We start from the raw sequence: 72,089 nt of genomic DNA on the forward strand, positions 1-72,089 counted from the left end.
CAAGCCGTCTCCAGACCGTACCAACAAAGAATAGGATTAACTCCACCACCGGTTTAACGAGTGTGTGTGAGAGGGGCGCTGACAATGTACTCACCCAGAGGAAGAGGGCACCGGCCCTCAAGAAAAAGATTAACCACCTTAGTAATAGAAGTGATCAAATCATCGGAGATAGCCACAGCAGCGCCACTCAAACAGTCCATAAGGTGTTGGGCACGAAAACCATCCCTCCCACAGGAAGTATCACGAGGGAAGCTCCGAATCATATCCAAGACCACTGCCGAAGAGGCACCCAGAGGATGATGATCCCCAGACAGAGGAGGCAATGAAGGAGGCGGGGCGACAGGATGCTTCTCACGCAGGGCCACAAGCGTGGCATCGGAGTAGGGGGCGACCCCCTGCAGGAAGAAAGCACTGCATACAGTAGTATAATGGCCATCAGAAATCTTCCGCCGATATTGGCGGAGGTTGAGGTCACTCAAATCCAGATCCTCATCCACTGAAAAAGAAGAAGGACCCTCATCAAAGCACTCCTGTAACAACTGCAAACCCCCCCAGGTGTCCCCCAAGCAAGTATGGCCCTGACAATACTCTCCTCCTTATGCTGACGCCGAATAGCAGTCCGACACTCATGATTACTCCGAGGAGCGAAAGTCCTGAGCAAACAAAGAGGTAAAGCAAGCAAACGAACCCAGCGGGAGAGATCAGTAGGGGCATCAAACACCGCGTCCAAGGCCCCTTTCAAAGCCCGAGCAAAACCCAAGACGGCACTTGGGAGGAATAGATTTCACGGTGCGTAGGCCTAAAGACAGCAAACGATCCAGCGAAGATATAGACCACTGAACGAGCTCCACACTATCATCAGAAGAAACCGAAATAGAAGGAGCCAAAGGTCTCGGAATACCATAAATATGGAAGGTGTAAATGCCATCAACAAACCCCGGATGCTCCATAAAATAACCCCGATTATGCCGACATCTTGCTCTAACAGTACGGGTCATAAAGCACACCCCACACAACCAGAGCCCCATCCGTCTCAAAGAACTCTCGGCATTGGAGAAAACAGTCAAACAATCAGAAAGAGTCTGACGCGTAAGGTCCAATGCACCGTCATGACAATGTCGGACCTGTAAATGTTTCTGCCACGCTGCCTTTGTAAGGCCCTTGCCGAAACCATCCCGACACCCGTGAAGACTCGAAAAATGACAATGGTACCGTACTAGCTCAGGCATGTAAGGACAACAAAACCCCAACACCCCTCCTGTGGACAGCGGGGGCCCACGGGGGCGCTTGGGAGAGAAGGAGAAACAAGCGTTTGCATTTTTGTATGGAGTCGCCACCAATTTTTATGGGAAATTGGAACCGTTCGAATACCTCGTGTCATGTCAAGACACAAAGTAGAGACATGAACACTAAGCAATCGTTACCCTTAGCATTCTATGTCTAGAATGACTCTCGTGGATGCCAATGAACACGGGTGTTCACAGATATCTGGAGTAAGGGGTGAGGGTACGTATTAGGAAGCTCTTTTGAACAAACACCTAATCCCGCCCGCCTCGAGTTTTGAGCCTTTGAGTGAATTTGAGACGGTTTCACAGCTAAACCGTAAAACTGCTTCGAAAATAGCCTTAGGATTGCCCATTTGCGATGAAACTTGATATTTGGGATCCTCAGATGATGGGTAAACTTTCTATCATTCCGTAATTTTGGTTTGTGACGGCTTTTCAGGACACCTTTCTAGGGCATAATCGTCGTTATAGCGGAATTCTGCCGAAATTTCGACTCGAATCGGAACTAGGCTTCGAATTAGGCTTGACTTGACCCTATTTACCACATGAGTGATCGGGTTGGTGAGAATATGGCCAATGATGGCGAGAAAAGAGCGGTTTCAGGGCTTCTAAAGGCTTGAAAATCCTTTAATCAAGGCTCGTCGTCACGTGACGCGGCCTAAACTTACTTCAATGTTACAGGTGACGTGGCTTCTACTTCTGGGAGGGCTCCCATGGAGATAGACGTTGCTGCCGTTGAGGAGGCTCTAGAGCAGGCCTTCACTGCCACTGTGATGGCTGCTGGGGACGAGGTCCATGAGGAGGAGGCTGTTGCGGAGGAGGAGGCCCCGGGGCGGGCCAACGTCGGACGAGGAGGTCGTCAGCTGAGAGGAGCTCCTGCGTGGGCTGAGACCTAGGAGAGTAGGCACTTGCTCTGGGCTGCAGAGAGTCACCTGTCCTACAGGACGGTGAAGAACTTGGTAAATAGGAATTCACTACTTATCATTCATCTTCTTTTGTTTCATTTGTCCATGTCTTTTCCAATTTTCATTCAAAACTAAAGATAGCTTTTATTTCAAATCACAATAGGAAGCCGGGAACATCAGGTCGTTCTCGGGCTACACGACAGCGATGGAGCACTACGAGCGGCTGTCGGCGGAGGAGCGCGCCATGATCGAGCGCGGAGCGTTCTGAGCTTTTGTGCAGGTTTGGAGGGATATCGTGAAGAGGAAGCTACGGGCTAACCTTAGCCTGGTCCGCACTTTCTTGGACCGATTTTGGGATACGACTTCCACGTTTCACATGCCTTTTGGTGAGGTGGGAGTGACTACGACATGATTTCGGGTCTGCCGTGTGGGTCGGAGGTTGTGTAGTGGCCGGAGACTGCCATGAGGGTGGACTCGGCCAAGGCGAGGAGGTTGATCGGCTGGAATTTGTCGCCGAAGGCTGTCGCAGTGCCGGGCTTGGTGCCCAGTTCCTACGTTCGAGACTACTTTGCGGGAAAGATCCCGGCACTGGTGACGATCGACGGGAGAGAGACAGCTCCTCCTCCCTGCACAGCTGAGCAGAGGGCTCGCCTGTGGCTTTGGTGGTTCTTGTCTTCGATTTACCTCGGAGACAAGGGAGAGAGGCTGTCGACGAAGCTTCTTCCCTTCCTTTCTGACCTGAGTTCCCTAGGGCGTTGGGACTGGGTCACTGCTGGTTTTGCGGTCCTCATTCACTTTATGAGGGCCATGGTTCGTCCGGAGTTGATGGAGAAGGGGACTTCTCCTGGCGCTGTCGGACCTGGACTACTGCTGGAGGTATGAACCTTCATTGAGACTTGAAATCAATTCCTTTTCTTTATCAAACCACGAAAGATCGTTATTGACAATTTTGCTTCACAGGCGTGGGTGTACTCCTACTTTCCGGGCCTCGCGCCCAAGAGGACGGAGCCGTTGGAGAAGGCCTATCCCGTCGTGAGGGATTGGGTGATGTGCAGGACGAAGAGCAAGCGTTATTCTCACGGCGTTTACCGACGGGACGTGAACGCTCTTCAGCTAGACAGCGTGAGCATCTCACTTATATTCATTTGCTTCTTTATTGTTTTTAATCGATCGTAGGAATGATCCCTGGTTGTCTTTATCGCAGTGGGTGCCCAGACCCTGGGCGGAGTACGCGGACGCGCCTCCCTTCGTGGCTAAGGTCCTTCGGCCGAGGAGTTCGAGCCGACTGCTGCTGAGGACGTCGATGGGTCCTGTGTGGTACATGGGCGAACGTTGCCTCGTCAGTGCTCTCGGGACGTGTTGACGGTTCCCATCGATCCTCCGAGGACGATGTTCAGGGAGCCTTCTAAGGCGGAGAGGGAGGGCGACCTGGCTGGCGTTGGTGGTAATGCCCTCCTTCTTCCTGGCGAGGACTACTCGGCATTCCTCTACGGGAGGTTGGCGTACTGGCCGGTAGTGGTGAGTATTTTTACTCTTCTTCTTTGCTTGATTTTCAAAACTATGATGAAAGATCATCGATTATATTTGTAATATTTGATCTTGCAGGAGGTCGAGGCAGCGGGCATCGATCCCCCAGCGTACCCCGAGACCCTCGAGTACACTGACGCGACTGGGAGGACGACGATCTCCGAGCTGCGTGACTTCGACGTGGCTGTGACGGATGCTGGCTTGGACGACTGGCAGCATCTGATTCGGAGGGTGAGCCTCTGACTTGTATAACTTTCGTGTAAGAACACGTTTGATTGAACTTTATTCAATTTATTGAGAACTTCCTTTTGAAAATGCAGGTTGCGCCGTCTCGGTTCGTGGCGCTATGGAGGGTGGCCAACCGGCTGCGAGCCACTGCCGTCGAGGCACTTGTCAGCGGTCGAGGTCGTCAGGTAAGAACCTTGTGCCTATTTCATTTTTGAACTTTGACTTCTCGAATTTCTCTTGTAATTGCTTGAAACGATTGACATGAGCCAATTTCGTTGTTTACAGGGAGACCGTGAGCTGGAGCGAGAATTGGCTCAGTCTCGGAAGGAGACAGCTCGCTTGTTGAGGGAGCTCGAGTTTCGAGACGCCGAGATTGCTGCTCTTGCGGCGAGAGTTGCGGAGCTGGAGGGTGACCAGCAGTAGCTTTGTTTAGCTTTTGTTTCTTGCATATTTGTACATTTGTACATTTGATTTTGAACATTTTGGACTTTGTTTGGGAAAAAGAAATAAAAGAATAAAGAAAGAAATTAACGAAATAAACGAACAGGAATTAGCGATATATTACGGTTAATAGTTAGTTATACGTAAGCTAATTAAACAGGTCAAGGCAGAAACGGAGTTCAGAGACAGAACTCAGCCAGGAACAGGCGCAGCAGAGTTGCGTCCTTTGGAAGAGGCGCAGCAGACGCTGCGTCTGTCCTTTGGCTCAGTTCTGGCTGTGAAGCCGTAATTGCAAGCCGTTAATGTTAATTGGTGATTTTAATGATTGATTAAAATATTTACTCGGATGAAAGTGATTAATAGGTTATTTACATGTGATTGATGGTCATAAAGCAATAAAACATGGATGAGACGGAATTAAGATGAATTAATTACATGGACGAACGATTAATGAACGAATTACAAACTAACTAATTAGACTAAACATGATGAATTGATGATGAATTAATGATGAAGAACAGACACAAATATGTCAACGATGAATTTAAACCCAATATGAACGAATTGAACCTCTAAAACCCGGATTGAATTTAATGACGAAAACCCACAAATATTGGATTATAAGGGATTTAAGTCGGATTTAAAGACGGATTAAACATGTTAATGATGATAAATAATATACATGTGATTATTATGCTATCATGTGAACGAATTAAAGAACAAACAATCGAAATCAAATAAGAACAACGAAACGAATTACAGAGGACGAAAGAAGAAGAAAGGAAGCAAGAACTGCGGCAGCCTCACGAAGACGCGCAGCGGAAGCTGCGCTCCTTCAAGAGGCGCGGCGATTCTTTGCGTCCTTTCTCGACGTCATCTCACCGGAAACCGTAAAAAGGTTTCTTAAAGTACGGTTTTAGAAATCGGTTTTAATGATGCTTTCGACATAAACCTTACATTAATTGGTACAAAAAGTAAAATACAATAAAATAAAAGAGGAATTTACACCCTCAGACTTACATGTTGACGAAACGAGATGAACTAAGATATCGATTAGTGATGCTCGACGCGAATGTAAAGAAAGTGCCCTCGTAAGAGGAAAACGATTAATTAATTAAGTTGATTGATTGTGGAGTTGGTCAAATTGGTCGGTCATGCAAACGAGGTGGTACTCGAAAGATCCGAGCTTACGTGATCGAAAGATCAAGCACGTAGGCGCCAAAAAGTAAGAACAAAGGTCTAGAATGCAAAGGGAGAAGAGAAGGGCGGACACTCACGTGAGAAATATGAGGAGCGAAGGCTCCTATTTATACTAATCACGTGAAGGAATTAGGGTTTCGGAGAGTCTTTGGAATTGAATCTCGGAAAGATATGAAAAAGATACGAAAACTACGCAGAATAGGGCCTGGGAAGAGGCGCAGCAGCCACTGCGTCCCTTGGAAGAGGCGCAGCACCTGCTGCGTCTGTTCCCAAGTGGTTTCCTCCTGCGGAAGAAAGATTTCCGTGTTTTAGTTATGGAAGGACGGAACAAATTGGTTTTTCCTTAATATTTATGTGAATATTACGGGAAATTGTTTACCAAAGGATAAAGATTTGTGAAATATTTATTAAAATAAGGAATAGAAATATCCGGAACATTCCAGAATATTCCGACTCGGGATTTAATAATTATCAGAAAATGGAGACGGTTTTAGACTCGGACTCCAAATGTACACTAATTACTGCCAAAACGACCGTATCGGCACGTAGATGACAACTAAGAGGTAGACATTAATGTTTAAGCAATCACTTGACGATAATCTTACGAACTGTCACAAATCGTTCCGCGTACCAAACTTGCGGCCCAATCATCACCGGGTGGTTTGCGGAAGGTGCAGAAATGAGGTATCTACACCTCCTCGCACACGGTGGCGTTGAACAACCAAGGACCACCACCAAAAACTGATGACAACCGGCCCAAGACTCACACAACCCGAAACTCCACACCACACAAACCGCAACACCCACAACAATCCTAACCCCACACACCCAAGGCGGTGGCAGGTGTTGTGGCCGATCACTGGCAGGGAACCGGACCACCACAGCACGTCAAACAAGCAGCACAAAAGAAACAGCGAAAAGAATAAAAAACAAACGGTAAAGAACAAAAAAACTCACCGGTGGGAGGTAAAACAAAGCCGTGCCGTCAGCCACCACCAAAATGACCGGCTACTTGAGGTCTAAAAGCCAACTGGTGGCAGCGTAGGTCGACAAATGACGCAAAATAGGCTACAAATGCCCCTGAAAAACGAAACACAGCCGCTCCCCTCACCACACAACACCGTTCGAAATAACCACAACAACAGCCCCTGACCAGCGACGTGAGGTCTAATGGTCGACGTAGGGTGGTTGTTGGCAGCCAACGGCGGAAGAAAACCCTAGATTACCGATGCCCTAATCGAAAAACACCAAAGCCCTAAAGGAAATCACCAATGCCCTACACCTAAAAACGATCCTAAGATGGCCAACGGACACCAACAAAGCCGACAGACACCGGCAGGGATGGCGGCGTGAGACGGCGAAGGTGGTGACGCTGAGTGGCAGCCAAGAAACGCCTTTGAGGAAAAGCCGGATGATCGTGGAAACTCCAAATCGCCAAATCGCCCTCCCCTCCCTCCCGTGAATTATTATTATTATTATTATTATTATTATTATTATTATTATTATTATTATTTTTTTTTTTTTTTTTTTTTATTATAAAATGCAGACTTTCATTATAATAAAAATAAAAGGTTTACATGAAATTGGTGGGGAGCCGAGAGACAATCTGGGCTCCCACACCCTTAGCAATAGTAAAGCTAATACGAGTAAAAATGTAAGCGGCTACCCGAGCAAAGATCCGAGATACCGAGAATTTCTCGGATCCGCTGAGCAAGGCAACAAAGATCCGAACTCAACTCCCAAGTGAAGAGAAAGAGAAAGGTAGGAAACCATAAACCCGCCACCGCGCACAAATCCCCATACTTAGCACACTTTCATTTGAGCAAAGATCGGCGATAACCCTACCCAAGCACAAAATCCAACCCATTATTATTATTATTATTATTATTATTATTATTATTATTATTATTATTATTATTATTATTATTATTATTATTATTATTATTATTATTATTATTATTATTATTATTATTATTATTATTATTATTATTATTATTATTATTATTATTATTATTATTATTATTATTATTATTATTATTATTATTATTATTATTATTATTATTATTATTATTATTATTATTATTATTATTATTATTATTATTATTATTACTATTATTATTATTATTACTATTATTATTATTATTATTTTATTATTATTATTATTATTATTATTATTATTATTATTATTATTATTATTATTATTATTATTATTATTATTATTATTATTATTATTATTATTATTATTATTATTATTATTATTATTATTATGGAAGGATGCGCGCAGCTTTTATTAAAAGAAAAATAAAAGTTTACATGAAATTGGTGGGGAGCCAAGATACAATCTGGGCTCCCACACCCTTAGCAATAGCAAAGTTAAGTCTAGTAAAAATGTAAGCGGCCACCCGAGCCCCCGCATCCAGAGATATCGAGAATTTCTGGATCCGCTTGAGCAAGGCAACAACATCCGACCCAGCTCCCCAAGTGAAGAGAAAGAGAAAGGAAGGAAACCGTAACCCGCCACCGCGCACAAATCCCCATACTTAGCACACTTTCGCTGAGCAGCATCAGAGACAACCCGGCCAGGCACAAAATCCGCCATCCCCCCCGAGTCAAAGGAGAAGAACCTGTCAAGTCAACGCACACATCACGCCCCATGTCCCAAGAATAAAGCAATAAATCCGCAGGACGAAGAGAGCCACCATGTCCATCAACCAAACCGATATCAACCTCCTTTCCCGCAGTAATACCAGATCTATTGCAGATGTCGAAAAGAGTGTCCCGGACAAGATTATGTGGATGTTTAACGCCCACAGTACCAGTACAAGAAACAACGTGGTCCCCAAAAACATCCTCAGCAAAAACCCGAGAGCAAGCCGGACAGGGCCTAGATACCGTGAATAACGGAACACCCAGACGATACCCCAGCACACAACGATAAGTCCTCCCGTTCATAGTCTGACCCAACCCCGAGATAGGAACCTCATGCAACCAATCAGAGGAGTGAGAACCCGAGATCGCCATAAAGCAATGGCGTGGCGTCAAAGAGAAAACAGACTCTGAGGCAGCAGCAACCGTCGCGAAATAAATGTCTGCCAATTTCTTCATAAGTTTGGGGGCAGTAATTTCACTAGGGTTACCTAAAACACCAGATCCTGTAGTCACAGTAAACACCTGCGCGACATCATCAAAAGCAGGGCCAGCAGCTACAATACCAGAAGGACCCAGGAGCTTAGCCTGCAAACCAGCAGACTGCAAGCGGGACGCAATAAAAGCATAAAATAAAACATCTCCCGCCGCATAAACACCAAGACCACCAAGCTGAAAAGGGAGTGTAGCAAGGCGCCATTGCCAATCCCCAAAACCCGGCCCTGACGCGGTGACAATACGTTCCAAGCTAGAACGCAGAGCGGCATCAAAAGGAAGATGGAAAAACCCAAAAACACTAGGGGAGCAAGTACGAAGTGAGAAGTAAAGCTTGGAAATACCAGTACAAGCTCAAAGAAGAAGCAACTCACATTGCGGGTCCTCAATCCTCGCAACCAAATCCATTAGCTCAATGGTCTTGGTTACTCTCGTCGCCACAATCTCACTGCTAAAAACAGAACAAGCACTGACAGGTCCACCCAAAACAGTAACATCACGCGATGGCCGAGAAATAGAAGGGGGGAAAACCCCAGGATGTCGACTCCGAGGATCCTCAACAGGCCAAAAGACGTCCGTCTTGGAGACATTAAGATGCAAACCAAAAAGAGGGACATCCACCATAATCAAATCTAAGACCTTCCCCACCTCCAAAGTATCATCCACGATGGTGCCATCATCTAAGTACCACGCCTGCAAAGTGAGGTCAAAAGTGTCCCAGATCTTGCAAACTAACGGATGCAAAACCAAAGCGAAAAGCAAAGGGCCCAATGGATCACCCTTTGAACACCCTGACAAGACCACAAGCAGTGCTCCCCATAAAAAAGGCGGGCCGGGCTGGAATAACAAAACTCCACCCAACGGGAGAGAGCCGGGCAACGACGGCGGACCTCCTGAAGCATGGTCGAACGATCAACAAGGTTGAATGCATTCTGGAAATCAACCAGCAACATAGAAAGCCCCACCTGAGCCCCCGACCTCAATGAGCCGGTTCAAGGCATGTAAGATAGCATATCCTCCACCAGACACACCCACCCCAAACTGAAGCCCATCAAAATAAGAAGATAAAGACTGACCAACCATAGAAGCACCAACCTTAGAGACAAGCCGTCTCCAGACCGTACCAACAGCAATAGGACGAACCCCACCACCCGGTTTAACGAGTGGCGTGAGAGGGGCGCTGGCAATGTACTCACCCAGAGGAAGAGGACACCGGCCCTCAAGTAAAAGATTAACCACCCTAGTAATAGAAGTGATCAAATCATCGGAGATAGCCACAACAGCGCCACTCAAAAAATCCATAAGGTGCTGGGCACGAAAACCATCCCTCCCATAGGAAGTACCACGAGGGAAGCTCTGAATCATATCCAAGACCACTGCCGAAGAAGCGACCAGAGGATGATGATCCCCAGACAGAGGAGGCAATGAAGGAGGCGAGGCGACAGGATGCTTCTCACGCAGGGCCACGAGAGTGGCATCGGAGTAGGGGGCGACCCCAGAGGAAGAAAGCACCCGACAAGACGGCGAGTATAATGGCCATCAGAAATCTTCCGCCGACATTGGCAGAGGTTAAGCTCACTCAAATCCAGATCCTCATCCACAGAAAATGAAGAAGGACCCTCATCAAAACACTCATGTAACAACTGCAAACCCCCCCAGGTGCCCCCCAAGCAAGGATAGCCCTGACAATACTCTCCTCCTTATGCTGACGCCGAGTAGCAGTCCGACACTCATGATTACTCTGAGGAGCGAAAGTCTTGAGCAAACAAAGTGGTAGAACAAGCAAACAAACCCAGCGGGAGAGATCACTAGGGGCATCAAACACCGCATCCAAGGCCCCTTTCAAAGCCCGAGCAAACCCAAGACGACACTTAGGAGGAATAGATTTCACGGTGCGAAGGCCTAAAGACAATAAACGATCCAGCGAAGATATAGACCACTGAACAAGATCTACACTATCGTCAGAAGAAACCGAAGTAGAAGGAGCCAAAGGTCTCGGAATACCATGAATATGGAAGGTGTAAAGGCCATCAACACACTCCGGATGCATCACAAAATCACCCCGACTATGCCGACATCTTGCTCTAATAGTACGGGTCATAAAACACACCCACACAACCAGAGCCCCATCCGACTCAAAGAACTCTCGGCATTGGAATAAACCGTCAAACTATCAGTAAGAGTCTGACGCGTAAGGTCCAACGCACCGTCATGACAATGTCGGACCTGTAAATGTTTCTGCCAAGCTGCCTTTGTAAGGCCCTTACCGAAACCATCCCGACACCCATGAAGACCCGAAAAAGGGTATTGGTAACGCACAAGCTCGAGCATGAAGGAAGAAAAAGCCCCACACCCAACCTACACAAAAACAATATAGCCACCAAAACAAACACCCGCACGAAAACCACCACACAGGCAAACACTTGAGCAAAGAGAGGCAAGACCCACTCCTGGTCGAGTTAACCACCAACACACCACCCCCTTCGGTGATGGTCAACGATCAACACAAACGACCCTAGCATCCACACGGCCCTAGCACACCGCAACACCCACTATAAACCACAACCACAACCAGGCAGAGGCAGCATAAAGTGGCCGGAAACAGAACCAGCAAACACCACGGTCACAACCAGCAGCAATCACGTTGAAGAAACGCAGCAAAGAACCGAACCCGAAAAAAAAACGCACAAGAAACAAAGAAAGACGCAACAGATAGGGAACTCACCGGAGGGAATCAGTGGGTTGGGCCGTCAGCCACCACAACCTTGACGGACGACTTGAGGTCTAAAAGCCAAAGGGTGGTGGTGTTGGTGTTCATCGACCGCAAGGAGGCGGCAGTGACCCTCTATTACAGCCGCAACACAAAAACCCTGCAACAGCAGCACTACCGCATAAACAGCCACCAACAATCACCCCTACCAGCGACGTGAGATCTAAAAGTCGATGTGGGTGGTGGCTGGCCGTCAATGGTGGCTGCAAGACCGCAAAAACCGTTGCCCTAACAGAACCGATTTAAAAACCGCACGCAACTCCCCAGCGAAGAAACCCGACCCAACACTGAAAACAGCCGTCAACAATAAGGGCATGATCGGCGGTGAAGGGGCGGCAGGGATGGCAGACGGGTAACGGAAGGGAAGGCAGGCAGCGATCGCAGTGCAAATCGCACGTTCACCCTCTCCTCTTCTCTCTTATTATTATTATTATTATTATTATTATTATTATTATTATTATTATTATTATTTTTTTTTTTTTTTTTTTTTTTTTTTTGGATGCGCGCAGCTTTCATTAAAAGAAAAACAAAAGTTTACATGAAATTGGCGAGGAGCCGAGAAACAAGCTGGGCTCCCACACCCTTAGCAACAGCAAAGCTAAATATAGTAAAAATGTAAGCGGCCACCCGAGCCCCCGCATCCTGAGATACCGAGAATTTCTGGATCCGCTTGAGCAAGGCAAAAACATCCGAACCCAGCTCCCCAACTGATGAGAAAGAGAATGGAAGGAAACCATAACCCGCTCCCGCGCACAAATCCCCATACTTAGCACACTTACGCTAAGCAACATCAGCAACAACCCGGCCAGGCACAAAATTCGTCATCCCAGTCTGAGTCAAAGGAGAAGACCCGATTAAGTCAACGCACACATCACGCCCCCTATCCCAAGAATAAAGCAAAGAACGGCAGGACGAAGAGAACCCCATGCCCGTCAACCAAACCAACATCAACCTCCTTTCCCACGAAATACCGGATCTATAGCGAGATGTCGAAAAAGAGTGTCACGGACAAGGTTATGCCGATGTTTAACGCCCACAGTACCAGTACAAGAAACAGCGTGGTCCCCAAAAACATCATCAGCAAAATCCCGAGAGCAAGCTGGCCAGGGCCTAGAGACCGTGAATAACTGAACACCCAGACGATACCCAAGCACACTACGGTACCTCCTCCCGTTCATAGTCTGACCCAACCCCAAGATAGGAACCGCACGCAACCAATCAGAGGAGTGGGACCCCTTGCTGAGACAGCCACAAAGCAAGATGGCGAGGTGTCAAAGAGAAAACAGACCCTGAGGCAGCAGAAACCGTCGCGAAATAAATGTCTGCCAATTTCTTCATAAGTTTGGGGGCAGCAATTTCACTAGGGTTACCTAAGATACCAGAGCCTATAGTCGCAGTAAAACCTCGCTCGACATCATCAAAAGCAGGGCCAGCAGCTACAATACCAGAGGGTCCGAGGAGCTTAGCCTGCAAATCAGCAGACTACAAACGGGACGCAACAAAAGCATAATGCAAAACATCCCCCGCCGCAAAGACACCAAGACCACCAAGATGAAAAGGGAAAGTAGCAAGGCGTCACTGCCAATCCCCAAAACCCGGGCCAGACGCGGTGACGATACATTCTAAGCTGGAATGAAGAGCAGTATCAAAAGGAAGATGGACAGACCCAAAAACACTAGGGGAGCAAGTACGAAGAGAGAAATAGAGCTTAGAAATACCAGTACAAGCTCGAAGTAGAAGCAACTCAAATTGCGGGTCCTCAATCCTCGCAACCAAGTCCATTAGCTCAATGGTCTTAGTTACTCTCCTCGCCACAATCTCACTACCAAAACCAGGGCAAGTACTGACAGGTCCACCGAAAACTGTAACACTCCTCGTGGGCCGAGCAATAGAGGGGGGGAAACCAGGGAGCCGACTCTGAGGATCCTCAACAGGCCAAAAGTCCTCCGTCTTGGAGACATTAAGGTGTAGTCCAAAACGGGGGCCATCCGCCATAATCAAATCCAAGACCTCCCCACCTCCAAAGTATCCCCCACAATGGTGCCATCATCCAAGTACCATGCCTGCATAGTAAGGTCAAAAGTGTCCCGGATTTTGCATACTAAGGGATGCAAAACCAAAGCAAAAAGCAACGGACCCAAAGGATCACCCTGCTGGACTCCCTGGCAAGACCACAAGCAATGCTCCCCATAAAAAAGACGGGCATGGCTGGAATAACAAAACTCCACCCAACGGGAGAGAATCGGGCAACGTCGGCAGACTTCCTGAAGCATGGTCGTACGATAAACAAGGTTGAAAGCATTCTGGAAATCAACCACTAACATGGAAAGTCCCACCTCAGCACCCCGAGCCTCAATGAGCCGGTTCAAGGCATGTAAGATAGCCTCTCCTCCACCGGACACACCCACCCCAAACTGTAAACCAGCAAAATAAGACGACAAAGAAGGACCCACCATAAAAGCACCAACCTTAGAGACAAGCCATCTTTAGACAGTACCAACATCAATAGGACGGACCCCACCACCTGGTTTAACAAGCGGCGTGAGAGGGGCGCTGACAATGTACTCTCCCAAAGCAAGAGGGCACCGACCCTCAAGAAAAAGATTAACCACCCTAGTAATAGAAGTGATTAACTCATCAAAAATAGCCACAGCAGCGCCACTCAAACAATCCATAAGGTGTTGGGCACGAAAACCATCCCTCCCACAAGATGTACCACGAGGGAAGCTAAGAATCATATCCAAAACCACTGTCTCAGAGGCAACTAGAGGATGATGATCCCCCGACAAAGGAGGCAAAGAAGAAGGTGGGGCGACAGGATGCTTCTCACGCAAGGCCACAAGAGTGGCATCGGAGTAGGGGGCGACCCCTGAGGAAGAAAGCACCCGAACAGCTGCAGAATAGTGACCATCCGAAATCTTTCGCCGACATTGATGGAGGTTATGCTCACCCAAATCCAGGTCCTCCTCCACAGTAAACAAAGAAGGACCCTTATCAAAACACTCCTGCAACAGCTGCAAACCCCCCCCCCCCAGGTACCCCCCAAGCAAGGATAGCCCTAGCAATACTCTCCTCCTGACGCTGGCGTCGAATAGCCGTCCTACCCTCAACATTACTCCGAGGAGCGAAAGTCTTAAGCGCAGACACGCGGTAAAACAAGTAACCGAACCGGCGGGAGATATCACTAGGGGAATCAGCCACATCATCCAGAGCTCCTTTTAAAGCCCGAGCAAAACCAAGACGACACTTAGGAGGAATATATTTTACGGTGCGGAGGCCCAAAGACAATAAACGATCAAGGGAAGATATAGACCACTGAACAAGCTCAACACCATCATCAGAAGAAACCGAAGTAGAGGGAGCCAAAGGTCTTGGAATATCATAAATATGAAAACTGTAGAGGCCATCAACACGCTCCGGAGACAGCACAATATCACCCCGGCTATGTCGACATCTAGAACGAGTGGTACGGGTCATAAAACACACCCCACACAACCATAGCCCCATCCGTCTCAAAACACTCTCGGTATTGGAATAAACAGTCAAACTATCAGTAAGAGTCTGACGCGTAAGTTCCAGCGCACCATGAAGGCAATGTCGGTCTTGAAAATGTTTATGCCAAGCTGCCTTAGTAAGGCCCTTACCAAAACCATCCCGACAAGCATGAAGACTCGAAAAGGGACAATGGTACCGCACAAGCTCAGGCATGAAAGGACAAAAAACCCAACACCCTCCTCGCACACCGCGGTATTGAATGGCCAAGGACGACCAACACACCAACCAAAACGATAATGGTTGACAAACAGTCCTAAAAAACCGTACAACCCGAACTCCCAAAAGCAACCCGCACCACAACCGGACCCCATACACACAGAGGCAGAGGTGGCAGTGGCCGAGCACCAGACCGGAGCACCAGACCAACGTAACAAGGCTCAAACCGTGAAGAAAGTAACGGACTAAAAAAACAGGAAAAGAAAAGAAACTCACCGAAGGAAGGGCAATGGAAGCGCCGACAACCACCACAGCAATGGCCAGTGACTTGAGGTCGGAATGCCAATGGATGGTGGCGCAGGTCGACAACCGTCGCAGAACAGGCGACAATGTCACCTGAAAAGGCAAAACGCTGCACGAAATTCCCCTCACAACAGCGACAGCCACCGCAAGAACCACAGACAACAACTTCCCTTGACCGGCGACGCGAGGTCTAAAGGTCGACGTGGGGTGGTTGTTGGCAGCCAACGGCGGAAGAAAAACAAAACGGAAAACGGAACCCTAATCTGAACAGCGCAAAAATGCAACCCTAAACAGCGCAAAAACTAACCCCACAACCGCCTATAACCACAGCCCTTACCGACGACGAGATTGCCGGCCTGAGATGACGATGACAGTGGTGACGGTGGTGGTCTAGGGTCAGCACATGCGCGTCGCTGTAGAATCGCTGATGATCGCACGTCTCCCTCTCCCTCTCCCTCTCCTCTCAAATTATTATTATTATTATTATTATTATTATTATTATTATTATTATTATTATTATTATTATTATTATTATTATTATTATTACTATTACTATTACTATTACTATTACTATTATTATTATTATTATTATTATTATTATTATTATTATTATTATTATTATTATTATTATTATTATTATTATTATTATTATTATTATTATTATTATTATTATTACTATTACTATTATTATTATTATTATTATTATTATTATTATTATTATTATTATTATTATTATTATTATTATTATTATTATTATTATTATTATTATTATTATTATTATTATTATTATTATTATTATTACTATTATTATTATTATTATTATGGAAGGATGCGCGCAACTTTTATTAAAAGAAAAATAAAAGTTTACATGAAATTGGTGGGGAGCCAAGATACAATCCGGGCTCCCATACCCTTAGCAATAGCAAAGTTAAGTCTAGTAAAAATGTAAGCGGCCACCCGAGCCCCCGCATCCTGAGATATCGAGAATTTCTGGATCCGCTTGAGCAAGGCAACAACATCCGACCCAGCTCCCCAAGTGAAGAGAAAGAGAAAGGAAGGAAACCGTAACCCGCCACCGCGCACAAATCCCCCATACTTTGCACACTTTCGCTGAGCAGCATCAGAGACAACCCGGCCAGGCACAAAATCCGCCATCCCAGTCTGAGTCAAAGGAGAAGAACCTGTCAAGTCAACGCACACATCACGCCCCATGTCTCAAGAATAAAGCAATAAATCCGCAGGACGAAGAGAGCCACCATGTCCATCAACCAAACCGATATCAACCTCCTTTCCCGTAGTAATACCAGATCTATTGCAGATGTCGAAAAGAGTTATAGTGTCCCGGACAAGATTATGCGGATGTTTAACGCCCACAGTACCAGTACAAGAAACAACGTGGTCCCCAAAAACATCCTCAGCAAAAACCCGAGAGCAAGCCGGACAGGGCCTAGATACCGTGAATAACGGAACACCCAGACGATACCCCAGCACACAACGGTAAGTCCTCCCGTTCATAGTCTGACTCAACCCCGAGATAGGAACCTCATGCAACCAATCAGAGGAGTGAGAACCCTGATGAGACTGCCATAAAGCAATCTGGCGTGGCGTCAAAGAGAAAACAGACATATTCCCCTCCCCCAATCAACGACACAAAACAAATCTCCAAAAAAGGGGAAGGGGATTGAAACGGTTAAGGAGAAAAACGCAGTCTGGGAGCCTCTGTCGGTCCGCCGGCGGCCGGGCTTGACACCGGCAGCGAGGGCAATGAAGCAAGGGACAAAAGTTAGTGTGAAGTGTGTTATGCCGGTACGACGGCTGCCGGGGCACCGGTAGAATAGACAAAGATTGATGCGAGATTGTTGATTTGGTGCGTTGTGCCGGCTGGCCGACTACCGGTGCCTATGCCGGTAGCAAGACCATCACAAAAAGGAGGAAAAATTGGTGTGTTCTGCCGGTAGAGGATGTCGACTACCGGGGCACCGGCATGGAGTAGCATCCATTTCCAAATAACTCGGTTTTGACTCCGAGGTCGAAATGGATGAATTCGCTGGTGACTGATTGTTGTGGTGACGGAGTTTGATTGGTGAAATGGTGGTTTATGCAGATGGTGAAGGATGATGATGATGCATAATTGTAAATTAATGGTGGAGTGATGGTGAGCTGATATGGCGATGTTGATGACGGGTTTGAAGGTGAAGGACGAAAATGGTGATGATGAATGAATGAATGTCGAGATGGGACGGTAATGGTGGTGAGTACTAGCTGCTAATTGGTTAATGGTGGTGGATTAAAATGGTGGCGAGGTGGAGCTGGAGGTGAATGAATGTTGAATTGATGATGATGAATGAATGGAGATGGCAGGTGGATTGGTAAAACGGGTTTGGGATATGAAAAATTGAACACTGCTTGTTGAAGTCAAAAGCTGACTTTGACTTGGCCTATGTTGCTTTATTTGCTTCACTTGATTATTCAATCCATTTTGCCTTCCTCTCCGTCTCATTATTCCGCCTCACTACAAATTATAAAAATAAAGAAATATTAATTCTAATATTATACAAGAATCCCATTAATTATTAAATATAGCTAAGCTGACTAATTATTATAAATTAGTAAATAAATGAGCTAACTAAACAATTAAGCACACAAAATCGACTCGGAATAAAGTATAAATGCGGGGTAAAATACAACTAAAATACTACCCATCAGAGACCCAAAACATTAATGTGTATTTACTTAAAATGCATTTAAGGAGAGGGAAAAAAAATTTGAGGAAATATGAACTTCATTGGAATTGAACCAGGGACCATTCGTGAGAGGCACAAAGCCTTTACCACTGAACCACATAATCTATGTTATATATTTGATCGACTAATATGTATTTATCCACTATTCAGCAATATTTCACAAATATTATCCTACAACTAGTTGTATAATAGCTATGTACAACCGCGTCAAAGTTACTGAGCTCTGACACAAAGTTGTTGAGTTATTTTACAAGTTATTGAGCTATTTTACGAAGTTAGTGAGCTTAATAATTATTCTGTTAAGCTCAACAACTTTGTATCATAACTCGATAATGTTGTTAATAGAGCTCGACAACTTTGTAACAAAGCTCTACAACACTGAATAAGTTGTATATACAACCGGTTGTATAATACATTAACTGGCAATATTTGGGGTAGCAAAAATCGATCCACTTAACCGATTTTTTTACGTTTGGGGTAGCGGACGCCACCCCTTGCTACCAGGTGGGTCCGCCCCTTGTTGGCCTGGCCTCACTGGCCTGTCCAACCGGGTCAACAGTTTCTCAGCCCACTGATCCGCTCCCATGGCCCACCCAGCCCGCTCCTATACCCGGGCGGCCCCGAGCTTCCTCGCCCAAACTCGCTCCGTCACCGATTCGGGGACATTACCTCCCAGCCCGGCCCGCCCCCAGCTCGCAAACCACCCCTAACCCGTGACGTGGGCTCGGGATTCCTCCCCCACCAACCCGGCCTGGCCCGCACCATACCGGCACATTATCCACCTCTACTGATAACATAACAATTAAAAAGTTGATAAGGTAACTAATAATGTCAAAAATATTAGGCAAACTAACAAATAAGCTATTTTAGTCAAATAAGTTACCTAGCTAATACTGGTATTCTTCAACCTTTTCTAATATAGTGCATAAATGCCATGTTTTTAGGTTAACATTTTTACTAACAGTCATTAGGTCACAAAGACAATAATAATGGGAAACCTAATTTCAAACACAATTTTTTGTTTAAGACGATAAGATAATGTATATACTCATTTATTTACAAACCTCATAACAACAATAGATAAACCTCTTCAAGGTTCATAACATGGCCCACTATACTATTTCTTCTCTCACATTCTCTCTCCACAAACCCGTATACTATATTGTAACCCCTCTCATCCATGAACCTCAATACTCATGCCCAACACTAGAGGGTTTGTAGACAAACCTCTAAAATAATTGACACATCATCCTATAAATCTTTTGACAAACCTCTATTACTAATGCCCTATCTCATCCATCAATACATGATTATATTTGACCGTTTTATATTTAAGATAAATATGTCTGTTTTAAAAGCGATCACAAATTAGGGAGTTGAAGGTGGACAATTAGGAACATGTATGTATGTATGGGCCATTGTATTGGCACAAATTCTCTAGATGGACAGTCGACACTATCCGTCTATAGTTATAGACGAATAATGTCCCTCTCATAAATGAAAATGGATAGTGTAAGTGGGCGGGAAATGGATACCCTTATTTACCCTCTCACTTTAATTTTGTGAGAGTGTCACTATCCGTCTATAATAGTGGCCGTCTATAATGAGACGGATTGTTGTATTGGAGTAATATCATGGCCTTATCTCACGATTTTGAAAGTTGAAAAGATGGTTAACACTGAACATCAAATTTTTTTTTTTTGACAATAATAAACTGATTATATTAAAGAAAACAAACACGTGTACATGTAGTTAGCCTGTAGCCAGGCTTACAGACCAGTGAAGATAAAGTACAAACAAAGCACGGATTTCTCGGAAGGAATTCCGCACACTAATTGGTACTGGCAAAGATCTTGCCAGAACTGAAGATAGTTTACAACAAGTAACCTGAAAACAAACAGAACTAAGGCCCACAGACTGAGCATACCGCATAGCCAATAAAAGAGCTCTAGTAGAGGCGTCAAAAGATGATCTTGCCCGTACGACATTCGATTTGGAATGCCCCAAAACAGAATTAGAGATACAGCAGGTGAAACAAGTCGTTGTTGAGACTCGGCATATTGAGATAGAGATTGTGACCGCATCTTCTTGAAGTAATGGTTTGCCTGAAACAAGGTAAGGCGAAAAAGACACAGAAGAGGAGTTCAACAGTGAAGAGCGAACCTCAGATAATTGAATATGTGAATGAAGCAGATCATCAATAAGGCGACAAGTGAACGCGGGATCAACAATACGGTTCCGAAAGATCACTGAGTTTCGAGTAGTCCAGATGGCTTGAAGAACACAACAAAATTAAAGCCAAAGCCACTTTTGATTAGTTACCATTGATTGATGATGAAGATATGATATGAAGTCTGCAATCCAAGCAGTAAAGGAGATGGAGGGGTTAGCTAAAGCATTTACCCCAAGGGCGGATGATTTCCATACATGCTGTGTAATAGAACAAGATCGAAATAAATGGTCAGCTGATTCAGGCGAAGTCCAATATAGTTGACAGTCCGGGTCAACTTGCACATTTTTTGATATCAAATTATCACTTGTTGGCATAATATTATGAGCTATCCGCCATAACATAATTGAGAACTTCGGCGAAACTCCTTTCCGCCACACATGCTTCCAAGGAAATTTATGGACAAAAGGTCGGATACATCGGGCTGCAGAAGACTGTGACCAAAGGAAGAAATAGCCCGACCTTGACGAATAAGCACCATCTTCTGTATATTTCCAGTAAAGAAAGTTGTCAATGTTTGGAGCAGGAGGTTCCGAAGCAACAATTTCTTTTGCACAGTAAGGCGAAAAATATCGGAAGACCATGGTAGGATTCCAGTCACCCGATTCCAGTATGAAATCGAAAAAAGATGATGGAGGATCCGGAGTAGGGTAGATAACAGACGGGATATTTGGTCAAGTCGTTAGTGCAGCTAAGAACGGCATTTGTTGGAAGAGAGATACGTATAAACCATACTAGATGATCTTGTGTTCTTCTAATACAAATATAAACCATACTTTGTATTATTGATGATCTTGTGTTCTTCTAATACAAATATATATATGACCGTATTTATAGTATTAGTCATACCTTAAACCCTAGATCTAAAATATACTCCACTAACTTATTCCATAAGACAATAATAATATCTCTTATTTTATAATCACACTATATTTATTCGTAATTTATTTTCGCAGTATAATTTTTGCTCATTGTAGTACTTTTTACACCAACATTTCCATTTATTTACCCTTTACTAAAAAACATCAAATCTAATTCTCTCTACCTTCTCTCAACCTTTGAAACTTTAAACTTCGTCAACCTCCTTAAAATTCTTCAATTATAAACGATAATTCAAATGAATAGCATGTATTTAATTCGTTAATATCATATTATTAATTTAATTGACCTTTTCTTACAGTTTTATTCTTTTTAATTAAAAATCCCTTTTCAATTAGGGTTTATATCTATATTAATTAAGGGCTAATTAGTGGGTATGGTGGAGGTGAACTCGTCTGCTTTATGAACAGGCGTGGCCGGTGATGTCAGAGTCGCCGTTGGAGCATGGTAATGGTGTTTGTAGTGGAGTGGTACAGTGTTAATACATTGAAAAAAAGGCCCTGCATTAACGAAATTGATTTTCTTCAATGTAATGTGCAGTAATGCACTATTGCCTTGAAAATACATACAAACAATGTTAATGGTGTTTGAGGTGGAGTGATCTACTTTTTTTTACTCAATTCCTTTGTTTCAATGTTTTTTTCAATTGTAGTACATATAAATTTACGAATATATAGTATGTGTTTGTTATGTATATTTTACATGTGTTTGTAAAGATAATTCTTGAACTAAGTATATAATTTATTAATGTAGTACATGATTGATTAGGGTGGGTGAAATTAGAGGATTATGGGTAAGTGAAATTAGAGAGAATAGTTTAGAGAGAGGTTAGAGAGGGTAAATGGGAGGGGAAATGAGAGGGGTATAATTGTCAATATTGTACTACGATGAGTAAAATGCGTACTGCGAAAATCAGCACCCTTTATATTATATTGTGTTTCCTAATCTTACTCCGGATACCTTATTAGACTTATAAGTCGGATACTCTCTCCTCCATGCGGGTTCGGCCCAGGCCCGATAACGGAACTTATCATGGTATTAGAGCTCATGGTCGAAAAAAACTAAAAACAAAGACCTGGGCATGAAAAATAGAAAAAGAAAAACTGGGCTAGAAAAATTACAGTTGGACAAAAGACTTAAAAAAATCAAATCTGCCTGAACAGGGACCTCACATGTGAGAGGGGTGTCAAGATACAGCTCACTCATGAGGCCATGATAAAGGCACATGTGAGTATCCTATATCGGAAAAAGAGAAGAGAGTTGTCTTATCATTATCATATAAACCAAGAAGTTACTCCACCCATTGCCAATTGGTTTTGGGATGAAACCTCCTTGGACTTATAAGTCGGATACTCTCTCCTCCATACGGGTGCAGCTCAGGCCCGATAACGAAACTTATCAGGGTGTTATTGTAACAACAAATCGATCAAAAAACGAACAAATCTGGAGATGATATAAATACACATATTGTAATCGTTATAAAAGAAATCAATTGTATTAAGGATAATATCACCGACAAGAATGAACTTAACTCTAAGCTCTTATCCACACCCAATCAAATCCCACAATAATTTTACAATTTATGCATGATTATTTAGATCAACTCATAAGAGGTTATTTTAGCTTGATCAATAGTCTTAGATTCAAATATTCAATGGATTAGTCTCAAAATATGTGAGGAAGAGATTTAATGACCTAATAGTCCTACCTGACTCGAATGCAGACAGAACAGGATGGATGGTATACACCAAAAAAACAGTATATATATAATCCTCTATATAAAAGAACATTTTTAAAGAGTATTGTAATTGGTCCTCACAATTTGTTGGTGCCCCCGCGGCCCCGCTCGAATAAATAGGTGAAGGGAGCATAACTTTAGGCCCTTATCCACGCCAAATCAAATCCAACAACAACAATTTAATAATTTATCCATAATTACTTAGATCAATTGGTTTTTTTTTTTTGGGTACGAATGAGGGGCTTAGCCCCAAAAGAAGAAAAAGACTAATTTCTAGCTACGACACGGGGAATGGCTACCCCGAACACATCCTCTCGAAGAATATCTCGTAGGCCACCTGGTGGATAGTCTAAGAAAATAGGTATAGTGCTTGAATTAACGCCTTGGTTAGCCAGGTAGTCAGCTGCTCGGTTGGCTTCTCTGTACGTGTGCTCTAGCTTCACTGTCCAATTCTCGTCCCGGATTAGATCCTTGCATCGCTTGACAATGTGCTTCAAGCTGTTACTAACGAGTTGGTCCTCATTGATTATATTTACACAAGGGGAATTATCCATGTGTATTAATAGCTTTCGTATGTGGGATTATTTTGCTCGTTGCAGTCCAACTAGCAAAGCTAAGAACTCGACTTTCATTGAAGAGCAATTCCCACACGACAGGTAATAGGCGGTAACAAAGTTACCCGTCTCATCTCTTATAATCCCTCCACTTCCAGCAGGCCCCGGATTGCCCTTCGATGCACCGTCAGTGTTCAACAAAAACCAACTGTGAGGAGGGGGCAGCCAGCGAATGCAAATTTCAGTATGAGAAGGTATTGGTTTCGGGACTAAGAAATCAAACCGGTCATAGGCTTGCTTGGTAAGCTCGACTTGCTGATATATAAAAGAATGAGGGAGGGTCGGGTTCTCACTTTCGCGGCCAAATACTATATTATTTCTCCATCGCCATATACACCAACACGTTACCGCGAAATATATTGGCCAATCAGCATCCGTCGTTGACACATCGTTACTCGCACTCCTTGTCACCCATGTTTTAAAATCAGAATTTAGAAAGCCTGATTAGAGGCTTCGACTCCTACTAAGTTCCATATTTGGCGTGATATAGGACAAAAGCGAAGGAGGTGCTCCGTAGTTTCTTCGTGGGTTTCACATCTCGGACAAGTCGGGTTATCACCCATATTTCTTTTAACTCGATTAACATTAACCATGAGTCTCTCATGGGCTGCGAGCCATAAAAACATTCGGATTCTTTGTTGGACTTGTAAACGCCATATCGTGCGCCATAAGATTGATTCGGGTTCTGTCGAAATATCATCTCCCCGTAAGAAACCTACAGCAGATTTGATTGAGAATTTCCCGGACGATGTGCCTACCCAATACAAGGAGTCTTCAAGGTCGGGGTCGGTATCCAATGATATCGAGGCTATTTTTTGGAGCATCTCTTGCGGTAGTAAGTCAGAAAAAAAGATCCCATTTCCAGCCATGGTTCTCGCCCCAATACTCACTGACTGTTAAGCCGCTGATTGCGTCTGGTAAAGAAGCTAGAGCGTGATCAGCTAGGCAAAACCCGTCAACCAAGGCATGATCCCAAAACAAAGTTCGATGACCATTTCCCACGACAGTAACCGTACCTCTAACAATTTTTTTTGCCTGAGACGAGATTCCGGCCCAAACATTTGACATATTATTTTTTGCCTGGAAGATATCAATGTCGCAACGATTATTGCAATATTTCGCCCTTAGAACTCGGGACCACTGACTATTAGGCTCGGAAAGAACTCTCCAACCTAGCTTAGTTAGAAAGGCTGCATTTGTTTGACGGGCAGATTGAATGCCAAGCCCTCCCATCGACTACGGTTTTTGAATGTTTTCCCATGATACAAGATGTACATATTTTTTATCTTCACTCCCGCCCCACAAAAAACGCCTAGACTTTCGATCAATTGAATCGCAAACTGCTCTTGGAATTTTAGCCGTCTGCATATTGTAAGTAGCTAGAGTATTTAGGGTGGATTGAATAAGACTCGAACGACCAGCGAGCGAAAGCCTCTTCGTTGACCATCCAGCAAGCCTTTTATTAATCGTGTCCTCTAAATGACCAAAAGTACTACGAGTCACACGACCATTTATAGTAGGCACTCCGAGGTAGGTGCCTAAATCAAATGTTTCTTCAAAGCCTAAAGACCTGCGTACACCTTGCCTTGCCTCGGATTCCGTGTTTTTCGAAAAGAAAACACGTGATTTAGCAGCACTTTTTTTTGCACCTGAAGCTTTACAAAAATTAGTCAGGACTTGCATTATTACCAGAGCTTGTTCCTCGGTCGCTTCCCCGAAAATTACCATATCGTCTGCGAAGAATAGATTAGTAAGCTCAGGTCCATTTCGACATATGGTGATTGGTTTCCAATTCCGGTTCGGACTTCCAAATCAATTGCTTGCTGTAATTTTTCCAAGAACATTACAAACAAATAGGAGGATAAAGGGTCTCCCTGACGGACTCCACTAGTCAGGTTAAATTGCTCCGTGGGTTCACCATTCCAAAGGACTCGCATACGGGCCGAGGTAACACACTCCATAATGACCTCCACCAGTAGAATGGGAAAACCCATATCACTTAACGTAGCATGAATAAAGTCCCATCGAAGACGATCATATGCTTTTTCTAAGTCGATTTTTATCGCCATAACACCTGATTTCCCTTTCTTTTTGTTCATAGAATGAATCATTTCTTGGAAAATAACAATGTTGTCGGTAATCTGTCTACCAGGAACGAAGCCACTCTGTGTCTCGGAGATAACGCTTGGCAGAACCTTCTTTATTCTATTGGCCAAAATCTTGCTAATAATCTTATAGGCCACATTGCATAGGCTTATCGGTCGGAATTGAGAAACCAGCTCAAGGGAGTCGATTTTTGGGACGAGGACGATGTGGGTGTCATTTAATCCCTTTGGCATCCCCTTTCCCTCAAGAGCCGTGATCATCATCTCGCACAAGGAATGCTCTATGAGTGCCCAGTTTTTTTGATAAAACAGCGCTTGAAACCCATCCGGCCCCGGTGCTTTTAGCGAGCCCATGTGATTAATAACTTGTTCGATTTCGGCTATGGAATAAGGTCTGCTGAGCCACTCCCATTCTTTATTATTAAATTATTGAAACAAATCCCAAGGCAAACCTTCCATGACACTAGCAGTATTATCGTCCGTGTATAGCTGTTTAAAATAATCAACCACTAATTTCTTCACCTCATGCGGGTCATTTAGCCAGAGTCCTTCATCATTTTTTAAAGAAGTGATTCGGTTGCGCCATCGTCTAATAAGGGTGCTGACATGAAAGTAGGATGTGTTTCGGTCTCCATCTTTAATGAACTCCAATCTCGATTTTTGGTACCACAATAATTCTTCCTGGGCGAGAACATCATCTAATTCTTTTCGTAGCTTTGCTTCAAGTTTTATCAGATTGCCCTGCCTTGCTTTAGCCAATTCCCTTTGACATCCTCCAATTCTAGCTATAAGAGAGCGTTTTCGTCTAAAAATGTCGCCAAAAACCTCCGAGTTTGAATTCTTCAATTTCGTGGACAATAGCTCCAATCGAGATAAGAAGTTCCCTCCTGTAGGCCAGCTCTCTTCAATAAAGTCTTTAAAATTTTCATGTGTCATCCAACAAGCTTGGAACCGGAAAGGTTTATTAATAGAATTAAGAGGGACAAAGCCATTCGGAGATATGAAGAGGGGACAATGGTCTGACTGGAAGGCTGGTAGATGACGAACCATTGCGTTTTCGAACAAGACTCCCCAATCAGAGTTACACAGAGCCCTATCTAACCTCGCACTTTGACGTGTTTCAGGCGAATTGCCTCTGCCCCATGTATTTGACGCACCAGAAAAGGCTAGTTCAATGAACTCGCAATTTTCAATCCAATTGTTAAAAGTTTCACACCGTCTAGCCATGTTTGAATCTTCTCCATGCCTCTCACTTAAGCTCTGAGTCTCGTTAAAATCACCAGCAAGAAGCCAAGGGTGATTATTATTTCTAGCAAAGTTTTCCAGTTCAACCCATAATTCCCTTCGATTTGATGGGTCGGGACTAGCATACACAGCAGAGAAAAACCATGGGAATTCCCCATTACGAGCTATTTCAACACTGATGAGTTGCTGATGTTCAATTACTGGGTGAATAGTTACTATACTTGTATTCCAATATTGCCATATACCACCACTAAAACCATTAGCATTCACACGGCATTGCCTTATGTAACCCAGAATTGTTCCGAGCTTAATAGTATGGTCACTTCCCATATGCGTTTCCACGAGAGCTAAAACAGTAGGTTTATAAGTTTTTACAACTTCTTTAATAGCGCTTATTTTATTCTTACTACCCGTGCCTTGGACGTTCCATACCATGAAAGTGATATGGGGTAGGTTAGGTGACAAATTCGGGATTCGTGTACTCATAAAATCAGGTACAAAGTTTAACGAGGATAAATAGGCTCGACTTACAAGCTGGAGAATGTTGTTAATGCTCCATGGAATCGACAATTCCATCGAGAGCTTCATAGGATTGGTTGTTGCTAGCTTGATCTTGACGTCCATAATCGGACTCTCTGCTATCAATATTCCCAGGAACGGGGCCGCCATCTCCGGCCACGTCGACACCGTCACCTGCTGTGTTGGAGGCACCACCTCTATCTGGGGGTTTTGTGGGAGGCATCGAGGTTGAGGCAGGGGGCGGTCGAGATAAGAAAAGTATGGGTGTGTGTTCATTGTGCGCGACTCTGTTATTGATCTGTCGATTGCTTGTACTAAGTTGAACTGGCGAGGTTATCTTGGGTGGAACGTTATTGATGGATTCTTTTGGGATGGTAGGGATATTTGATATATCTTTTAGGTCTTGATTTGAAATATTAATTGTGTTATTATTATTATTACTAATAGTATTTTGTGAAGTAATCACAATATTATTAGAAGAATGGTTGGTAGAATCTTTCTTAACATATTTGGATGTATTTTTGGTAATTATGGATTGTGAGAGAAGCTTATTAGTACTCTTATTTAGGTTGGCAATTTTTTGTTTGATTTTTGGTAATTGGGCGGGATTTATGGGTGTCAAATTTTGGTGATTTATGGAAGGAACGGGTCTTGTGGCCTCAATTGATGGAGAAATATGATTATCAGAGGATACGGTTTCCTTGGATAGGATATCAAACCTTGATCCTGTATCTTTGGATGATTGACAAAATTTGAATATTGGACCTTCCTTACCTGAAATAGCTGCTGTTGTACCGGAGGTTGGCTGGGGCTTTCTTCGTGGCGGTTTCTTCACCATCATCCAATCTCCGAAGTTATATTTTTCCTCAGGACGAAGACCCGCTTCAAGCGAATAATCGGCATTAGCAATAACCATGCTCTGACCCTCTTGAACTAAGCCCTGCTCCATATTGCCCATACCCATAGCATTGTCATGATTCTTTAAGCACGAGTCAATTGAATGACCTTATTTTACGCACTTAAAACATATCATTTTAAGGCCCTCATATTGGATGCAATATACCTTGCCGTACAGTCGGAACTTTGATAACAATGGCTTAGTTATGTCAACTTCAACGTTGAGTCGCGTAAATTGACCTCTTTGGGCGGTGGCAGTGTTATTATCTATACGAATAACCTCCCCATATTTCGACCCAATCTTTTTTAGAAAGGTTTCGTTGAAGTACTCGACGGGTAAGTTCGGGATGCGAACCCACGCTGTTAGTTTGGATATGGTGTCTTCTGACGGAACGAAATTTGGAACCCATTTCCGTATAGTAAGATACCTATCATCAATCATCCAAGGGCCTTGTGTCATAACGAAATCGTAATCTTGCTTTGACGAGAATCTAGCCACATAGTAGTCCCCTGTGAGATCCGTCAGTGTGAGTTTTCCCTTAATTGACCATTTTGTTTGCAATTTTCGCATAAGAGAAAGGTAACCGATCTTCTTATCGAACATTTTGATTATGAGGGCATGGCGCCAAGGTTTCCTTATTATGGCTTTTTCCTGTTTAGTGAGGCAGATTCGTGGACAGAAGGCGTCTTCATCATCTGCATCCTGTTCGATGTCATCCTCCGAATCAACATCGATATCATCAATGGATAAATCATTGGTGTACTCCCAACCAAATCCGACTGCTTGTACCTTCTCTTTATACGAGAAAGTCGTAGTAACTGGAGTCTCAGTAGGCTTGTGAGTGCTGTCAGAGGACTGTCCTGTAGTAATGGCTGTGGCATCAGTATGGGCAGCGTGGAAGGTTTCGAGATGCATCGTTTTTCGTTTTTCGCTTTGAGTTCTTTGGTAGAGATGGGAACGACAGAATCTCGTCCCCAGTGGCACTAGTTTGAGCCTGTTGAGAGGTAGCAGGGTTATTAGCCTCCGGCGGGAGGCCGTCGTTAGGTTCTAACATTCAAAAAATGTTAAATTGGAATTTTCTCTCTCTGGAACTCTCTCTCTGGAATTTTTTCTCTCTGGAATTTTCTCTAACAATATAACGAAAAGTGAGACACCTAGATCAATTGGTAAGAGGTTACTTTAACTTAATCAACGATATCTACTTTGAAACCTAAAAATACAGATGTGTTAAAACTCATGACAGAGAACTTTAACACCGTAGTGATCTTACCCGACTCAAATCGGAATAAATCAGATGGTATACATAAAAAAACCGTGGATAATTCCCGCTTCTTGTTTTTTAGAGGGTGTGATTGGTTGGGAGTTATTGGAATGGATTGCTCCATTCCAATGTTTGATTGGGGGCTTGTGGCATCTTGAAATAGAGTTAGATACCTAAGAGCAAGTGCAATAGAAAAATTTATATCTTTGCCACGTAAGATTTTGAAAATTTCAATAATTAAGAACATTTTTGTGTAATGTAAGAGCAATAGCAATGGAGAGAAATTAAAATAAAGTTTGTTTCATTGCAAATAAAAGTTTGTTCTTAAATTAACAAACTTGGTTTGAAAACAAAAACCAAGTTCTTTAAAAAAAAAAAACAAGAACAAATTGTGACTTCCAATGAAAAATTAACCAATTAATCACATTATCAATTAGTTACGGATTAAAAAAGAACTTTATTTAAAGTTTTTTCCATTGTGACAAAAAATTTGAGATTATTGAGATTGTCAAAATATGATGTGGCAAAGGAAAATTTTTATATAAAGTTCTTTCATTACACTTGCTCTATGAACTTTAAATAAAGTTTTTTAAAAGGGCCGTAACACTACTACAGATACAAGCTATAACAACGGTTAAAAACCGTTGTTATATAAAAAAGCGGATGTTGTTAAAGCGTCCGTTGTAAAAGGTTTTAACAACGGTTGGTTTTCTTAAGGAACCCGTTGTTACTATTAACAACGGTTTTAAGTATAAAAACCCGTTGTGGAAAGTGTGACTCAATTTTGGTGGGAAAGTTATAACAACGGTTGTAATATACAAAACCGTTATTATAATAACTAAAGACAACGGGTTGTTTCTCAATAACCGTTGTTGTTTGTTTTAAAAAAAAAAAATTAAATATTACTAGATGCATGCATAATTACGGCCCGTTATAATTTCGATGCATGCATTATTACTGCCATCCCTATGCATATGAATGGACAATATGAAATGAGAAGGGTTATAATAAGATTTGAAGCAGGAGAGAGAGATATGATGATGATTATGGCACAACTTTCTAAACATATATTAATTAAAAAACAATTCAAACCACACATTACTTAGTATAAATACATGCATTATCTCAACCACCATTCCATTATCTCACTATCTCCAAACCCTAACTGTTAAAACAAACTCCAAACCCTAATTAATCTTTGAAACAAACTCCAAACTTCATCAACAAAATGAATGATATCATCCTTAAGACTCTTACTATGATCGAGAACAATAACAGGTTCATCCGCCGGTTGCTCCACATTGAGGACAGTTTCAGGAGTTATCTTGTGGATGCTCGATCCGCACTCAAGGACGCCAAAAAAGATGGCTTGACAGAGCAAAGCAGTTGTTGCAGCTATATTACGATATAGCAATCACGAACGAAACCTCCAAATAGCTAAGGAGGAGATGGTGGATATCATAGAAGAGAATAAGACTCTCTATGAAAATATAAGAATTGCATTTTTATCAATGTAATTCTTTTTTTAATTTATGTATTTATATATATATATATATATATATATATATATATATATATATATATATATATATATATATATATATATATATATAATATATATATATATATATATATATATATATATATATATATATATATATATATATATATATATATATATATATTAATTAAGTTTATCATGCATTCCTCTCTATCATCTTGCTTCTTTTTTTTTTATTTTATTTAATTTGTTTTACTAGCTAATTAAGCGAATAATACTTAGAGAAATAACATAATGATCGATAAAAATGTTGGAATATGTGTCCTCCGACAATAATGCGATCACGATTGTTGATCATGATGATCACATGTTTAAATCTCATTATAAAGAATACAATTGGGAAGTAATATTTTTACTGTCAACTGATCAACATATATCGGTAATGATTGGCTGACTAGAGTTTGACATTACTGTCGTGCGACGGTGGTGATCAGTTGATCCCCTAGGTCATACCTAAAGGATAACACTCTTAATTGATCATTTAATTAATCGTATAACGTTACGAGTTAATTAAATTACTTAAAAATTGACGGACGATTTTGGAAGTAAAATTTACGTATCACATTGAAATTTGATTAAATGAGATACGGTCTGAGTAATCGAATTGTATCATTGCTCAGATGAAATTATTGTTTAAAGAAACAATTGAAATTTAATGAATTATTATAAATACAATTTATTGTGATTTATAATTGGTAAAATATTTTGGCACAAGTAATTATGAATTACTAAGTCGATTTTTGTATGTGACGTATTTTTAATAATACGTTGATTTTTAATATGTTAAAAATGCACAACAAATTTATGCAACATATGACATGTGACATATTGACAATTGACAAAGATAAAATGGAATCCATTTTATCTCCATTTGGCCGAAATAGTGGGAGGATTTAACATATATATTGTGTTGATTAAAGTTAATGGAAAACATAATTATGTAAACCTATTGCTAGCCATGCACACCTACATATTCTTGTGAAGGTAACCATGAGCATGCATTGGCTCTATTTTTCCTCCACTCCCACCGGTTTTGGGAAGAGAAATCCTTGAGGTTTTTCTTCTTATTTTTGCCTAATATTCACTTAGAAAAAGAACTAGTGATATTATTCATTCATATCATCTAAAAATAAGAGTTTTAGAAAGAGAAAAATTTCCTCCATCATTCCTCTCTCTCAACCGGTTTTGGGTGAGATAACCAAATTTTTTTTTTTGGTCAATTTTTCTTACAAAATTAATATTATCTAGTATACATTATATTAATTTTATTAAGAGTGTGTCTTGGGTATAAATCCTTGGGAGATATCCTACACTTGGATCTTTGTTCATCCAAAAGGAAAGCTCAAGAACAAAAGAGAAGGAGATCTCTTTTGTGCCCATATGAACCGAAATTCCAATGTAAGGATGAATGTTTCTTCCTTTGTTAATTAGTTTGCATGCATAAGATCACTTGTTAATTTTATGACAAATTAAATTGGAACATATTTGAATATGTTAGTATTTAGATCTACTTTTCCTTCAATTGGTATCTTGAGCCATGGTTGTTTGCATGCAAATCGGTTGAAAGTTTTTCCGAGTTATAAGAATAACATATAAAACTTGAATAATTTGTGTTATTATGATATATCACGAAATTAATTTATGCATGTTAAAATTTCTGATCCTAAAATGTTTTTAGGATATTTTGGTTAATTTACGGATTTTTGTTGTTCATATTATACAATAATGGCATTTAAATATGATTTTATGAGTAAAAATGTCATTTTCGGACTAAAATTAGCTATACTTCGAATTTTCCAGTGATTTTTGGATATGTTATCACATATATTATTTTGATATGACCTGTAAATTTTCATAATTTTTGGACTTGTTATGCTCGAAAAATGGATTTTTCATTATTAAATTCGGATTTAGGTGAAAAATAGGTTAATATGAGATAAATTTCGAATCTGGTCATAGAAATTTAGTATTTTGTCACATGCAATTTTACAAGATGTGTGTAAAATAATAGGCTATTGTGAAGTCTTTTTGCATGATTTATGGATTTTTGAAGAAAAATAGCATGAATAGTGACTTTATTAGTGAAATATTGATAAAACATGCTCTATGACTAAGGAAAAACATCATATGTTGCATTTTATTGTCTTTTTCAGATCTAAAATTGAAAAGTTGATGAACATAATTTTTCACATGTTTTTATGATTATTTTAGTTAAAACCGATAAACCGCAACATTGTTTTTCCGGATAAAATTCGAAATTTTTAACCTAAGTTTTTGAATATTATGAGTGTCATGGTATTTTTCCAGAATTTTCATGAGTTTAAATTTCAAATTTTGAATTTATTTGAAATTTTAGTGATTTATTTGAAGTTTATAGCTTATTTTATGATTTTAAGTCCATTAATGAACAAATATTAGAAATATGAGTTAATTATGGTCAAATTATTAGTGAAGACTAAATTTTGAGTCCTAAGAGGTTAGGGTAATTAACTTATACATAAATATGAATTTATGTAATTTTGTGATTATAAAATGTTGAAATCACGCAAATCCGTAAAAACCGAGTAATATACGATATTGGCTAATTAAAGGCGATTTAGCATAAAATTGGGCATGTTCATACATATTATAATGCTGCATTTTCTTTATAATTGTCATAATTTTAATTTATGTAATTTTGAATTATGTAATTTTACTTAGTATGGCTTTAGTTTTTAATTGGTATTTCCCGAAATGTATGGGAATATCGATTCGGTTGTAATTTTATTGTGATCTCGTATCACCGTCTTGTAATTTAATAGATTTATTTTATTGTAGTTACAAATGTATAATAGGAAATTATGTAATTTATTATGTAATTTTATTCCTTCCGGAGTTCCCAAAGACGGATTTCTTCAAGATGGCGATACATAAAGACGGTGTTACCTCGAGATGCATGCCACAACCGATGTTCAAGGGACCAATGGAGTTGGTTTCCGAATATGTAATATTTAAATAGTTTTTCTATTTTAGGAAGGCCATACTAGGATTTATTTACTTTTATGCTTTGCATTTTATTTATATGTCGCATGCATCGCTAAATCGCCATAACTAAAACATGCATTGTCTTTTATCGAGTTTATCGACCGTGTCAATTAAAATTATTGTAGTTCACCGCTTTAGTTCACTTAAAACGTGATAGATAATAAATTGACATGACCTCTCGCTAAAACAATTAATTGAGACATAGCCTTACCAAATAGTAGAAACCATGAAAACCTATTTCGCGAGGGAGTGCACTCGGCCACCCTGGGGTACAAACCTTGTTACGTAGGGGAAGTGGGTGATGAATGTCTATCCACCGAATTCATGTTGATGAGGGTTTCATCGGCTACCCCGTGCCCAATTTAATATGGGTTTGGATAATGGACACATTTATTCGAAATTTGGATTGAACTCAACAAAAGTTTTTGATAAGGGTTTCATCGGCTACCCCGTGCCCTTATCGGATGTGTTTTGGGCTATAGATAAATATTAGAGTAAATTTATCGACTGAGAGTTCTAAAAGTAGAATCGATTAAAAGGTTAGTCCACCGAGTTATATTGACAACGGTTTCATCGGCTACCCCGTGCCCGAGTTGATATGAATTTGGATCTCGGAATCATTTATTATAGTTGGGTAGAGGTCACTATATAAATGCTCATATCTTGTTAATTTGTTTACAAATATGATTTAAAAAGACAAATGTTAATATTTCATTTCCTCCATATTTGTAGTTGATTACAATGAATCCATCAAACGCTACCGCACCAATAACTATTGAGTCATAACACAATGTTCTTGACGACGTTTGCTCCAACAATGATTTCGACACTACTAGAGAACTTCATTTTGGGATAGGTTCGGACGGAAACCTTAACTTCATCACCTCTTCTAAACCACCTACTACTACTAGATCTCGTGTGAGTCCGTCTCAGGAAGACTACCTCATACAATCTCTAGGGTCTTTGTCTCTGGAAGATAGAGATGCCAAAACTAGTGGGAGCTCAAGCAATCAAGTTCTTGCTTCCAAGGGCAAAAAGTTCAAGAAAAAGGGAAAGAAAGTCAAAAACTTCAAGCAAGTTAATGATGAGTGCCATTATTGCTATGGCATGGGACATTGGCTTAGGAATTGTCCCGTATATTTGCGAAATATAAGGGAAGGAATCATCACTCCAAAAGGTAAAATTCCTAAGGAAATTTATGTTATTGAGATAAATTATACTTCCACTACGACATGGGTACTAGATACCGGTTGTGGTTCTCACCTATGTAATCATTTACAGGGTTTAAGAGATGTGAAGAGGCTTAGCAAGGGAGATGTGGATCTACGCCTTGGAAATGGAGCTCGAGTAGCGGCCGAATCCAAAGGAACTTATGTTCTAGCTTTGCCTAATGGATTTGAGTTGTATTTACATAATTGTTTTTATGTGCCTACACTCTCTAAAAACATTATTTCAATCGCCATGCTAGACATGGACGGTTTTTGTTTTGTCATTAAGAACAATCGTTGTACTATTTCAAGGAACGACTTGGTTATAGGCCAAGCTTCCTCTATCAATGGCATTTACATTTTAGAGACCTCAAATCCGACTAATGATATCTATAACATTCAATCAAAGAAACTCAAAACAAGTGACCCAAGTAAAGCGTTCATTTGGCATTGTCGATTAGGTCACATAAACGAGAATCGCATCAAAATATTAATTTTGACTAATGTGATTACACCATTTGATTATCAATCATATGGTACATGCGAATATTGCCTAATTGGCAAAATGACTCGTAATCCTTTTAGTGGTAAAGGGACACGAGCTAGTGAACTATTGGGACTCATAAACACCGATGTATGTGGACCAATGAGCATCACCGCTCGTGGTAATTATGACTACTTTATAACCTTCACCGATGACTTGAGTAGATATGGGTATATCTATTTGATAAAGCACAAGAGTGAAGCATTTGAAAAATTCAAAGAATTTCAAAACGAAGTAGAGAACCAATTGAACAAAAGGATTAAGGCACTACGATCCGATCGTGGTGGAGAGTATCTTAGCCTTGAATTCGATTCACACTTGAAAGATTGTGGTATTATATCACAACTTTCTCCACCCGGAACGCCACAACTCAATGGTGTTGCCGAAAGGAGAAATCGAACCCTACTTGATATGGTTCGATCCATGATGAGTCAAACCGAGCTACCGAACTCGTTTTGGGGATTTGCAATCCAAACTGCAATTCTATCCTTGAATAATAGTCCCACTAAAGCCACCGAAAAGACTCCATTTGAAATATGGAAAGGAAGAGTTCCTAATCTATCCTACATGAAAATCTGGGGATGTGATGCGTACGTCAAGGCAAAGTCCGAAAACAAGCTTGCCCCAAGATCCGTAAAATGCATCTTTGTAGGTTACCCTTTGATCTCTCGAGGTTACTACTTCTACAAACCTCAAGACAACAAAGTGTTTGTGTCTTCCGAGACTGTCTTCTTAGAAAACCAATTTATTTCTAAGAGACAGAGTGGGAGAAATTTTGAACTTGATGAAGTTCAAGAGCCACAAACCGAGATAGAGACGCAAGAAGATGTTCCTTCGTCGTCTAACGCGGTTATACCTCCTCCACTATGAAGAACGAGTCGAGTAATTCGCCATCCCGATCGATATGTGGGACTTATCGAGGAAGATGGAACACTTGATGTGTTGCTTATGGAAAGTGACGAGCCCGCTACCTACAAGGCCGCAATCTCTAGTCCTAATTCCTCCTTATGGCTTGAAGCCATGAAGTCCGAAATGGATTCTATGCATGAAAACCAAGTTTGGGACTTGGTAGATTTGCCTAAAGGGGCAAGACCCCTTCAATGCAAATGGATATTCAAAGTCAAAAATGGCATAGAAGGACATGATGATGTCTACAAAGCTAGGCTAGTGGCAAAAGGATTTACTCAAGTCCAAGGTCTCCATTATGATGAGACCTTCGCCCCCGTAGCCATGCTAAGATCCATACGGATTTTGTTAGCGATTGCCGCATTTCATGATTATGAAATATGGCAAATGGATGTCAAAACCGCTTTTCTAAATGGGAATTTAGAAGAGGAGGTGTACATGATACAACCCGAAGGTTTTGTTGATTCTAAAAATCCTAACAAAGTATGCAAGCTAAAGAGATCCATTTATGGTCTTAAGCAAGCATCCAGAAGTTGGAATCATCGATTTAATCATGTGATAAAAGATAATGGTTTCACTCGAAGTGTTGAGGAACCATGTTTATACATGAAATTCAGTGGTAGCAATGTTGTGTTCCTAATCTTGTATGTCGATGACATACTACTCATTGGAAATGATATTCCAATGTTGTCTTCTGTTAAGAAGTGGTTAGGCAACCACTTCCAAATGAAGGATTTAGGAGAAGCACAATGCATATTAGGTATCCGGATCCATAGAGATAGATCCAAGAGGATATTGGCACTAAGTCAAGAGTCTTATGTTGATAAGATTCTTCGACGGTTCAGCATGGACAAATCCAAAAGGGGATTGGTACCTATGGTAACCGGGACGATATTGAGCAAGACTCAATCTCCCTCCGAACCCCATGATGTTGAACGCATGAAGACGATCCCTTATGCTTCTGCTGTTGGATCAATCATGTACGCCATGATATGCACACGCCGTGATGTCTCATATGCCTTGAGCATGACGAGTAGATATCAAGGAAATCCAGGTTAGAGTCACTGGATAGCCGTCAAGAACATCCTTAAGTACTTGAGAAGAACTAAGGATTCTATCCTAGTGTTTGGAGGAGACACTGAGTTGCGTGTTAATGGATACACGGACTCAAGTTTTCAAACAGATAGAGATGACATGAAATCACAAGCTGGTTTTGTTTTCATGCTTAATGGTGGTGCCGTAATCTAGAGAAGCTTCAAGGAAGTTGTAACCGCGGATTCTACAACGGAGGCTGAGTACATTGCAGCATCAGAAGCTGCTAAGGAAGCTGTGTGGATCAGGCAATTCACGGAAGGTCTAAAAGTAGTACCTACCGCCAATGATCCCATCACTCTCTATTGTGATAATAGTGGGACGATCTTCCAAGCTAAGGAGCCAAAGTCTAGTAATAGATCTAGACATGTACTTAGAAAATATCATGTAATAAGAGATTTCATTGAAAGAAAGGAAATTGCGATTTGTAAGGTTGGGACGGATGACAACATAGCCGATCCGCTCACCAAGCCTTTATCGCAGGCTAAACATGATGGACATATGGCGTCCATGGGACTTAAATGTATACCAAGTCTATGTTAGATTTTGAAATGAAATAAAAGTGTTGTTTTTGTTCATGTTCATAATCACATTTGTCTTTTATCTTTAATTTATACATTGTTAAATCCAAACGGGTTGTAATGACAATTGAACCCCATTAAAGTGAACAAGGATTAACATAGTATTTGCCCATAGTCACTTGTATGAGGTGACGTCTCGAAGTGACTAGAGTGTGATGCGATTGATGGCAAGTTCAAGTGCCATAAAGTCATGTGAGATGACTAGTCGATCACATAGGCAGACTGTTAGGAACATTTTGTCGGGCCTTATGACCGCTTATAGAGTTCTGGCAAATTTATATAGCCTGGTCGTGGCGAGAGCTGCTATAGTGTAACACCCCCATTTATTTAAGGGCCTGAACTAGGACTCCTCATATAAATGACGGTGTTACCATCTCGGAAACCCGAGGCAGTAGATAACAAAGGAAAGAAACACAGTACTTTATTAAAATGTTTATAGTGAGATTACAACTGGAATTAAAACAAGTCTCCAAAAATACGACCAAAAGATAAAGTCTGATAAAACTACTAATAAGGCTAAGGTGGGCTAGGCACTAAGTCAGTCATCCAAGCTCTCTTCCCGGCCAGCTCCCATCGGTCTACGAAATACCGTCATTCTCGCTCCCCAATAATTGGATCATCACAGGCGTACACGAATACACAGGGTCAGCCGCGAAGCTGAGTAGGTAATACAATAAAACAACAACATAAAACACATGCTCCTCCATCACCACCATCGCCATCACAACTCGTACCCCGGACAACCCAGCCATACCGATCCCCGGTAGACTATAAATATCGACCGTAGTCGATCTGCCAGCTCACAGTTGAGGACACCAGGGCAAGTCCTGCAGAACCCGCCTGGGCCTTACCACAACATCATCATCACCACCTCCACCAACTCCGATGTAATAATATAATAAAATAGTTCAACAGTAGTACTTAACGGAATTAAATCAGACAATCATATTATAACATGTAAATCACCGATTTAGTCAATCCAGTCACATAGTACTATATCAAGTCCAGTGTATTCCCCTACCTCAAATAGCGGTGATAAGCTAAGCTGCAGATCGAAGTACTCCACCGAAACTCGCCACCTAAACATATATATATAACATAATTAATTCACTTAACTATTCCCGTTCCCATAATCAAGAGTTACTATAAGTAGAAACTTTCCCAATTTAGAAGTTACTAAAAATATAAGTTACCCAAAATAGAAAGTTTCCTAAAATGGGAAGTTTCCAAAATAGCAATTACCAAAAATAGCAGGTTACTAAAAATAGTAACCTTCCCGAAATAGAATCCCGACTCAAGAACTTAAATACATTATTCCGTCTCCGCTACTTAATATTAACTTAATAGCTAAAACTAATAATGTAAATAACATAAATATACATATTCCCGACTTATTAAAATAAAACCCGTAACAAAAATAACCCAAAAACAACACTCAACCCGACACACGTACACCCCCCCTTTCAACCCGTCACAACTCACTCCACAACCACCAACCCTCACCGCCGACCACCGGGCCGACACGTGTCCGGCCGGTCACCTCCCACCACCACCAACGTGGTCGACCCACGCCGGTGGTCAGAACCACCACCACCAACACCCCCTGCTTGCGTCCCTGCCGCCACAACCAGCCCCCTTTTCAACTCGCCTGCCACCACCACACAACCCCTCCTCCTTACCAACCACCACCCTCGACACCACCGTTGAAAGGCGACCCTGACACACGTGGCACCACCGATTCGACCTCCCCCGAGTCCACGGTGGTGCCACCCCATTACCCTATGTCTGAAATGCAACAAAAACACCCAACCAACCCCGACACCTAAACACCACCACTGCAACCACCAACAGCGATGACAACCACTCTACCCACCACCACCCGACTCGACTCAACACCAACAACACATCCCACACCCCCACGACTACTACAACAGTCCCTAAAAGACGTACAACTCAAATCAAATCAGCGTGACAGAAAAGAAAACAGGAAACCTTACCTATGACGGCCGTCGATCTGTGCTTTTCCGGCCAGCACAACCACCCTCGACCACTAGCAACTGCTTCCCTAGACTCACGGCAGACCCTACTCCCTCCACACTCACCGGCGTGCGCTCGTTGGCTGTAAATAATGCGTGAGGCGTGAAAGAAAAAGGGTTGGTGATGGTGATGTGAAGAAATGACGGTATGAAGGGGGTTGGGTTTTAAGGTTAGATTAGGGTTTCGTTTTAGGGTTTTGGTGGGGTAAAAAGGTAAATGGGTAAGTGGGTAAATGGGCTATGACACCTTGACCCAAAACTATAAACCCGACTCATCTTACAACATGAACCCGACTCATTATCTCTACGCTACCATTAAGTAATAAAACTCGCTCAATCGATAATAAAATACGGGGTATTACATATAGTATTCAAATGAGTCGATTCTTTTGACTAAAGACTATTCACCTAAGATGGCACAGTTTCAGATTAACTTTGATTTGTGTTACTACGACCTTCGTAAATGGGGTCAAATGGGCATATTTTGGGTTATGATGGCTGTGGCTAGTTGAAGGGAATGAGTGCGATAGGAATTGTCCACCCCTAGTCAGGGTTATAACAATATCTCAGGGCCACTCGAGGAGTAATGAACTGGAAATGCGTGGCCACGCTCGGAATGTATCCATGGTGGATAAATCCGGTCAATCAGTTATTCTCCAGATCGAGGAAACCACTCTCGATATGATCACTTGCAAGTACGACCTGAAAGACACCTTGCATTGAGTGGGAGATAGTAATAGGACAAGAGAATTGGTGACGCACACTTGTCGAGGACAAGTGGGAGATTGTTGGAATATGTGTCCTCCGACAATAATGCGATCACGACTGTTGATCATGATGATCACATGTTTAAATCTCATTATAAAGAATATAATTGGGAAGTAATATTTTTACTGTCAACTGATCAACATATATCGGTAATGATTGGCTGACTAGAGTTTGACATTACTGTCGTGCGACGGTGGTGATCAGTTGATCCCCTAGGTCATACCTAAAGGATAACACTCTTAATTGATCATTTAATTAATCGTATAACTTTACGAGTTAATTAAATTACTTAAAAATTGACGGACGATTTTGGAAGTAAAATTTACGTATCACATTGAAATTTGATTAAATGAGATACGGTCTGAGTAATCGAATTGTATCACTGCTCAGATGAAATTATTGTTTAAAGAAACAATTGAAATTGAATGAATTATTATAAATACAATTTATTGTGATTTATAATTGGTAAAATATTTTGGCACAAGTAACTATGAATTACTAAGTCGATTTTTGTATGTGACGTATTTTTAATAATACGTTGATTTTTAATATGTTAAAAATGCACAACAAATTTATGCAACATATGACATGTGACATATTGACAATTAACAAAGATAAAATGGAATCCATTTTATCTCCATTAGGCCGAAATAGTGGGAGGATTTAACATATATATTGTGTTGATTAAAGTTAATGGAAAACATAATTATGTAAACCTATTGCTAGCCATGCACACCTACATATTCTTGTAAAGGTAACCATGAGCATGCATTGGCTCTATTTTTCCTCCACTCCCACTGGTTTTGGGAAGAGAAATCCTTGAGGTTTTTCTTCTTATTTTTGCCTAATATTCACTTAGAAAAAGAACTAGTGATATTATTCATTCATATCATCTAAAAACAAGAGTTTTAGAAAGAGAAAAAATTTCCTCCATCATTCCTCTCTCTCAACCGGTTTTGGGTGAGATAACCAAATTTTTTTTTTGGGTCAATTTTTCTTACAAAATTAATATTATCTAGTATACATTATATTAATTTTATTAAGAGTGTGTCTTGGGTATAAATCCTTGGGAGAGATCCTACACTTGGGTCTTTGTTCATCCAAAAGGAAAGCTCAAGAACAAAAGAGAAGGAGATCTCTTTTGTGCCCATATGAACCGAAATTCCAATGTAAGGATGAATGTTTCGTCCTTTGTTAATTAGTTTGCATGCATAAGATCACTTGTTAATTTTATGACAAATTAAATTGGAACATATTTGAATATGTTAGTATTTAGATCTACTTTTCTTTCAAAAAACACATACATGCAAATGAAATAATTAGAAAAAGAAAATAATGACGATGAAACCAACAGTGACGGCGAGATTTACCTGATAAGTAGAGAAAGTAAGAGACGATGAAACCAACAGTGACGGCGAGATGATAAAGCGACGATGAGAAATAGAGAAAGAGACGATGAGAAAGTGTGTGTTTGTGTTTGTGTTTGTGTTTGTGTTTGTGTTTGTGTTTGTGTTTGTGTTTGTGTTTGTGTTTGTGTTAAGGTTTGTGTTTTGTGGCTGTAGCTGGTCTGTGTTTGTGTGGTTTATAGTATGGAAAATATTGACAACGGTTGTTAAACAAAAACCGTTGTTAAAAAGTTTTAACAACGGTTGTTAAACAAAAACCATTGTTAAAAAGTTTTAACAACGGGTTTAAAAAATAACCGTTGTGATTACTTTTCACTAACTTTGCGCCAAATTATTAACAACGGTTGTGCATGTTTGACCCGTTGTTAAAACTTATAACAACGGTTATATAACCATAACCTTTGTAATTAATTTTAGTAAAATTCGTGCCATACGTTCTACAACGTCTATGGTGATTTTCGTGAATAAGCGTTGTTAAAGGAGCGTTGTAGTTGCCTGGATTTGTAGTAGTGTAATCAATTTGCTATCTCTACAATTTCTAGATTTTTGAGAAGAACTTGATTCTTCTTTTCAAATCTAATTTGTTTATTTAAGAACAAATTTTATTTTGCAATGGGACAAACTTGTTCTAAAATTTTTATTTACAAAACCAAGACAAAAACCTCCCATTGCAATTGCTCTAATGGATTCTAACTCCATTTCAACCCCTTAAAATTGCATATCCTTCTATTTATCAAGGTTTACAACTCCATTCTTTTACTATACAATCTTAAAATAAACTAAACAACCAAAACAAGTTACAAAGCGTCTTGCTTGTGATGGGCTAATCCCGTGACAAGCTGAAGACCTCTCACAAAAAGGGAGATGGGATAAGGTGGGGCACCCCCCATGTGCTTCCCACTCACCTCTCAATGGGTATTTTGTGAGAGGAAATGGCATCCGTCACAAGCTTGTGATGGATATCGTCCGTCTTCAATGAGATTTAGGCAACAAGTTATTAGATTCTGAATCCATACCTCCATGGTAGCATCAACACCCAAATCACCCATGATACCTCAAATAATCAAATACTCCCTCCGTCCCGGTCAATTTTTATTCTTTGGTTTTGGCACAAAAACCAAGGAAACAGGAGAGGACCAATTACCAAATGACAAGTGGAACAAATTGAGTGTAAATGATCAAATTACTCATCAAATTCACTCTTAAAATAGAAAGGATAACAAATGACTGAGATACTCCAAAATAGAAAAGGACAACAAATAACCACGACAGAGGAAGAATAAGCAAGTGTTAAATTTTGTGTAGTGTAATATCTTAAGATTAGCAAGTACGGAGTATCTTTGTAGCCGAAGTTATTTCTCAATTTTCTTTCTTTTACTTGTTTTAGGGTTATTCTCAATCACTTAATTCAATTTCATGTATTAGATTTTTAATAAATACAGCCCTAAATAAGGAGCCAAAAGTGGAAATAAAACCATAATATATGCATTAATTACATTATTGATTTATGTGTAATTTAGACTTCAATTCCTAAATAAATACCAAATATGGATGGTATTAAATATTTATCCTTTTATGTGACTTTTACATCATCTAATAATAAAAATTTAAAAACCAATCAATTTAAAAATAAATGTATATATGAGTATAACCGTTACTCGTATATATCATCTATAAAATATAAATAAAAGGTTACCCTAAAATGACAAATAAACGCCACCTAGACAAAGCCACGTAGGATCCAAAAAGCCACCTAGATTAAAATTTAATGTGACGTGGCATATTTAAATATGATGTTGCATATTTTTAATGTGACATGGCAAATTAATGTGACATGGATTATCAATTTATTATTACATGACATTAATTTAAATCATTTATCTATAAATTAATTTAATTCAATTATATCTATATTATGAAAGGATATTATCATTATTTTTAAATTAATTTTGTATATTAAATATATTGTCTTCCAAAATTTATATAACCCTTACAAATTTATATCAAATTTCATAATTTATAACTAATATTGACATTTTAATTGAATTTTTTATAATAAAACATGTTAATAAATTTCATAATTTATAATTAAAATTGAAATTTTTAAAATAAAACATGTTAAGGAATTAATTAAAATTCTTCAAATTACTAAACACTCACCATTATTAACATTTTCCTATTTAATTCATTATTTTTAAATTTTTTGTAATAAAACTTGTTAATAAATTAATTAAACCTCTTCATATTATTGAACACCCACCATTATTAACATTTTCCTATTTAATTTTTTTTAAATTAAACATGTAATAAAGTGATTAAAACTCTTCATAATACATAACACAAACCAAATTAATTAAAAGTTTTTCCTATTTAATTAATTTTTGTAATATAATATGTTAATAATTTTACTAAAACTCCTTATATTACTCAAAACCCATAATTTTCATTAATATTTTGTCCTATTTAATTCATCTCTTGAGGTCCTCGACAATCAATTATCTAATTTACTAATACCACAAAATAAATTTAAAATTAAATTAAAATATGGGAATTTATGGTTTAAAACCTACAATACCTATAATAGTTTCTATTCACTTTATTTATTTAAAATATGCCCATTTGTCATGAGTTTCTAAGTTAAGGATTGTATTTTATGGTTTAATTTATTTATTTGATTATATTGATTATATTGAGTATATTGAGTATTATTGTCGAGTATTATTATTGAGTATCGTTGTTGTTGTTGTTGTTGTTGTTGTTGTTGTTGCTGTGTTCAATAAAGTATATTTTAATTTGTTATGTTGTTGGTTTTATGAATCGTTTGCTTTATATTTGAATTCATGTTTTCCAGTTGGTTTAATTTAAGTGACTTACATTTGACAATATTTTGATTCATTTGTCAAGTTTTTGTCAGGTTGATGTTTTATCTTTTGGTCAATGTATTTTTTATATAACTTTAAAGCACCATGAAGCGTATGTGAATGCAGATAAGACAAACCATCATGTGGGTAATCTGAAAAGGGAAGAAATACAAAAGGCACGAAACTAAGGTAAAATTAAAGGTAAAAAACGTAAGGTAGAAGTTGATAAGTAATGGATGATTGTTGATCTCAAAATAGAAGTCTTATAATATTTCTTTTAATTTGTTATTAAACGTATATTATAGTGTAATTTTACTATTATACTTTCCCGATCAACCTATTTGAATTTGTATTTTTGTATTCACGAGTATAATCATCTCTAGCATATTTTTTTTTCATTTTATATGAACTATTATCAAGGCATGTAATAAAAGGAAGCGAAAGTGAACCTTCGGGTAAATATTAAATAATATGATTTCTAAATTCTACTTTGTAAGTTTTTAAGTTTATGTGTTTTTTTTTGTCAAAACAGGAATAATACATAAACTTACTCTCATAATTTCCTAACAAAAAAAAAACCTTACTCTCATAATTATTGGTAAATAAATAAGTACAAATAATTGAATGAAAAATCTTTAAAATTTCACAATTTACTTTTTTGAACCACCATGACAATAATTAATCATTTTAATTATGTCAATTCCTCTTCCAATTTAAGTTTTCTCCAACTACCACCTTTTGATGGTTGTTCTATAAAATTTACTTTACTTTTTTAAGTGGTTTATGTTTTTTTAACCATTATAAGTGATCGTTGATCTCAAAATGGAGATCTTATAATATTTCTTTAAATTTGTTACTAAGCGTATATTGTTGTGTAATTTTACTATTATGCTTTCCACATCAACCTATTTGAATTTATATTTTTGTATTAATGAGTATAATCATCTCTAACATATATTTTTCTTTTTCATTTCATATGAACTATTATCAAAGCATGTACTAAAAGGAAGCGAAAGTGAACCTTCAAATAAATATTAAATAGTATGGTTTCTATATTCTAATCCGTATATTTTTAAGTTTGTGTTTTTTTTTCAAAACCGGAAGAGATTATTTTATAGTCTTTAACACTATTTTTATTTTTATATAGGATCGTGGACATAAGTATAACAAGAGATGGATCAAATTCTTGAAATAGTAATAAGGAATTTAAAAAATTTTATGAACCTTTTGAAATTCGGATTTAGGGAATATAGTTTTTTAGATTATTGAGCAATTGAAATGAAAATTTAATTCGTAATACATGGAGTAAATACGGACCATACCGTTGAATCGTATCTAATATTTTTCTATCGATATACTAAATATTTTTCAGATGTAAATAATATTTGAAGCATGCACGTGATGATGAGACTTCAAAGATATTTCTATGGGAGGGTTGATGGAGAGGTTTTCAAAATAATTTGGAGATGACTATACTGATATATTGAGTTTACAACCTTATAGGAAGCCATTGAAGATTTTTCCATGCGGAATTTATTATATACGGATGGTTTCAACTTTTAATATTTAAAAACTCACTTTAATTGTGGAATAAACATAAGTATATATAATGAGTCGTCTTTGTCATTGCTCCGTTGTCAAGTTTCTCAAAATTAGTAACTACCACATTGTCACTTGCAGGATTCGATTTAAAAAAATAAACCAAAGTTGTCAAATAAATAAGGTATTAACTAACTAATTTCTATGTATTTCAAGATTGCATATTTTAAAATGGATCAACAACTAATTGCTCGAACAAATATTAACAATACAATAAAAATATCAAAACTAAAACAGATAAACCCGTGAATTTCACGGGTCACAAACCTAGTTTAATAATAAAAAATATAAAAATAATTTTAAATGATTGAATATATGTGTGGGACAAAGTAGATAAGTAATAGTTATGTTATTAGTATTAAATAATTACTTAATTTTGAAAAGTATGTTTTTCGCCTTAAAAATGGTAAGATAAAAGACATTGAAATATTTTTTTGACCCAGATTGTAACCGGCATTCGACCTGAGACCCGTAGGACTTGACCCATGTTCTAACGATATGTATGACCTGATCTGCCCGACCCATTTGACAATTCTACTTTGTAGTGTTTTTATGTTTATTAGTTTAAAGTTCTAATATTTGTTTTAGTTTTTTTCTATCCTATGCCCACTAGGCATAGGATAAGAAACCCAAACAGGAAAGAATTAAATGTATTTATTGTAAAGAAAAGTGAAAGTGATAAAATATTGCAATTTTCCATAAAAACATCATTTAATTATTTCCTTTTTAGGTTTCTTATCCTACGCCTACTGGGCATAGGTTAGAAAAACCGTTTTATTTATTAGTTTAATTTTTTTTTTTTTTTTGAGAAAAACACCCAAAAGGGCATTACCTAATAACGATAAATCATAAATTACAGCACTGTTAGCGATTGGAGGTAAAACATTCAACCAAAACGAACTACCAACTACACGAGGAGTAATATGTGCTAAAGCATGTGCTACAAAATTATTAACTCTAGACGTGTAAGACCATAAAACATAAACAAACTCGGTACATAACGGCATAACCCAAGAATATCATCAATAATCTGCGAGAAACTACTTCTCCCTTGTCGTCTCTCCTTCAGCGTATCGATGACCTGTAGGCAGTCACTCTCCACCACCACCACTCGTTGATGTCCCCTATTTCTCGCCTCTTGAAGACCGTCCAGAACCGCTACCGCTTCCGCAAAGTATGGCTCCCAAGATTGCTCGTGTACAACAGCTCCGCCCAACAACACGCCTCCTCCTTTATCCCTGCAAACCATACCCGTACTCACCCCTTCTGCCTTCTTTACCCCTGCATCAACATCCACCTTCACATATCCCTCCGGTGCTACTTCCCATCCACCACCGTCCCTCTCGCCCCTATTCTGTCCATCCAAAACCCGCCCCTCCCTAGCAGCCCCTATATCACCAATACCCTCGCTGACCACATCACACACCCGTCTAGACCTGGCAAAATGGGTCAGACCCGAATAACCCGACCCGAAAAGGCTGATCCGAAACCCGAAAATGACCCAAACTTGCTTGACCCGAATATGACCCGAAACCCGAATTGACCCGACCCGACCCAGACCCGACCCGAACATTGTCTGACCCAATGTTGACCCGACCCGAGGTGACCCAATCCGAAAAGACCCGACTCATAACTGACCTGATCCCAAATGACTTGAAGTGACCCAAAATGACCCGAAATGACTAGTACTAACTCATTTTAATATTATATATATCAAAATAAAGTTTCATTGGTTACAATAATCCCTAATAAATGGTTAAATTTGCAAAATAGCATTTCTTAATCAAAATAGTATTAACTTAAGTGCTTAGCCATTAACTCAAAAGCAACCCGACCCAAAATGACCTATACCCGAAAATGACCCGATCCGAAATGACCCGACAACAAGTCACCCGAAATTGACCCGAAACCCGAAAGTGACCCGATCCGACCCAACCCGACCCGAAATATGTGGCAGACCCGAAATGACCCGACCCAAACTGACCCGACCCGTACCCGACCCGAGTGACCCGTTTTGCCAGGTCTACACCCGTCGCACTACTCTGCAACCTCCACCCCATTAAACACAACCTTATTACGATAATGCTCCCATATCGCCCAACAATAATAAGTAGTTTAGTTTCAATCATGTTAGAGTAATGTCTTAATAGGGTGAAGGGGTTTAAAGGATTCTTGGGTTTATGCGTGTGGGCGGGTGTGGTTGGTTGGATGGGGGGGTGTTGGACCTAGCTCGGTTTTCAGGATCAAAAACCTGTAAATGTTGGTCTGCGGCCGATTTAATCCAAACTTGAAATGACCTGTTATTAGGGCAGAGCACTGATCGGGTATTCGATCCAAAGTGCTAGTTCGGATCAGATATCCATATTAGAAATCCTGAAATTAGATATCCAAACCAAATGTTTCGGATTTCCAATGTTCGGGTATCCAAAATAATCGGATCGGATGCTGATATCCATCGGATATTCATACTTTTGAATTTCCTTTAAAATTAAGTTTGAAACACGATTATATTCAGTCTTACATGATGATTTTCTTTAGTATTCTTACTCCAATATTCTCGACATAAAATTTAAGTACCACTTAGATATTTCTCTAATATTTTATACATTAATTAAGTTGTTGTATCATATAAAATAAAATTTTCTCAAAATTATACTAGAAAACTATAGTTTCAGATTGGATCGGATATCCAAATGTTTTAATTCTAATATCCATATCCAAACCAAAATCAAAGATTTCGGATCAGATATCCAAACCAAACTTAACTTTCGGATCGGATATCCTAAAATTCGGATCGGATATCGGATCAGTTTGGATAATCGGATTTTTGGCTCAGCCCTACCTTTATTTTAGCCTAAAACCCGACCTGACTTGTTCAACCCGTCAAAGATAAATCAAGAATATTATTTAGATATAAATATTTTTATATTATAATACTTGAAAATATATAGAAAAATAATTATTAAAATGGACGAACGCGGCCTGTTGGGGTGACGGTCCATCATACCGAATCCGATCCAATATAAACCTAAATAACCGGACCCCTTAGGATCCGCCACTGTACACACCGAGCAGTCGAGCACACCGTACTAGAGAACTTTAAAGGAGGCAGACAGGCAGTGTAAATTCTGGTAGTCAGATGGAAGAAAATGAAGTAGACTTGGACAATCATTACTAACTAATATGTTAATTTGAAGTCAAGTTTCCTTGTTTACTAAACTAAAGGAATTCAGACAACCATCACTGACAGAAAAAAGGGACAGCTTACCTTATATGGGTTAGACTGTCTCTGACATCAATCTTTCTTACTGACCTCTTAACTTCAGAATGCAGCAACTGTTTTTCATCATCCATATAGACTCACATATTAAGATGCATTACATATTGTTTCTCTGCAGTTTTTGCATCAAAACTCGGTATTAATCTTTAGTAAAACTACTAAATAACATCCTCGAGTTTCCTACTGAGAAAGTCGGCCTCAGATTTGTGCGTGAGTGTAAAGTTTCGAAATGGGATGTGAAAGTAATGATCAAAGCCAATACAGCTGTGTAGCTGCCAGAATGTCGAGACTGAAGTTCGCTGTCTCTGCCATACTCGCAGTTATCATGCTTTCTCCCCCAACAGGTAAAGAATTTCCTGGTAAAGAGTAAAGAGTTTGAGGGTCAAGATAATTGGGCTCTCGATGCAAATAGAACCGGGTGCGTCTCCAGGTAAATGCACACTTCTCTACCACCTTAGCCCCATGCCCCATCTTCACCTTCAAAAGAGGCTAAAGACAGCATATGAGTTTGCCTCTAAATTCCAAAATAATTTAAAAATTTCTCTTTTGTCAAAACAGCATTGAGCCGAAAAGTGACAAACCAAAATTTTTAAAAACTGCATTTACATCTACCCAAAAAAAGCAAGCTCTTGCTCAAAAATATTAAGCCTATACTCTTTCAGAACCCACTGAGTCTTGGTTTTCCAAATACATTTTGTTGCCTAGATTACCGCTCGACATCGTCAAAAGCAAATGTCAGCATCTTGCTCAAAGATGCTGTCTCAATCGTGCATAGAACCGAGCAGCTTAAGAGCAAGAGCCTCTTGGGCCTCCAAAGAAAGTTTATTTCGTTTTGCGACCGTGTCCTTGTCTTCACTCTCACTGTCTGAGTACAGCTTGGTTTTCTTATTGAGTCGTGGGGCGACAGCTTCTCCATCAGAATCCTCTTCATCTTCATCAGGCATTCCCCTCTTAAGCTTAGCCTTTTTCTTCATTTTTATCTCTTTGAGGCGTTGACGACCATGAAGCTTATCCTCTTTATCTGCCTCCTTCAACTTTTCTCGTTCCTTCTTATACCGTTCAAGCACTGCAGCCAAGGTTACCACAACTATTCAGCCATATTGGAATTACGAAAAAAAAAAGAAAAAAAAGAAAAAAAAACCTACCTTAAGGATTTCAAGTTTCGACACTAGGAACTAGACAAACATTTGTTCATCATGAACCAATTTGGAAGATCTTTTTTCACTAGATATACCCTTGCTTCAATGGTTCCGAGATTCGACTTTAACCATCACAAATATTTATAGCCACTTTAACTTATATCATTCACTTTGGTGGAACAAATTCCTTCTTAATATTTAATTGTCCTACTCTATTGTTCCTCCATTACTCTAAACCCATTTTCCCTGTGAGAAAAATTACAACTCCCGCCATGATAAAGGAACATTAAAGAAAAAAAAAAACTCGTATTCATCTGATCGCCTCTTCCCCCATCAATATTATACTAAACACTAGGACGTGGCGTATTTTCATGCCAACTATAGTAAGTAGTAACAGATAGCCCACCCAAAACAACTGGAACTCAAAGTTGGACAAGAGAGGAAGTGAAGAGAGCTGAAAAGTACGACGGAGAACAGAATTGGTATCCAAGAAGAACAGAGGCTGAAAAAACATGTAACTACCAACGATTTACTATTATTTGCCCGGAGTATAGCGGAATGAAAAAGAATGGCTCATTAGGTACAGACATGCCAAACGGGTCATCCGGTTAATCTTCAGATCCAAGTTAAATCAGTTCTGTTTTAATCAGGTTGACCTAGTTTCAGTTTCGGTTGACCTTAGTTTCGGTTTCGGTTTGATTTCAATCGAGCTCATTTCGGTTAACCACTTTAATCGGTTTGTGCTAGTTCGAGTCGAGTACGGTTTAGGCCGGATCAATATGAGCTCGGGTGAGTGTCGGGTCATAATTTTCTTGAGCCGAGTGTCAAAAAATTGACTCAATGTTCCTTCTACTTTAAATTTGAATGTAATAATTCAAATTAACATTAAAAAATAAAGGATCAATGAAAAAACATCCAAAATAGGAGTTTTTTTATAGGAAAATAAATATTTTTAAGTCATGTTAATCGGTTAACTTATTATCGGTTCAGATGTAATCAGTTTATCGTATTATTCAATTTCGGTTTCGAGTACTATTCAGGTTACTCTACCGGGTGTTCGATCGGTTATCAATTCAGATATTTGAGATCGATTTTTCAGATTCGGATTTAGTTTACCAGGTCTAATTAGGTATACACATCAGTGTGATGAAGCTAGCCGTGGTTGACAATTAAACGCAATTCCTGACACCCGTTTCATCACGGTTATTCAAAAACAACCTACATGTGTTTTCATGATAAGCATGAGACTAGGCACTAGGATGATGATGTATAGCTAATTACAAATCTGGAAACAGTAGCCGTCACCAAAAGCTATTTTGCTTGGACTCTGTTAGAAGTATCCGACTTGGGTGCATGTCCAAAGTGCCGGATTCAGCTAGTTTATGGGAAAAAAAAAAATCATGTTTTTGGTCTAAAATGAAATGTAGAGTGTCCCACCCATGTCCGAATGTCGAGTGTCCAGGATGGGTACGCGTGGTAATATTGAAGAGTCCGAGCAACTTAGACCAAAAGTCCATTCTTTTTCGATGATGCATAGCATCTTTTCTCTAATCAACATTCAACATGACCCAATGAACAGTATCTTCATTGGCTACAGTTTCACTGAATTGTCAACATCTAAACTTACTTTTTATTTCCGAAACATGTTTAAGACAATTGTCTCCAGCATCAGTCACCATCATATTACGTGAATGAACAAGAAGAATGGCATGGCAATTCTTAACATGAGAAGTCGATAATTCTTAAATTTTACAAATGTTCAAGTTGAGAGAAAATATGATAACTAAAAAGTTGGATTTCGTACCTTTAACTTCATCAATTTTTGAGGTATTTCCCCCAGCTCTATCTGCTATAGCTGCAAGAGGAGGAAGATCATTGCCCTCTTCATCAAACACAACCCTTTTCCCTGTGGGTCTATTCACATTAATCTTCAATTTCTTTTTCTTCAAAACTCTGGTGACAGGTCTACAAGAACAAACAGGATCAACACAACAATGAAAATGATAGAAGGTGAACACACCATTGCTCATAAACAATCTTCGATAAAAAGAGGGGGCAGGGGTATAAGTGGCAGTCAAAATGTCAACAAACAAGACATCAAAGCAACATTTAGGGGTGTGCAAAATCCGGTCCGGTCTCCGGTCCAACATTTTTCAACATTCCGGTTTCCAGGTCTTTTCCGGAATTATTATTCTTTTTTCTTAAAATATTATTTAAAAAACACATTTTAGATCTACTTATTCCGGTCCAATGGACCGGATTTTGAAAAAGTGGGTATGTAAAGAAAAAATCCGGTCCAACCGGTCTGGTCTTGGACCGGAATTTTTCTGGTCCGGTCTCCGGTCCATGTTTTTTCGGGATTCCAGTTCGGTCGGTCAATGGACCGGATTTTGAAAAGGTGGGTATGTAAAGAAAAATTCCGGTCTAGCCGGTCCAGTCCGGTCCGGACCGGTGCGCAACCCTAATCCCAGTGCCTCAAGGCAACCACAAATGATAGCCTTGATGGGTAAGGGTGACATGATATGTGCAATGTTATCGCTGCATTATCAATACAGAGATGTGTCTGAAATTCCCACAACGATAGTTGCACCGAGAAATGCATTGAATGGATGCTTTTAAAATGCAGAGAAACTGGTCATATTGATTTATTCCATCTTCAAGCAAGACATTGTAAACTAAAACTGTTAGGTTACAATTCTCAGGAAAACAGGAATATGAAGTAATATACACTAAGGCTTCAATGTCAGGCTTTTGTGGCATGGCTTCAGCAGAAGTCTCTTTCCCAAGGAGATCACTGTCAGATTCATCTTCACTAGATTCACTCCCGACCATTCCTGATGTCTCCAACAGATTTTCTGCTGCAGACTCCTCTAAATCAATAGTAGGCCCTACTTTTGAAGAACTCTTGGCCATGCTTTTCCCATTAAAAAACCTAATTTTTGGTGTTAATGGTAAACCCAATGATGCTGAGAACTCATCAATTGCAAGTTTCATCACGTCGAAAATTTCTTTGTCCTTCTCTTTACTGATAGACTTGAGATACGTAATGAATGCTCTTTGAGCCAACTGCCTCATTTCAGGAAACCGGGCTAATTTATCAGCTAGCTGAACAGCAATGGGTTGCAATTTCTCTTTATTCACCTGAAAGTTTGAAGAGACGCATGACTAAACTAAAAAAGTATGTAGTACTTGATAAAGGACAGAAAATAATCACAGCTAAGGTATTCAACTGTGCCGCCAAAAAGACAAGAGAAAAGTAACAAACAAAATTTACCTTTCTCTCAACAATTGGAATTTTTGCCTCTCGTAGTTTATCTAGCATTTTTATTTCCGACGGTTCCAAAAATAGAACAGCTTTTCCCCCAGAATTGTATCGAGCAGTGCGGCCAACTCTATGTATGTATGTTGCAACATCAGGAGGACAATCCACCTAGACGGAAAAAAATAAAAGTTGAAGCAGTTTAAATTCTGAACTTAAACAAAAACAGTCGCTCAACAGAGAAAACAAAAAAAAAGAGCTCACCTGAACAACCCAGTCAACAGCTTTATCGAAATCAAGACCTCTTGAGCTCACATCAGTTGAGAAAAGAACAGCATGTTCATCACAAAATTGAGAATATGTTCCCAGCCTCTTTTCCTGGTTCATCTTTCCATGTAAGCACTTCAGAGGTATACCAGGCCGTAGTTTCTTGAACGCCTCAAAGACAAACTTCACCTTCACAATTTAAGTGATAACAATAATCAGGCAGTCTGTTCACTCTGTTGTTGTATTAAAACCAGAAACAATCACGAAGGGCAGATTTAAATCCCTCAGTTATACAAAGATGAATACAAATGACAACAATCTCGAATAAATTACGCCAGACCTACCTGCTTGCGGCTAGTAAGAAACACAAGAACCCTGGATTTGAGATGAGACTTAATAAAACTCCACAAAAGGTCCAACTTTTGATGTAGAGGGACAACAGTAGCAGTCTGCACCAAGTTTTCTGGAGTTGCTGTAGTGGCTTCTTCGTGAACACTCAGATATTCAGGATCCTTTAAACTGAGTCTTGCTAGGTCTTGAACCGATTTTGTTTGGGTTGCTGAAAACAGCAAAGTTTGCCGCGTCCTTGGAAGCTGTGAAATAATTGCATTTACTTCTTTCTTAAAGCCCGCATCAAGAATTCGGTCTGCCTCATCAAGGACTAAAATCTGACACGGAGAAAAATCCTCAGACAACCATTATGTAAAGCTTCAATCCAATAACATACAAAATTAATGACGCCATACAGTTTAGGACTTAACTTTCTTGGTTTCTCTGAAAGTGTAGCCGTGTAGGCAGCTGGTGCTTTGAAAAGAAACTTAATTATCTTTCAAAGAAGTTTACCAGCATGTATTCATTAAAACAGATTACATTTTTGTTTACCTCAAATAGTCCAAAGGCAAACAACATGGAAATGAAATCAAATTTCAAAGATTATCTGAATCGCAATATCTAAAAGAAGCACAAACCTACAGCAATATCAAGAAATTTAGCAGGACAGCAAACCTTCTCACTGTGTTATATGACATTATTTTCTTACATCTTAAATATTGTTTGCAAAACTGAATTGTGTGCTTCGGGAACTAATAACTGGGAAGAAAAAAGATTAGCAGATGACAATATCAAGGTTGGTTCTAGGCTTCTAGAGTTAAAAAAAAATAATGGGAAAATTTACATTGAGAAAGTTTGCTGAATAGATCACCTAAATACATCACAAGACCTGAGCAATTGATCAAATAAAGAAGAAAAAGGAAGAACGCATAAGATTTAGTTGACCTGCAGCTGAGAGCATTCAAAATTTGTTGTTTCATCCATGTGTTGTAGTAGCCTTCCTGGAGTACACACCAATATATTGAGTTCATGCACACGTTCTTTCTCCGTATCAACCCCTTTACGGCCACCAATGAGTAGACCGGCACTAAGCCCATGATACTTGCCAACTGAGTTTAAAACACCAAAAAGCTGAGTGGCCAATTCTCTAGTAGGGGATAGGATGATGCAGCCCACACCGAACTCCGGACCCCATCTTTCCTTGTACAACTTCTCCAACACCTACCTAATAGTATTTGTAGTAAGTAACTTGCAAGAAAAACGCTTATATAAGAAAAAGCATGGAGTATTGATTATGCCATAGAGACGGCCACAGCGAAACTAGACGATCAGTAACTAAGAAAAAGGCAAGGAATTGAAAAAGCAAAGGAAAGGAACTCACAGGAATAAGAAAAGCCAAGGTTTTACCGGAGCCAGTTTGAGCAGCACCAAGAATATCACGGCCGCAAAGCGAATGCGGCAAAGAAGCTCTCTGAACATCAGTCATCTTCTCAAACTTAGAATTTCTCAACCCATCTTTAGTGTTTCTAGACAATGGGAGGTGCTTGAAGAGGTGACAGCCAGCGTACCTTGAGAAGGTATTTTCATCGAGCTTCCCCACAGGTGAGTCATCCGGCAATGGCGGAAGCGATAAAGGGTTCAAACCAGGGTCGGGTTTACCGAATTCAATCCATTGTTTTAGCATTTGGATTTCTTCCTTTTCGGTAAGACGGCGTTGTTTGGCTAATTGACGCCGTATTGGTTTTGATTTTTTCATTTTGGTGGATTTGGGGGAGATTGACCGAGGTGGCCGGTGGGGGGTTTAATGGACAAGATTTAGGGTTTAGTAGGAAATAGTATCGGTAGAACCTTGGCTTTTGTTATTCCTGTGAGTTTCACTTTCGTTGAACTATTTCGTCAAGACTTGACATTATCAATATGAATGTTGATTTAATGCCACACATATCGGCAAATCACATTTTTAATTTAGTAGGCCTTATTCAATAATTTTGTCAAATATTTTGATTAGCCGGTCTATTTCAGTAGCTCTCAATATGTTTCCCTTGTACGATGGAGTTAGGGTCTGATGTAAATTTATTGGCACTCTTGAGATAAGACTTTGGTAAATCTTAAGATAAGACTACCAATAATCTACCTTAGTCTTGACAAAGTCTTAATAAGTTGAGTCTTAGAAATCCAAAACTTAACTTAAGACTTTGGGTGACTCTTGACCCACCTTAAAGGGAAATTAACCAATGAATGAATAACGGATAATGAATAACGGAAATTAACGGAAGATGATACAGATACACATAGTGTACAAAAAGTTTGTACACAAACCAATGGTGGCTTGACACGTGGCAAACCGTGGTAAACAAGGCAGATTAGTTTAGGGTTAGGTTAGTCATTTTACATATATAGTTAATTAGTTAACTACACTTAGTTAACATTATTTTTGGTTATTTTTGTTATATTTGATTTAGTTTTCTAAATTTCCAATTTAATTTTCAAAATTTTCGTAAACATTATGTGGATTTATTCACCAATTTTTATGGTTGTATAATTTTTCGAAAAACCCCTAATTATTGGAACCCTAATTTTTATCCGAATAATCAACTCGTATAGATAAAATTGATTTATATTCCATATACAATAATCAATCCATAATTCAATTCGTGAATAATTCAATTCGTGAATTTTTTGAACTTGAATGCGATTTGATGAACCCTAATTCGTCAATAGGTACATAAATTTAGCCCTAATTCGAGTAATCAAATGATTATGAACCGTAATTAAATAGGTGAAATTGATCTAGTATGTAATTCGATATTTGTTATCATTAATGATTGATGAACCTTAATTCGTGCAATTTGGGGGAAAAAAAAGAAGTGAAAAATAGAATACAAAAACCAAAAAAATGTTGTTAATAAGAATCGAACACGAGATGCATCGTGCATTAGAAGGGTGTTTAACCATTTAAGCAAGGGGTATCAGCACATCTAATAATCAATTTAATTTTATTATATAGTGTTAAATAATCTTAATTCATAAAATAGTCAAACTTTCCTATTATACTAGTTGGAAAGCCCATGCGATGCACGGGCCTCTCATTAGGATTATCTTTAAAAATTAATATATTTTAAGTTAATAAAAAAAGTCGCACTAGTACAATTAATGCAATTGGCATCGGTTATAAACAGTGATTGGCATCGGTTCCCAACCGATGCCAGTTTACACATATTGGCATCGGTTATACCATAAAAACCGATGCCATCGGTTATACCATAAAAACCGATGCCAATTTACACATATTGGCATCGGTTGTTATTCAATTGGCATCGGTTCTAACCGATGGCAATTTACACATATTGGCATCGGTTATACCATAAAAACCGATGCCAATTTTTGCATTATTGGCATCGGTTGTAACTTAAGAACCGATGTCAATCATCAATTACAACAATAAAAAAAAATTTGTGCCTAGCCAATAAATAAGTTATTGGCTATTTCGACAATCATACCTGCATTATTTTATTTTCTAAACGCTATAGAAAATTCGACAATTTATAAATTGAGCAATCCAAATTTCATAAGTTCAATACCAAGAAATCCAAATAAATTACAGCCATTCAAGAAATTGTATCCGGCAACAAAATCACATACAAAAAAACCCATAACTATTCAAGTATCAAAATCAACCGTTCACTACATTGTATATTTTTGTTACAAAATAGAGCCCAAAGCTCCCGAACCTCGTTCATCTCTTCGGGTGTAATTCTTTGAACCCGCACACCGTAAACAAGAACAACATAATGATTAACTAAACTACAACTTAGAAAGAGAAATAAACTACTTGAAACAATTTATAGATTAAATACTACTCAAAGGATACGCACAAACAAATGAGCTTTTTTGGCCTCACATCCAAAGTCTAGGCCACACTCACTCGATTTCTAACCAATTCGCACGAAAGAGAACAACAAACTTAAAGCGCCTACTTAAACAGTTTCCTAGGCATATAACACGTCAAGAGTTGTATCCTACCTAAGCAAATGGCGTCAACTATAAGACGGTCGGGCTGACTCACTACTAGAAAGCCACAAGAAAAAAGGAAGAAAATTAGGTTATACCACGGTTACCTGAATAGTCCTCGTGTTTCAATCCTCTTCAGAAGATATGGATGATCACATAGAGCAAGGACTGGCAGCGTCCGTTAAATTATTATCATTAACAATTTCTCGACAATAACGTACAATTGATGACCACTTGATAAACAATACTAACCTCACGGAAGAAAGTAACGGATGCGGCCAAGAGATTGAGGATTTCCAATATTAAAGAAAGTATCTGCATGCTCAAGTTAAAAGAGAGTCGAGGACTTGGCGATATCTTGACGATTTACACACTAATGCAGCCATAAAAGGTAAAAATTGAATCAAACATTCCACCAATCTAACCAAATCGCACGAAGAGAATATCAACATCATCGTATAAAATCGGTTTTGAGACAACAAGAACCATAAGTACCATAGCGGGGAGCATTGACACCAAAGTATAACACATGAAGATTTTCTTCATAAATCTACTCAATAAAAAGAATAGAAATTATTTAAGTTAAAGCAACTTAGGTTTAGAATTAGCAGGAGAGTCTCGCTTATATTACCTCATAGGCTCACACAGTTATCCACTCTAATCCATCATTCTCCTCTTAAACGAACCTCTTCTTCCACAATTGTAGCATCATTCTCCTCTTAAACGAACCTATTCTTCCACTTTTGTTGTAGTTCGTGAAAATGTCTGAGAGAAGGCCATAGCAGGAGAGTCTCGCTTATACTACCAATTCTTCGTAATTGTTGTACGTTCTAAAAGGCCAGACAATTGAGCAATATAAGGAAACATAAAAATTTTGGAGGTTGCTAATATTACATTTCTTAAAAACCTATACGCAACACCAATGGCATACTATCATGATTAATGATAAGGATTTTGTGGATGACAACCAAATACTCAACTAAATTGAACAACAAAAACTACATTCTTACATCATCGTTGAAGAAATTGATGTTCTACACTGACCTCAATTCTTTTACCAAGCATAATGGCAACGAACTCTAACACCAGGCGGTTGTGGTACGATTCTTATTTTTTTAAATATCTTATTATTCGAGGGGTCTTTTTTTTTCATAAGAACAACAAAATAAATCTTGTCGGCCAGACAAGAACAATAGTCCTTTGAAGGTTTGAAATTGTATATCATTATACAAGGCCTTCTTTTGCCTATCCACATAATATAAAACTCAAGAGAAATGAGATCAAAAACTATACCCCAAGTTTCAGACAACACTATTAGTCATGTTGATTCTTGTTTGCCTATCCTCTTCAAGTATGCATTCATGCAGAGAAAAGTACCTACGAAATGCAATAGACGAACATAAGCATCATTGCATCAGAACAAGAAACATATATAAGAGACAAATAGCCGTATAAAATAAAGAGATTGTTTGCTGCCTAGAAGGTTGTACAATCTCCGTGTTTAAAATAACCAGGATATGTTTTCTAAAGCATAATGCATGTAAAACATAAATAAAAGGTATGATAAATGTTGAGTACCAACTCAAGGAACTACTTGGAGTTAAAAAAAAAATCACATTTATACCATGCCAGTGAAGTATGCCAGAGATAAAGAAAGTGGCCTTTATAATATTTTGGTGTGCAAAGAATACAATCAAGACTAGTAAAAAAATGACCTAATTTTGATTTAATCCACATATCAAACAAAATAAGTGAAGCTTAGTTGATTTCAGCAAAAATATCAACTAAGTTACACATCAATGGCAGATTGAGCAGAAGTTACCAGAGTTGCGCAATTTTTGTGTTTGATTTCCAGTTACTTGTATACAAGTACCGAAAGCCGATTATCTTCTTTGGAGCGACTTTCTTCTTGTTCGGACATCAAAGTGGCTTAATTGATTAAGTTACCCATCCGCATCATAAAATTGAAACCCATGTTACGAGTTGTAGAATTAGAAAGCTGTTTTCTATCAAACTCTTTTGTCGAAAGGAAACTCATACTCCAATTGTTATGCTATACATCCAGCAGTTCCCTTTGTGAGAGCCAACAGCAGCACCTTGCAGAAACAACTTTGTTTTTAGTTACGGGTATCCGACTCAAGTTCATGTCTTACTGTCTTATCAGCTATCTTATAAAAAATCCTTCAATTTTAATCAAAGTATCAAATTACTAAATGTGTCCAAATGTCTAGTGTTTAACATATAAATGGACTATTGGTTTATTTACATTTCAATCAGTTCCAGAATAGAAAATTCCATCATTCAGGAAATCTTTTCAGAAAGCACAGGACGGATATGGCAGACAATCATTCTTCTGAATTGCTAACATGTGTCAGAAAAGAGAAGTAAGAAGTGAATGAACCTGACCATCTGGAGTATAACAAGCGTGATAACCATTTCATGGAGGTCGGTCCAATCAACAACCCGTCTTCCGACACGTTCCAAACCATGACCTTAGCATCAAGTGAGCCGCTGATGAAATAATCGTCATTTCTGAGGATTGAATTGTATACAAGTAAGCGGAAATCAAACACAAAGGTCAGCTTCATTTTTGTGTTTGAATTGTATACAAGTAACTGGAAATGAAACACAAAGGTCAACCTATATCAACTAATTTAGTAGTGTACAAATTAATTTAGAATCGAACAATTTTTTCCTTAAAACCCTAGTCATTTAAACTGAAATTATTCAAGTGAGATATAATACCTAGAATAGGAAAAGAGGAGGAGGAAAAGATAGAAACAAACCATAAAAATTCTGCCAAAATCAAATTCGAATCAACCCTAAATCCTAAATTCACCCCTAAATAAACATGAAACAAATAAAGGAGAGGAAAAAAATACCTGAGAAATAGGGAGATTGAAAGGGAGAAGCGGCGCCGACTATGGATAGGTTCAGGCGAGATCCAGCAGGCCGCGTGGTCCGATGAAAGGGAGAAGATGAGAGAAAGAGAAGGGAGATGTGCGTGGTGACGGTTGTGGTGGTGGTTAATTGTAAGGGGAGTGGGTAAGGAAGGACTGTGTAGAAATGAGGGGAAGGGGACGAAATGATACGGAGTAATGTATATAACCCTAACTAAATTGACATCGGCTGTTTAAGTAACCGATGCCAGTGCCTAACAAATGATCATGCCATCGGTTATTTAGTAATGACCGATGCCACTATTCCCTTAAAGTACATTTGGCATCGGTTATTAGTATAACCGATGCCACTGTGCCGATGTCAATTGCCTTATTTCTACTAGTGGTCATACTATATTGTCATTGATGAAAAAAAAATCCGTTATTGCTTTTAGCATAAAAGTTTTGCCATCAATTAGTATAACATCAAGTAACATAGTTATAGTAATTAGTAGTCTGTATAAATTTCTCGCAAAATCAAATCCAAACTGAATTCCAATAAAATTAGTAATCTTTAAACACAATCAAAATATCACTGATTCTATTACATAGAATGCACGGGCACCTAGTTGTATCATATGTGACAACATTAGTTAGTAGTTTATGTCATTTTTTTTTAAATAGTCGGGTTACTAAGTTAGTATAATAATGTCAGTTCGTAGTATATATTTTATGGCATCGCTGAAAACGTTATTTTACGTTTCCATGGTCTGATAATAGAAAACTATTAAATTTAACAAAAAGTCAAACTATGTTAACAATAGGAGCATTAGATGAGGACGGATTAATCATCAGTTCCTATAACAAAAATGCAACTAAAGTGTTGTGGCATTTGGTATTTTACTATATCGGTTGTATACTAACATTCAGAAATATAGTTGGATTATAGTGTTACCGTTCTTATTGTCTAAGCACCATCAATTTTTAACCGAAATAGTCTTTGACTACTTATCCTTAAAAACTTCATGCAAAATATATAATACAACATCTTAATTTGGCAAATTGTGAAAAATTCTTTATAAACAATGTCCTTATAGCCTTGATACATTTGGTCTCTATCATCGATGTAGAACCTTAATCTCTTGGATAAACGCTTCTACATAAAGCTGGCCATTAATAAAAAATGGTTTTGACAAATAAATTTAAACATGATTTTGTCACTGTTCGTAACTCTTGTTTATTGCATGGCGCAACATTAGAGCCGGCAAATAATGGCATGACACGAAAACACGATACGAATTCGACATGAAATTAACGAGTTTGGGCTGACATTTAAAGACCCATTTATACAAGTTGGTCGACACGAACATGCCATGAGATTTAATTGGGCTAGGTTTAGGTTGAGCACTATACACACGGACCCGACCCGAATAACCTATCTACTAAATTAATCCCATTTTTTCTTGATCCTTACATAAATATATTTACACTTTTCAAATATTGTCATGACACGAAACTACGACATGAAATTTTAATGGGTTAGGATTGAGGCTTGATGACCCATTAATGTAACTGGATCGACAGGAACACGACACGAGATGTAATTAGGTCGAGTTTTTGTTGAAGAGTTTATGATCCATTTAAATGTGACACCTGAACCCGACGTGACCATATCTGTTTATCACGTCTATGTAGCATGGTCTCGATGTATATTGTCTCTGCTAAGGAATGAAAGGAATATTTGTATCAGAGGAAGTCATTACTATCCTCGGGTTCAGTATCTTTTGCCGACTTTGGAACCCGTAAGTATATTCGCTTCTACTATGAATTTTCCAAGGCGATTGATAATATGACAGATCTCGTTAGATAATCCTCTTATGGAGTTAATGTACCTCAACAACATAACCGACACACCACACTTGGTAAAGCATACCATTATGAGTTATATTAAAAAATTCATCATGTATACTCCCTTCTCTTCTTAAACATCTTCCGCCTTGTTTCTTAGAGGTCAAACTTTTATAACTTTGACCATTAATATGTCGAAAATCATGGTCAAACTTCCATTTTGACGATTGTGTAGAAGCAATGAGGATGAAGTACATTTAGTGCGAAATTCCTAAAAGATAATAAATCTTACTCCCAAAGTCTACACCAACTAAAACACTCTACCAAATCCCGCATAATGAAAATAAAAAACGACTCCTAAAAGCAAGGATGACATATGGGGGATAAGACATGACGGATGTAGGTGTTCTTGTTGTTGCAGGTAAAAATTTTCAAAATCATAATCGCTTCAACTTGGAGAGATCTTAAAATAGTTTCGTTCCATTTAAATGTCATATACTCGTATATTCTACAACTTTCTCAAACAATTCTGATATTATTCTACCCATATATAACACTCATGGTTGGCATGATTTAAAATTCAATTTGAGCGTAATAATTTATTTATATTCGCTACATCCAAGACAAATTTTTTTTCTTATTGTAGAGTTAACAATAATTTTTTTCATGATTTTGGAGTATATATTTACCTTGTGTTACAATGCCTAATTGTTAATATTTATTTTGAACCAATAGCTATAATGGAGATTATAAAATTAAAAAAAGGAACTCGAGATCAACTCCTAACAATAGGGTCAAAAATAAGTAAACATTGACAGAAAAAAAAAATTAATTAGATATGAGGAAGGCCGGGAGATTATGAAAAATCTCATATTTAGGCTTTATTTCAAAGAAATAAGCTTTTGACCAAAATTTCATTTATCTTAATTTTTTTTGTAATACGTAATAGATAAATTATTTGCCAAAATAAGAGTAAGGGTGAGAAATGAGAAATAAGTTACCTGTATTTTTTATTCTTCCAATTTAAAATATTCAATATAGAGAACTTATTATGTACTTTTGGAGTATCATTTTACCAAAAAACAAAAACCCAACTATGTTTCGTTAGTTTGCCAAACATTTTTTACTTGATCAATTAAATTATCATTCTTAATGTTAAGTTACCTTTTAAGCTATTTTTAGGTTTAAGTTAACTTATCATTTAGTATGACTAATGAAATTTAAGATACAGTATACGAATAATATTTATGCTATTAATATACCATATAATTAGTTACATTGTGTATTTTGAGTATCACCTACTTATATTGGGATAATTTTATTAAAATATTAAGAAATCTACTTTTATAGGATAATTTTATTAATTTTTTTTCCGAAATCTACTCTTGTTAGGAATTCTTAAAAGTTGGACTCTCTAATATCGCTCGAAAAGTTTCTGCTTTATATATATGTATTGATTTATTAATTTTTTTTTCCGAAATCTACTCTTGTTAGGAATTCTTAAAAAGTTTGACTCTCTAATATCGCTCGAAAAGTTTCTGCTTTATATATATGTATTGATTGCCCTAAATTTCGCCTTTTATTGTTTCCTTTTATTGTTTTATTTTCTTATTAGATTTTTTTGGTAACTAAATTATTTTAAGAATCTTTTATTTGATACAAATAAATTTATTTATTTAAATTGATTCTTAAATCATACGAGTATAATTTTTAATACCGTATTCTAAATCATATCTTTTTGTTGAGTTTTTTTTGGTATAATTATTTTTATTTTCTTGTATCTCAACGTTGAAGTGTTAACAAGAAGACAAAGAGATATTTTTTTTTTTTTAAGAAAAACACAAGCATTAGTAATTGAAGATGGATTTTGATCTTAATTTGCCTGTGGAAGATGATGAGCTTGATCTTAATGTGCCTTTGCCTTGGGAAGACGATCTTGACAATATCAGTTTAGAAGATGTTCATAATAATGTGGAAGATCAACAGGACGGGGATGATCAAGAGAACGTTGTTAATAACGTGGAAGTTCAACTAGACGAGGATGATCAAGAGGAGGTTGTTAGCTTTGACAACTTTAGCTTAGATGATTTGTTATATGATGACGGTGTTGATGGTGAACCTATCAACATTGGAGATGACGACAACCATGATGATGACGTCAACGATGAGGGTGACGACAACCATGAGGATGACGTCAATGACAACGATGATACTATCGTCGAAAATGAGGTAGATGAGTTGCATGAACCTCCTGTTGTTGAAGGGGGGTATGTGCAGAAGGTCGCTAAGTTCCTAAAAAGCGGATACACCGACAATGTTGAATTTGACCCTCCGACACAAGGAATGCATTTTGCAAATGGTGATGAGCTTGGTGCATATTGTTACCAATATGCCTATAATCAAGGCTTTCAATTTTATATCAGGACTAGCAAACTATTGGAATGCTATTCAGAAAAAGGGGTAAAGCGATATGGTGTGGGAAAGAGCGAGCCTCGTTTCTACATGCATAAACGAGTCAGATTATGTTGCACAAGGGTGGCTAAACCACGGGAAAAGAACATTGACGTCTCCTCATTTAAGCCATGCGAATGTGTCGTAGAAGCCACTTTACTAGATGATTTCATGGTCATCAAGCAGGTTAGATTGGACCACAATCATGATGATCTCAATCCTAAAAATAGTCGACATATGGTAGGATACAGGGTATGGGATGAATATTTTAAGAGACGAGCCTTGATGAATGATGAAGCCGGTAAGAAATCGATCCCGATTTTTACTATGCAATCAAGACGGATGGACGTTGGACGTTGCAGGGCTATGTCAAAGGTATTTGGTGATGCGATTTCTTATGACGCTACGTTCCTTTGTAATAGGTAACATTATCATCCCCGTTAATTTCTTTATTCCACCAAATTTTTTGACAAATTTTATCAGTCATAAATTGATGATTCGTAATTAAAATCGTTGCTGTACAATTATAGCTGGGTATGACTAGTATGAGACCTATTTAACAATCACAATTATCATTACCTATGCGAAAAAAAATTAATCATTTGATATTAGGATTAACATTTGAAGAAAATTATCGTAGGCTAATTGTCCTTTAACAATATTCTCTGGCAATCGTCATTTAACAATTGAATTCTCTCCTTTTTTTTTGTTAAATTGATCAGACGTATGAATGTATGATATGATGAAGATAAACAAGTGTTTATTATGATCTGATGTAGACAAACGTATGACTAATTTGAGCTAATTTGATGATGATAAACAAGCAATTATTATTTGATGAAGATAAACTATGAAACTATGAATTGGATCCTTGATTGCTGTTTTGGTAGGAGAATCGTATTTAGGTTAAAATACGATTTCAATTTACATTAAAATGCTTATACTTTTAAATTGCAGGTACAAAATGTCGTTTACTCCGTTTGTTGGTGTAAATCATCACGACAGTACTGTTGTACTTGCATCCGCTTTGATTTCACACGAGGACGCCGCAAGCTTTACTTGGGTGTTTAGGAGATGGTTAGACTGTATGGGTAGACCTCCTTCAGTTATAATCACCGATCAGTGTAGGGGGATTGGTTTGGCTGTGAAGACCGTATTTCCTAATGTGCCACACCGTTTGTGTCTTTGGCACATAATGCGAAATGGTTTTAAGAATTTGGGGAACTTTGCTAGGTTCCGTGAAATTAAGCCTGACCTAAGGGATGTGGTTTATGAGAGTAAGGACATCGATGATTTTGAGGCATCAAGCCCACCATCTTCAATTTGAGACATATTTTCTCTGTGATTGATAATTTAGGGCTAGAGATGATGAATTTTTTTTTTTTTTTTTTTTTTTTTTTTTAATTAAACTGGCGGTTTTAGGGTTGAAGAGGAAGAAGATGAATGGGAGGAAGATGAATGGGAGGGTAGGCAGTTTCCGGTTTTATAAGGACTTTTTTTTTTCCTTTTTTAAAAAAAAATTACAATTTTAAACAACTTGGTTTTAGGTAGATATTTTAGGTTTTCCTTTTTTGAAGTATAAATACAAGATTTTGGTTTTATTTTTTATATTATAATATATAATAACTAGTCTAATATTTATGTAATATGTCGATATTAAGCTATTTTCGTAAAATGTCGATAGTAAGCTATAATCGGAACACGTTAGTTCCTAATTTACGTAAAATGTCGATAGTAAGCTATAATCGGAACAAGTTAGTTCCAAATTTACGTAAAATGTTGATAGTGAGCTATAATCGGAACTAGTTAGTACATAATTACAAAAAATGTCGATAGTAAGCTATAATCGGAACAAGTTAGTTCCTAATTTACGTAAAATGTCGATAGTGAGCTATAATCGGAACTAGTTAGTACATAATTACATAAAATGTCGATAGTAAGCTATAATCGGAACACGTTAGCTCCTAATTTACGTAAAATGTCGATAGTGAGCTATAATCGGAACTAGTTAGTACATAATTACAAAAAATGTCGATAGTAAGCTATAATCAGAACAAGTTAGTTCCTAATTTACGTAAAATGTCGATAGTGAGCTATAATCGGAACTAGTTAGTACATAATTACATAAAATGTCGATAGTAAGCTATAATCGGAACACGTTAGTTCCTAATTTACGTAAAATGTCGATAGTGAGCTGTAATCGGAACTAGTTAGTACATAATTACATAAAATGTCGATAGTAAGCTATAATCGGAACACGTTAGTTCCTAATTTAGTAAAATGTCGATAGTGAGCTATAATCGGAACTAGTTAGTACATAATTACATAAAATGTCGATAGTAAGCTATAATCGGAACAAGTTAGTTCCTAATTTACGTAAAATGTCGATAGTGAGCTATAATCGGAACTAGTTAGTACATAATTACATAAAATGTCGATAGTAAGCTATAATCGGAACAAGTTAGTTCCTAATTTACGTAAAATGTCGATAATAAGCTATAATCGGAACTAATAATTAAGTAATTTCATACAATCAAACTTAGAAACCCTAAACCCTATATTGTAAACCCTAAACCCTATATTGTAAACCCTAAACCCTGTATTGTAAACCCAAACCCTATATTCTAAACCCTAAACCCTATATTCTATACCCTAAACCCTATATTCTATACCCAAACAAGTATATTCAGTTTTGCGTCAATTGTGTGAAATTTAATATTTTTCCCAAACTTAATTTAAATAATTCAATTTTGCACCAATGGTTTTAAATTTGGTCAAATTATTCAATTTCGCGCCAATGGTTTTAAAGTTGGTAAATTTAAAAAAAAAAAATTACAAAAACGTGTCTATGCAGAATCGAACCCGGATTGGCCTATGTTATGCGTTACTATTAGAAACCAGTTGAGCAATGGGTATCAACACGATTACTAATCAATTAAATTGCAATATATACTAAATCGAATCATTACTCTTAAATTTACATTTCAAATTTTATTCATAATCAACTACGATATTTCATATCTTTTCCGTTTTTAATTTTATTGTATCTTGCTATAATATATTCATTTTAAGATTTTACAAATTATACCAAGATATTTTGGCAAAAATATAGGGATACGATTAGGAAACTAAATTTTGGGCCAAAATTTAGGGCATAAAATTAGGAAACTTTACTTAAGTTTCAGAAATCAGATTATTTTGGGAGATCATATTTTAATTTATTAATTCCATTTATTTTCATTCACATTATACTCAAATGCAAACAATAATCTCTTCTAATGCAACGCGGGTTCGAATCCTACAAAACACAATATTTTTTAAACCATGACTATCCCTTTCTTCTTATGCATCGTGGGTTCGAATCCTACAAAAACCACATTTATTTCCACCATGTCCATCACTTTAGGGTTTACCATTTCAAGTTAGTTTACGACTTATTTCAAGTAGTTTAATTGCTTTTGAACCATAATTCGTTTAATTCGATTCAATGTTCACACATATTCTTAATTCAAACAAATAATTAAAAGGATATTGATGAAATGACTATCAAATTTATTTCCATACTCTTTAAAAAATCCAAAGTTATCTTACTGTTCCTGGAACAGTAAAATCTACGCCTGTCACGTGATATTCTAACCATTCTTTATTTCCCTCATTGTAAGCCCTCCTACCACCATTTCCCATTTCACCTCTAAGGCTTTGTTCTTTTGGACTGAAATTGTCTGAACTGAACTGAACTGAACTGAATGGAGTTGAACTGAACTGAACTGAACTGAATGGAACTGAACTGAACTGAACTGAACTGATGTGATCTGAACTGAACTGAACTTAACTGAATTGAACTAAACTGGAATAATAATAAAAAGATAATATTAATATTAATAATAATAATAATGATAATAATAATAATAATACTAAATATTATAATAAAAATAATACCAATTATAATAATTATAATAAATATTATTATAATATTATTCATTAATAATAATAATATATTAATATAATCTAATAATAATAATTTAATAAGATATATTAAAAATAAAATAGTAATATAATAATAAATATAGTAATAATAATAATAATAATAATAATAATAATAATAATAATATATTAGTAATATAAATGATAACATTATTAGTAATAATATAATATATTAATAATAATAACTAAAAAATAAATAATAATATAATAATAATATTAATAATAATAATAGTAGGTCTAATATAATAAATTATTAATATAATAATATTAAATATAATAATAATAAATATGTGATTAATAATATTAATAATAACGAGTATATTAATAAAATTATAAATATAATATTATAACTTATTAATGTAATAATATTAAATATAATAATAATATTAAATATGTTATCAATAATATTAATAATAATAAGTATATTAATAAAATAATAAATATAATATAATAATAATGATGATAATAATAATAATAAATATATTAAATATAAATATAGTAATATAAAAAATATGAATTAATTATTAATAAATATAATAGTAATATAATAAATATAAAAATAATATAATAATAATAATAATAATAATAGTAAATACATTATAAAAAATAATAATAATGATATCAATAAGAATAATAATAGTAATGTTGAAATAAAATAATATGAACTGAACTGAACTGAACTGAATGGAGCTGAACTGAACTGAATGGAGCTGAACTAAACTGAACTAAACTTATTAGAACTGAAATTAAGTCCAAAAGAACAGGCCTAAAATCCCTGTAATTTCTCCCTACTCATCAACGTCCCCAGGCCACCAATCCACGCCATTGTCGCCCCATCATGGTCAAAACGTTCGGCCTGTCTGTTGCGTCTATACCAAACCTACAAGGTACGTTATTTTTTGTTAATTTGGTTGTTTAGTTCTGAATTTGTGATTTGGGGTTTTGGGTATTTAGTTGCATGAGGATTTAATTTGTTTGTTTACTAACTTTAATCTTTAATCGTGATTGTATGTTTTGCTTCAGAACAAGATTCGGTGACGCTGAGTGATAAAAGCCAAAACACATCTACCATTACTCTCGATTTACCCAAGCCAAAACAATCTGGACCCAATAATCCAATAATTCAAGTCATGCAAAAGGTATGGAGTAAGTTTGATATGATTATTGTTGTGAGAGGTATTGTTGATTATATTGCTGAAATGGGTGTTAATCGCAATAAATAATTTAGATGATGCTGTTAAATTTACTAACAATAATTCATCAAGTTCATCTTATACTGGGTATTGAAGATGGCGGTTCCGGTCCCTTCG

At 38.2% G+C, this 72,089-nt stretch overlaps 3 protein-coding genes across 3 annotated transcripts; all 3 read right to left on the reverse strand.

The window, feature by feature from the left end:
* Positions 1 to 20,008: 20,008 nt before the first annotated feature.
* Positions 20,009 to 21,070, reverse strand: LOC141651918 (uncharacterized). The gene is made up of 3 exons (XM_074459609.1): positions 20,579 to 21,070; positions 20,281 to 20,361; positions 20,009 to 20,143 (listed from the first exon to the last, which is right to left on the reverse strand). Exons 1-3 carry the CDS (start codon positions 21,068 to 21,070, stop codon positions 20,009 to 20,011), a joined length of 708 nt encoding a protein of 235 aa, XP_074315710.1.
* A 5,178-nt stretch (positions 21,071 to 26,248) lies between these two features.
* Positions 26,249 to 27,502, reverse strand: LOC141651919 (uncharacterized). Its single transcript, XM_074459610.1, has one exon. It carries the CDS (start codon positions 27,500 to 27,502, stop codon positions 26,249 to 26,251), a length of 1,254 nt encoding a protein of 417 aa, XP_074315711.1.
* Positions 27,503 to 51,138: 23,636 nt separating this feature from the next.
* Positions 51,139 to 57,498, reverse strand: LOC141653813 (DEAD-box ATP-dependent RNA helicase 32-like). Its single transcript, XM_074461672.1, has 8 exons — positions 56,988 to 57,498; positions 56,552 to 56,827; positions 55,621 to 55,944; positions 55,274 to 55,465; positions 55,025 to 55,180; positions 54,479 to 54,891; positions 53,555 to 53,715; positions 51,139 to 51,677 (listed from the first exon to the last, which is right to left on the reverse strand). The coding sequence occupies exons 1-8, from the start codon at positions 57,360 to 57,362 to the stop codon at positions 51,373 to 51,375; spliced, it is 2,202 nt and encodes a 733-aa protein (XP_074317773.1). The 5' UTR covers positions 57,363 to 57,498; the 3' UTR covers positions 51,139 to 51,372.
* Between the last annotated feature and the right edge of the window lie 14,591 nt (positions 57,499 to 72,089).

The sequence above is a fragment of the Silene latifolia genome, chromosome 4, assembly GCF_048544455.1.
Source record: "Silene latifolia isolate original U9 population chromosome 4, ASM4854445v1, whole genome shotgun sequence".
Lineage (NCBI taxonomy): Eukaryota > Viridiplantae > Streptophyta > Magnoliopsida > Caryophyllales > Caryophyllaceae > Silene > Silene latifolia.

What these genes read in the sequence shown, in the direction of transcription:
- LOC141651918 (XM_074459609.1), bottom strand. Translation starts at nt 21,070, where the DNA reads ATGGTCTTCCGATATTTTTCGCCTTACTGTGCAAAAGAAATTGTTGCT. An exon ending in ATCTTCATCATCAATCAATG is followed by an intron (nt 20,362 to 20,578) that starts GTAACTAATCAA and finishes ACCTTGTTTCAG; the next exon opens with GCAAACCATTACTTCAAGAA. An exon ending in AACGACTTGTTTCACCTGCT is followed by an intron (nt 20,144 to 20,280) that starts GTATCTCTAATT and finishes GTTTGTTTTCAG; the next exon opens with GTTACTTGTTGTAAACTATC.
- LOC141651919 (XM_074459610.1), bottom strand. Translation starts at nt 27,502, where the DNA reads ATGGTATGGAACGTCCAAGGCACGGGTAGTAAGAATAAAATAAGCGCT.
- LOC141653813 (XM_074461672.1), bottom strand. Translation starts at nt 57,362, where the DNA reads ATGAAAAAATCAAAACCAATACGGCGTCAATTAGCCAAACAACGCCGT. An exon ending in CCTTGGCTTTTCTTATTCCT is followed by an intron (nt 56,828 to 56,987) that starts GTGAGTTCCTTT and finishes ACTATTAGGTAG; the next exon opens with GTGTTGGAGAAGTTGTACAA. An exon ending in TTCTTACTAGCCGCAAGCAG is followed by an intron (nt 55,466 to 55,620) that starts GTAGGTCTGGCG and finishes TAAATTGTGAAG; the next exon opens with GTGAAGTTTGTCTTTGAGGC.